This window comes from Misgurnus anguillicaudatus, unplaced genomic scaffold, assembly GCF_027580225.2.
Source record: "Misgurnus anguillicaudatus unplaced genomic scaffold, ASM2758022v2 HiC_scaffold_29, whole genome shotgun sequence".
Taxonomy (NCBI): Eukaryota; Metazoa; Chordata; class Actinopteri; order Cypriniformes; family Cobitidae; genus Misgurnus; species Misgurnus anguillicaudatus.
In genome coordinates, this window is record NW_027395279.1 from 5,455,133 (window position 1) to 5,524,570 (window position 69,438).

A 69,438-nucleotide genomic window follows, 5' to 3' on the forward strand; every position below is an offset into this window, starting at 1 on the left:
TTTACAGAATACAATATCAGACTAGAAATTTAAAAAAAATCTGTAGTGCTAGTTATCATATTTATCCACATTGTCATAATTATTACTCTTATCATTGTATACCAGTGTCTGTATGCTTGGCATGGGGAGGGCCTGACACAAGTGGGTATTGTCTGCAGGAACAAAGTCTGATACATGTGGGTTAAACATCACAATGGCTTGATGTAGTTTTCTTTCCAGCTGTTGGAAGCGTTGAATGAGAGCAGCTTTTGCATGAGTCTTCATATGTAAGGCATCAATCCCTCGCTTTTTTAGACTCCTCGAAACATCATCTTCTTCAATCTAGAAGACAAAAGAAAACAAAATGCTATGTTATGTTACCAGGTGGTTTCTAATATGATTTGCAGGTAGTTAGTTTGTCAGATGGTTACTAGAGTGACTGCTGTGTGGTTACTAGGGTAAAGTAATTATACTTACAGTGTCATCAAAGCAGAAGTTGACATGCCAAGAGGGATCACATGATTCCTGAAAATCAATTGTCGCAGGTAAGAAGCTCATCTGCGGTGACCATTGAATGCTGTTGTATTCTTTTATTGCCTGTCTCAGTCTATTGTTGGAGCTGGCTACCTGCTTGGAGAGTCTAATGGCAATGCCCTGCCCATCTGAAGCAAAGCTAGAAAACAAGCATGCAGAAAAATGAATGTATTAGTTTGTATTATAGTCCTTTTTAAGTTCAAACCTAATGTCATATTGTATCTACTTATCCACTTATAGCACTATACCTGGATATATTCTTCTCGGGTGGAGGAGGACTGCTCTCTCCCTTGATACAGTTCTAGCCTTTGAGTTGGACTCTGAGCTCACGGTCCACATCTTTAAGGGTAGACTGGAAGTTTGAATCAGACTCTTGCCATCTTCTCCCAATACGGTTTTTTTCTCCATGTTCAGCAGAGTCCTCAATTCTAATATCTACACATTACAAAAAGTACAGCACAAAAGTTCAGTAGCTAGCAAGCAGAAAGCATTACCGTGGTACACCTGACCAAACATATGTTACAAGTAAGGCCTTGGTGGTAATAGATTACTAATTACACCACATGAAGATTTGCAATAATGCTGCAATATTTTAATTTATAACCACTGGTGACAGTTTCCTTCAAAACTATGCCATTACTATAATCACACTTTGAAGCACATCAGCAAGGCACTTAAAGGAAAACACCAGTTTTTCAATATTTTACTACAGGGCTATTTAGATCTTACCCTGGAGGGCCAGAGCACTGCATACTTAAGCTCCAACCCTGATCAAACACACCTGAGCAAGCTAATCAAGGTCTTCATGATCACAGTTGGTTAATGGTACATAAACTCTAGGGGTTTTCACACTGCGCTTAACCCTGGGTTATCTTCATTCTAAACCCCGCTTTTAACCCTGGGTTAATGAGCGTTTCACACCTGTAATTTGAAAGCGGTGTTAGCACCGCTTTTTACTTAGGGTTATGAAACCCTGCTCTGGAGCAGGGTTAGCACCGCATTTGTGGTGTTAACCCCGCATTGTGGTGCCAAACGCATGCAGTGTGAAACGAAGCAGGGTTAGAATGTTATGTAAGGAATAATTGACGACGGGCCATTGAATTATAAGAAAATAATGCACACCAAGGTGGTAATGCGGCACGACGCGAAGCGGAGTTATTTTATTATTTTCAAATAATTCAAAGGACCGGAGTCAATTATTCCTCTTATACCACGGTTACCCCAAACATTGCTCTGGTGCCTATTTTTAAGACATTTGAAAAGTTAGGTGTGCGGTTTACAGAAAAATAATCAACACCCATAGAACATTTCTCAGCCAATCAGAATGCAGCATTCAACAGACCCGTGGTATAAGACACTAATTAAACACAGCTGAAGTAGCTAATCAAGGCTTGATAATTACAGACAGGTGTGTTGAAACTGGGTTGAAGACTCCTGACCCAGGTTTTAGGAATGCACAGTGTGAAAGGTCAAATTATGAATACCCAGGGTTATCTCTTAACCCCTGGTTAAGTTTGAACAGTGTGAAACATGAAAAAAATAACCCAGGATTCCGTTGACCCTGGTTTTAGAAAAACCCAGGGTTAACAATTTCAGGTGTGAAAAGCCCTTCTGTAGTGCTCCAGCCCTCCAGGGTAAGATTTGAATAGCCCTGTTTTACTATGTTCTTACCTCAACTTATACAAATGAATACATACCTATCTTTTTTTCAATGCGTGCACTTTTAATCTTTGTACAGCGCCTATTAGAATATTAGAATGTATTAGCATTTAGCCTAGCCCCATTCATTCATATGGCTCCAAACAGGGATGAATTTAGAAGCCACCAAACACTTCCAGGTATTTAGACAAGTAAGTATAGTGGCACAAAATAAAACTTGAATGGGGCTAGGCTAAATGGCAACACATTCACGAAGTGCTTAACAAAGACTAAAAGTGCATGCATTGAATAAAGATAGGTATGCATTAATTCATCTAAGTTGAGCTACAGTAAGAACATAGTAAAATATTGAATGTTTTCCTTTAAAGACGTCTGTAATTCCCATAGTCTTACATAAAAACATTAAACTCTTACTTGAACTTGTAGAACTGAATCAGTCTGATGATGTAGTCCCTTTTCCATCTACAGACAGTGTCTGAAGAAAAGACGACATCACTACCACTCTAATAAAGTCATTCATTTCATGTTACTTCTAATAAAGTAATTCATTTCATGTTACTTCTGTTTCTTTGTTAATAGTATTCATGACATTCTTACAGTATTTAAGACTTTAACTTCAGCTCCTTACTTATTGGTTTCTGTTGGGCTAGCTTTTTTCCATCTCTCCATGTCTCCTTCAGAAATCAACACTATACAACAACAATAACAGAAACAAGACACATATCAATCCTAAATACTCTTGTGCAAAATGCACTTATAAATGGAATGAAATATTCTCCCATCTACAACTAATTGCTACCTGCTTCTTATGTGCATTGTTTACCTGGTGCCTCACTGATGACAGATGAGATATCTTCTTGAGGAGCGAGAATCAATATTTTCTCTGCTTTGTCTACTCTTTGTCATGGTCCTGTCAGACATCCGTGCTAGATGTAGGTCTGAGTGCATCTGACAGGACCGTGGCAGTATCATGTTCTGTGTGGGGACATGTGGGATCACATTCTGTGTGTGGCTGCCACATGTTCCCGGTGTCTTGTTGCTGTCGTGATCTTGCCAGACCTCAGTATAGTTCAGGTCTGTGTTCTGTGGGCAAGGTCAGGGCAGCATTGTGTGTACGTGGGAACACGTGAGCTTTACATCTTATCTGTGTGACACGTGTTCCCAGTGTTTTGTGGCTGTCGTGGTCTTGCTTGACTTTGATTAGTATCCAGAGAGCAAGACCAGGGCAGCATTGTTTTATGTGGGAATACGTGTGTTTTCACATCATGTATGTGTAACACGTATTCCCAGTGTCTTGTCACTTTTACCTTACTCCCTTATGTACTCGTGTCTTAAGTGATTAATTATGTTCACCTGTTCCCCATTGATGTGCTGTCTATATAATGCCCTCTCGTCCTCTGTTGTGTGCGCGATCATTGTTGTTGAAATCTTCATGTGCTTCGTGTGTTTTGAGATCTGTTTTCCCGTGTTTAGTTTGTGTTTCATCACAGTGTTTTTGTTCCTTCTGTTTTTACCCCCTCGTGGGTGTTTCAGTTATTTATTAAATAAATCATAGTTTATTTTTGTACTTCTGGTCTGCGTTTGGGTTCATCTTTAGTTTTCCTTTTCCGGTGTTTAAACCGATCGTGACACTCTTTGCAGGAGCTGCACCTATGAAGACAGTTTAATTAATCTACTTATAGTATGCTTACCATTTTGTGTGTGATCGGCTTCACTCCAGAAAATATAAAATGTATAAACAGTGAACCACCAGCACAGAATTTTGAAAGGTAATACAGCAGTAGACACACCTAGGTCAGTTGATTTCCTCCGTCCATAATGCAAGAGGGCATCAGTCAGTAGGTCAAGGAGATGAGATGAAGTCATCTCCTTTGTGACTCTGGCAAATCTTTGGAGGAAAGACCACAGCCTTTCCATTCCTTCCCCGTCTGTGAGCCCAAACCCATCAAGCCATCTGGTACTGTACTTGATCTATGATTGAAGCAAAGTGGTCAAATATCACATACTGTACACTGACACGAAGCATGATCCTACTGCTTATAGTGATCTTATGGTATTTTATCTTTTAATTTGTAAAAATAGCAAAGCCGTTCTTTTATTACTTTATATTAATGTAATTATTATACAAATTAGGTAATCTGCATAAAAAGAAACAAAGAAAACCAATTTGGTTATAACAATCCTCTGCTTATAGTGATTAGTTTGACCCAGACAGATTTGAGATAAACGGTTTCCACTGGGTTGTCTTATACATTGCATCTCTGAAACAAGTTTAGACAAATGTCAGGTTGGAAAAATGTTAGATTAAAGATTATTTTTAGGCATTTCTGGCTAATTTCAGTTTTGCAGTGCATAGACAAGAAAATTTGAGACCAAACAGGGAGTGAATGATGTGTAACATGTCCTGATATCCCTATAAAGTCAATAAATTACCTGGCAGGGCAATTTGTGTCCATAATCATGAAATGCTGGTAAGTCTAAGGAGATGTTGTGTGGTATGCCCTCCCCTGATTTCTGATTGAACACAGTATGACATAATTTTGAGTTAAAGGTCTTTTCTCAAAACAATAATTCAGTTTTACACAGAAAAAAGGGTACTTACCTGCAAATGTGAGGCAACAACACAGGCAATGTCTAAGACTACTCGCAGGTGTATGTTGTTGTCCTCACATCTTTGAAGTAGTGCATCAGTGACATACAGGGGATAGGCTAATCTATTTCAACACAAAAATGTGAATGATAAAGCACTTTATACTGAAGAAAAGTGAAAAATAATTATACAATCTCCAGCATCACATTCAATACCTAAATACTTAATAAGGGCACTCAGAATAATTCTAAACATTTTTCATGTTTTCTTATATAAGTGAATATTATAAAATTGCTGAAAAGTTTCACAATTATATTTGGTGACTAAAAAATTTAATAAAATATGGCTTATGTTAGGGTCATGCTATTTTAGGCATTTTATGAATAGCTAGAATCAAACAGGGGAATTATCATTCATATATATAAACATAAACTTTGTAGATTTACCATGTTAATAACTGTGGAAATGCATCATCACAGTCTGTGAAAAAAGACCATTATAATACAAAGAGCTTTTCAATTGGTAAATGCATGTGTACAAATAAATACCTCTTACAACACCCTCATAAAGTCTCTGCATGAGTGGTACTGAGTGATGCCTCTGAACGTTGACGTTTTTAACAAAAACTTTTGTGGAGTGATGCTGGCCTCTCTGTGTTGTAATACACAAAATACACACAAATACACAAAATACCACAGTAGAAGTACATTGGTAGTTAACTGTTAATTGCAAAAATATGAATATAATAAAATGATCGAGGATCTGTCGCGTTATGATAATGGTGACTAACATAACGTGACTAGCTTTTAGAAAGAATGTAATATAGATGACCAATACAACTCAGAGAACATTTAGAAGCCGATCTGGTTTAAAAACGACATATAATGAATTTAATATCGAACAAACAGACACTTTATGGTATACTCACCGAGATGTGGCGACGTTTGTAAACAGATGATAAATATCGCGATGATGTGCGAACGAGATTTGGGTCACGGCTAGTGATGTTACATTTGAAGCGAGGCTTCGAAGCTTGTGTCGAGCAAAAGTGGGCGTGTCAGATGAAGCTTTAGGTGTGTTCGACTTCATGCGGCGCTGCGCAGACCGATCGGCGGCTGACTTGAAGCAGTGCATTCCGGTTAGTATTTTTGTCCGACTTCAGCTGGCGCTGCAGGCACGTGATTGTGTCATATGGTTTTTAAGTACCGCGAGAGCGGTTCGAGATCAGCCGCCTGAGTAAGCCAGCGCAGTTCGCGAAGAGGAGCTGCACGGGCTGTAATGACGACACAGCTGTTTCACGATTGGTCGGATTCAGCACATGACAACAATCATGTGTATTTCGTGTGTTTTTCACGCCCTTAGTTCCACAAATGCTCACAAATCTGTATTTTTATAACAGTTAAAGCTCTTTTCATGTAGTCGCAATGTTATATTGTATCATCTTCATCAAAATAAAATGGATAAAAAACGTAGACCCCACTACATTGGTATTTAAATAATATATGCTTATGTTAAACTTTATTCTTGTAAAAACAGATGCTGTAATCCTCTTCAGTTCCACTCATGCTCATACACGGACATTCAAAACAGTATAATTCACTTTTTATGTAGTTTACATCTTACAAATCATGTTTATTGCGATAAAGCAAGCAAACGGCACGTGATCAGCCATGCTTGACGTAAAAGCCGCAAACTACGGGGAGCACAGCGCGTCCGACTTCACGTCTCCGTTTTCAGCTCCTCCCCACCTGCACGCGGCTAATCTCGCCGATCGGTTACATCCAGCCACAGCCGATGTCGAACACACCTATTAGGTGTGTTCGACTTCATGCGGCGCTGCGCAGACCGATCGGCGGCTGACTTGAAGCAGTGCATTCCGGTTAGTATTTTTGTCCGACTTCAGCTGGCGCTGCAGGCACGTGATTGTGTCATATGGTTTTTAAGTACCGCGAGAGCGGTTCGAGATCAGCCGCCTGAGTAAGCCAGCGCAGTTCGCGAAGAGGAGCTGCACGGGCTGTAATGACGACACAGCTGTTTCACGATTGGTCGGATTCAGCACATGACAACAATCATGTGTATTTCGTGTGTTTTTCACGCCCTTAGTTCCACAAATGCTCACAAATCTGTATTTTTATAACAGTTAAAGCTCTTTTCATGTAGTCGCGATGTTATATTGTATCATCTTCATCAAAATAAAATGGATAAAAAACGTAGACCCCACTACATTGGTATTTAAATAATATATGCTTATGTTAAACTTTATTCTTGTAAAAACAGATGCTGTAATCCTCTTCAGTTCCACTCATGCTCATACACGGACATTCAAAACAGTATAATTCACTTTTTATGTAGTTTACATCTTACAAATCATGTTTATTGCGATAAAGCAAGCAAACGGCACGTGATCAGCCATGCTTGACGTAAAAGCCGCAAACTACGGGGAGCACAGCGCGTCCGACTTCACGTCTCCGTTTTCAGCTCCTCCCCACCTGCACGCGGCTAATCTCGCCGATCGGTTACATCCAGCCACAGCCGATGTCGAACACACCTATTGATTCGAAGCTTGTGTTGTTAACGTTGAAATCACGTGACCAATGACAAACGAAGCTTCACTTTCTGCTCAGTCACGTGCGCGCTTCGCTTTGCGTGTCAGAAGGTTCGAACTCTAGAGGTTTTTTATGAGTTATTTGCCTTATTCACATTTTGGTCCCACATACTATTGTATATATAGTATTGTATTTACTTATACTTGTGTGCGCGTGTGTTATTATGTGCGTGTGAACATTATTCTGTACAATACAGCATTGAATCATGTGAATGTTAACTCAAACTGGAATTTATTGCCACCCTTTAATGAGTAAATACATTTATTATATTGACCATTCACACACATGTTGTCTAAGCTTTATTTGTACACATAATATTAATATTCATCTAAATTTCATCAGCTTGTTGCTTCACTGACGGAGCTTTTTCCAGAAGCAAGTGCTATATGTTTTATTAACCAAAAGATGGCGCTGTTTTTGACACCCTCGTTGAGGCTTCGAATCATGGTTCGAAACAGTAAGGGAAGTATCGGTGCTTGATTCGATGCTTCATTTACCCATCACTACGCACGCTGCGTCGGATTTTTTTCGAAGGCTGTGAATCTAATCCTTATACTGCTGTATAATAGTCAGCGTTTAATTACTTACATCTTTCTTGCACTTCCACTTTCTGAGGAATCGCGCAGCTGTCCTCCTTTGAGTTGCACCTCTTGTCTGTGATTTGATTCGTCATCTGGGAATTAATTTGACTGGTCGCAGAGTTTCTCTATGGCTCTGATGGAGCGCAGTGCAGACCTGTTGGCTTGTGACATCACACTACCGCGAGATCGATCTAAAAGCATACTGAGTCATTTACTGTTGAATCGGTCTCGCGGTGCTAAGACGTCAAATGCTAATCGGTCTGCACGGCACCGCAATAAGCTAAACGACCGTTGAGCGTTGGGTTAAATAAGACGAAGACTTTAATGGTTGGTACGGCCATGCACATGAGTAAAAAATACAGCAGAGAAGAATGTCTATTTTAGCGTGAGATTTCATTTTTGAGCGTGAGATTGAGGCTGAATGCGTGACTGTCACGCCAGATGCGTTAAGAGTTGGCAACCCTGCAGCATGTGTGCCTGTTGAGCATATTTCGCTTAGCAAAAATTAATGTTTCAAATGGATTCTTCACCGATAACTAATCTTATTGCATGCTCAAACGATAACGTGTGATTATACCGTGCAGCCAGCTTAACCCTTGATGAAACGTGAACCTACAAGTTACCTAAATGCAATGCAACGTCACAATCTGCGCTAATTTTCACATTTCACTTTAGTCTCAGTGTACCGTATAATACAAAAAACGGGGAATAAACCTTAATTGTTATTTTAACTCGCACAACATACCACACAAGTTACCATCGTGGATGCCTAAAATGGGCGCCAAAATCAATACATGTTAGATGTATTTTATAATCTTACGAAATATAACATACGCGAAACACTGCAAATGGCTAAAACCATTGACATAATATCAATCAAACACCGATTATACAAAAAAGTTGGTGGCAACCAGTAGATGCCTAATATCACACATGATCATTACACATACGGCTTTAAATTCATCAAACAAAACTAACGTTAAACGCCAAATTATAATACAGATAATATCGCCTAAATTGACGGAAAAAAATGATATTAACTAAGATAAAGAGCTACATTTGACATGATAAGACTTATAAAAGAGCATATTTGGAAAACAACCGTTTGCAACTTACCTCAGGAGGAGAATAACTTTTCCTCGGCAACCAGTTGGCAACTCTTTCCAGACAGCAATAGCGTACCAATCAGCAGCCAGCATTAACTGTCACTATAATGAGCCCATGTTTACTGTGATTTTTTTTGTTATTTTTAATTTATAATAATTATTGCACATTAATCCAATCACTTGCACTATATTATAGTGGCATTCAATTTAAAAATAAACAAAAATAAATATGTACTTAATTCCTTTCAGGTTTAGGGAACGTCCCTCATGCAAACGTTAAAAGGTATGTTCCCTTAAAGCGTAACTAAACCCTGAACCAACTTTTTTTAGTTAATGATCTGTAAGAATGGGGCTTTATTAATGTTCTTCATTAATTTTAGTAAGTTTTTTGACATTTGGATATAAAGTGTTTCAATGCTATAATATATGGCCCCCTTCTCCAAATCTTACCCTGGAGGTCCAGAGCCCTGCAGAGTTTAGTTCCAACCTTGATCAAACACACCTGCGCAAGCTAATCAAGGTCTTCATGATCACTAGAAAATCACAGATGATTAGGGTTGGAGCTAAACTCTGCAGTGCTCTGGACCTCCAGGATAAGATTTGAGGAACCCTGATATATGGTGTAAAAACGTCTGAGTGCTGCCCTCTTCAGGTTGAACGGTGGCTACTGCAGTTGAATTTTCCTATTAGATGGTGGGTCCAAAAAATGACTCGTGACTAAGCAGGTTTAAGCTCACCACGCCCTTGTTACGATCTCACCACACACTTAGTTCGTCCCCTCTATCTCTGTTGGGAATGGGATCTGCTCACTTTTCTTGCATTTTTCAAATATAGCCACTAGCCAGTGGATGGAGTCACGCTCTGATCAGGGGTTTAGTTACGCTTTAACATTCTGATAACTTTCCCCTAACCTCTTTATTGTGATATGCCTGAATGCAAATACACTGAAAAAATGATTCATTGAATTTAATAATTTTTTTTAAGGTAAGTGGTTGCAATCAATTTATTTAAGCTACATTTAAACAAAAAAGATTAGTAAAGCAAAGTAAAATATAAAACTTTTGTTTAAATGTAGCTTAAATAAATTTGATTGCAACCACTTACCTTAAAAAAATTGATTAAATTCAATGAATCATTTTTTTCAGTGTAATCAGACTAAAAATCATGTGTTGAACAGTGTTTATTGTTCAGAGAACATGAACTGGAGCTAATTGTATTGTAAAATAACACAGCATCACATATTGTATTTAGATAACACTGTATTTTATACAATATAAAAATAATGACTTCAAAACAATAGACCCTTACGAAAATTAACCATGGTTTTATTACAGTTAAAAAAATGGTTACTGTAGTAAAACCATAGTTACCACAAAATAATTAAAATATGGTTACTGTAGTAAAACCATGGCTTGGCTAAAAGTAATCAACACACCAAAAAAAAATGGTTACTACACTTTTACATCCGTTGCACGGGAACTGTTTTTGGTTGCTAGGAAGTAAATTTCATCCACCAGTGATTATACTCCAAGCCACAAGTAACCATGTGTCTCTCTGATGTTCTGATGCAGATATAAAAAGCTATGTTTATTCGGTTGCTAGAGTAGCCTACTGTATTTGGTTGTTAGGTAAAAATTAGCACCCATTAGTGATTAAACTACAAGCCAAAAGTAAAAAGGTTCAATCCCAATGACTATACGACGTTCTGATGCAGAGATATAAGGCTTTGTTTGTTCCATTGCTAGGATATTGTATTTAGTTGCTAGAGAAAAATTGGCACCCACTGGTGATTACACTCCGAATCACGAGTCAAATGGTCCAACCCCCGTGTCTCTACGATGTTCTGATGTGGAGATATAAGGCTTTGTTTATTCCGTTGCTAGGGTACTGTAATTGGTTGCTAGGGAAAAATGGCATCCACTAGTGATTATTCTTCAAGCCACAAGTAAAACGGTCCAACCCCCTTGTCTCTATGACGTTCTGATGTGGAGATAAAAGGCTTTGTTTATTCCGTTGCTAGGGTCCTGTAATTGGTTGCTAGGGGAAAAAATGGCATCCACTAATGATTACACTCCGAGTCACGAGTCAAACGGTCCAACTCCGTGTCTCTACAATGTTCTGATGCGGAGATATAAGGCTTTGTTTACTCTGTTGCTAGGCTACTGTATTTGGTTGCTAGGGAAAAAATTGGCATCCACTAGTGATTACATGGAGAGTCACGAGTAAAACGGTCCAACCCCCGTGTCTCTACGATGTTCTGATGCGGAGATATAAGGCTTTATTTACACTGTTGCTAGGGTACTGTATTTGGTTGCTAGGGAAAAATTTGGCATCCCATAGTGATTCCACTCTGAGTCACGAGTCAAACGGTGCAACCCACGTGTCTCTACGATGTTCTGATGCGGAGATATAAGGCTTTGTTTATTCCGTTGCTAGGGTCCTGTAATTGGTTGCTAGGGGAAAAAATGGCATCCACTAATGATAACACTCCGAGTCACGAGTCAAACGGTCCAACTCCGTGTCTCTACAATGTTCTGATGCGGAGATATAAGGCTTTGTTTACTCTGTTGCTAGGCTACTGTATTTGGTTGCTAGGGAAAAAATTGGCATCCACTAGTGATTACATGCAGAGTCACGAGTAAAACGGTCCAACCCCCGTGTCTCTACGATGTTCTGATGCGGAGATATAAGGCTTTATTTACACTGTTGCTAGGGTACTGTATTTGGTTGCTAGGGAAAAATTTGGCATCCCATAGTGATTCCACTCTGAGTCACGAGTCAAACGGTGCAACCCACGTGTCTCTACGATGTTCTGATGCGGAGATATAAGGCTTTGTTTATTCCGTTGCTAGGGTCCTGTAATTGGTTGCTAGGGGAAAAAATGGCATCCACTAATGATAACACTCCGAGTCACGAGTCAAACGGTCCAACCCCGTGTCTCTACAATGTTCTGATGCGGAGATATAAGGCTTTGTTTACTCTGTTGCTAGGCTACTGTATTTGGTTGCTAGGGAAAAAATTGGCATCCACTAGTGATTACATGCAGAGTCACGAGTAAAACGGTCCAACCCCCGTGTCTCTACGATGTTCTGATGCGGAGATATAAGGCTTTATTTACACTGTTGCTAGGGTACTGTATTTGGTTGCTAGGGAAAAATTTGGCATCCCATAGTGATTCCACTCTGAGTCACGAGTCAAACGGTGCAACCCACGTGTCTCTACGATGTTCTGATGCGGAGATATAAGGCTTTGTTTATTCCGTTGCTAGGGTACTGTATTTGGTTGCTAGGGAAAAAAATGGCATCCACTAGTGATTACTCTCCGAGTCATAAGTCAAACGGTCCAACCCCCGTGTCTCTACGATGTTCTGATGCGGAGATATAAGGGTTTGTTTACTCTGTTGCTAGGGTACTGTATTTGGTTGCTAGGGAAAATATTGGCATCCACTAGTGATTACATGCCGAGTCACGAGTAAAACGGTCCAACCCCTGTGTCTCTACGATGTTCTGATGCGGAGATATAAGGCTTTGTTTACACTGTTGCTAGGGTACTGTATTTGGTTGCTAGGGAAAAAATTGGCATCCACTAGTGATTACACGCCGAGTCACAAGTAAAACGGTCCAACCCCCGTGTCTCTACGATGTTCTGATGCGGAGATATAAGGCTTTGTTTACACTGTTGCTAGGGTACTGTATTTGGTTGCTAGGGAAAAATTTGGCATCCCATAGTGATTCCACTCTGAGTCACGAGTCAAACGGTCCAACCCCCGTGTCTCTACGATGTTCTGATGCGGAGATATAAGGCTTTGTTTATTCGGTAGCTAGGGTGCTCTTATTTGGTTGCTAGGGGCGGGGCTTGGGAGTGGCCAATGATGTGACCAGTTGTTACACTCCGAGTCACAAGTAAAACGGTCCAACCCCCGTGTCTCTACGATGTTCTGATGCCGAGGTATAACTGTTTGAATTTTATGTTGCTAGGGTGCTTAAAAGTGGTTGCTAGGGGCATGGCTTAATAGCTCTGGGACTATCCTGATAAATTGATTGGATGTCTGAGTAAAATGAGCCCACCCCCATGTCTCTATGACATTGTAAAGCGAAGATATCCCGTCTGGGCATTTTATAATGGCAGTTTATGGGAGATGTTGCTAGGGTGCTCAAAAGTGGTTGCTAGGGGCGTGGCTTAATAGCTCTGAAATGATCCTGAGAGACTGATTGGATGCCCGAGTAAAATGAGCCCACCCACTTATCTCTATGACACTGTAAAGCAAAGATATCCCATCTGGAACGGTTTTATTCCCTTATATGGGCGTGTTCCCTGCCCCATTATAAGTCAATGGGAAATTTCGGGGGCCTCTTACACCCCAGGGATACAACTTACACCCCATTGTGATGTATGTTCTTACAGAGCCTACCACCCTCTTCAAATGTTATAACCCACATGTTTCTACAAAATCCTTGAGCGGAGCTATGACCCGTCAAAGTTGGGCCCAATGTTAAGTCAATGGGATTTTTCGGGTGGTTTTTCGCCCCCCTTTCGGAAATCCTGCACCCGATCCCTTATAAAAGTCATAGCAGACGTGTCCTCAATAAGCCGGTCGTTTTGAGCCCTGTTTCATTGGTCTACGACAAACCGTGTGGGACGAGTTACGTGCCGAAAAAGTGTCCAGATATAAGAATAAATAAATAAAGATATAAACTAGATAGGTACATTTCCTGAAGAAAATGTGAAGTGGTGCTTGCCGTGGCAAATTTCGGGGGACAGTATATGTTTATACTCCATACCACAAGTAAAACAATCCAACCCCCGTGTCTCTACGATGTTCTGATACGGAGTTATAAGGCTTTGTTTACTCTGTTGCTAGGGTACTGTATTTGGTTGCTAGGGGAAAAAATGGCATCCACTAATGATTACACTCCGAGTCACGAGTGAAACGGTCCAACCCCCGTGTCTCTACGATGTTCTGATGCAGAGATATAAGGCTTTGTTTACTCTGTTGCTAGGGTACTGTATTTGGTTGCTAGGGAAAAAAATGGTATCCACTAGTGATTACTCTCCGAGTCATAAGTCAAACGGTCCAACCCCCGTGTCTCTACGATGTTCTGATGCGGAGATATAAGGGTTTGTTTACTCTGTTGCTAGGGTACTGTATTTGGTTGCTAGGAAAAATATTGGCATCCACTAGTGATTACATGCCGAGTCACGAGTAAAACGGTCCAACCCCTGTGTCTCTACGATGTTCTGATGCGGAGATATAAGGCTTTGTTTACACTGTTGCTAGGTTACTGTATTTGGTTGCTAGGGAAAAATTTGGCATCCCATAGTGATTCCACTCTGAGTCACGAGTCAAACGGTCCAACCCCCGTGTCTCTACGATGTTCCGATGCGGAGATATAATGCTTTGTTTATTCCGTTGCTAGGGTACTGTATTTGGTTGCTAGGCAAAAATTTGGCATCCTATAGTGATTCCACTCTGAGTCACGAGTCAAACGGTCCAACTCACGTGTCTCTACGATGTTCTGATGCGGAGATATAAGGCTTTGTTTACTCTGTTGCTAGGGTACTGTATTTGGTTGCTAGGGAAAAATTTGGCATCCCATAGTGATTCCACTCTGAGTCACGAGTCAAACGGTCCAACCCCCGTGTCTCTACGATGTTCTGATGCGGAGATATAAGGCTTTGTTTACTCTGTTGCTAGGGTACTCTATTTGGTTGCTAGGGAAAAATTTGGCATCCCATAGTGATTCCACTCTGAGTCACGAGTCAAACGGTCCAACCCCCGTGTCTCTACGAGGTTCCGATGCGGAGATATAATGCTTTGTTTATTCCGTTGCTAGGGTACTGTATTTGGTTGCTAGGCAAAAATTTGGCATCCCATAGTGATTCCACTCTGAGTCACGAGTCAAACGGTCCAACCCACGTGTCTCTACGATGTTCCGATGCGGCGATATAAGGCTTTGTTTACTCTGTTGCTAGGGTACTTTATTTGGTTGCTAGGGAAAAAAATGACATCCCATAGTGATAACACGCCGAGTCACGAGTCAAACGGTCCAACCCCCGTGTCTCTACGATGTTTCGATGCGGAGATATAATGCTTTGTTTATTCCGTTGCTAGGGTACTGTATTTGGTTGCTAGGGAAAAATTTGGCATCCCATAATGATTACACTCTGAGTCACGAGTCAAACGGTCCAACCCCCGTGTCTCTACGATGTTCTGAGGCGGAGATATAAGGCTTTGTTTACTCTGTTGCTAGGGTACTGTATTTGGTTGCTAGGGAAAAAAATGACATCCCATAGTGATTATACTCTGAGTCACGAGTCAAACGGTCCAACCCCCGTGTCTCTACGATGTTCTGATGCGGAGATATAAGGCTTTTTTTATTCGGTTGCTAGGGTGCTCTTATTTGGTTGCTAGGGGCGGGGCTTGGGAGTGGCCAATGATGTGACCAGTTGTTACACTCCGAGTCACAAGTAAAATGGTCCAACCCCCATGTCTCTACGATGTTCTGATGCCGAGGTATAACTGTTTGAATTTTATGTTGCTAGGGTGCTTAAAAGTGGTTGCTAGGGGCGTGGCTTAATAGCTCTGGGACTATCCTGATAAATTGATTGGATGTCTGAGTAAAATGAGCCCACCCCCATGTCTCTATGACATTGTAAAGCGAAGATATCCCGTCTGGGCATTTTATAATGGCAGTCTATGGGAGATGTTGCTAGGGTGCTCAAAAGTGGTTGCTAGGGGCGTGGCTTAATAGCTCTGAAATGATCCTGAGAGACTGATTGGATGCCCGAGTAAAATGAGCCCACCCACTTATCTCTATGACACTGTAAGGCAAAGATATCCCATCTGGAACGGTTTTATTCCCTTATATGGGCGTGTTCCCTGCCCCATTATAAGTCAATGGGAAATTTCGGGGGCCTCTTACACCCCAGGGGTACAACTTACACCACATTGTGATGTATGTTCTTCCAGAGCCTACCACCCTCTTCAAATGTTATAACCCACATGTTTCTACAAAATCCTTGAGCGGAGCTATGACCCGTCAAAGTTGGGCCCAATGTTAAGTCAATGGGATTTTTCGGGTGGTTTTTCGCCCCCCTTTCGGAAATCCTGCACCCGATCCCTTATAAAAGTCATAGCAGACGTGTCCTCAATAAGCCGGTCATTTTGAGCCCTGTTTCATTGGTCTACGACAAACCGTGTGGGACGAGTTACGCGCCGAAAAAGTGTCCAGATATAAGAATAATAAATAAAGATATAATAATAAGTATGAGCAATAGTAATAGTGATGCCTTGCATAAATGCAAGCACCACTAATAATATCCCTGAGGAATAGTAATAGTGATGCCTTGCATAAATGCAAGCACCACTAATAATATCCCTGAGCAATAATAATAGTGATGCCTTGCATAAATGCAAGCACCACTAATAATAATAATAATAATAATAACTAGATAGGTACATTTCCTGAAGAAAATGTGAAGTGGTGCTTGCCGTGGCAAATTTCGGGGGACAGTATATGTTTATACTCCATACCACAAGTAAAACAATCCAACCCCCGTGTCTCTACGATGTTCTGATGCGGAGTTATAAGGCTTTGTTTACTCTGTTGCTAGGTTACTGTATTTGGTTGCTAGGGAAAAATTTGGCATCCACTAGTTATTACACTCTGAGTCATGAGTCAAACGGTCCAACCCCCGTGTCTCTACGATGTTCTGATGCGGAGATATAATGCTTTGTTTACACTGTTGCTAGGGTACTGTATTTGGTTGCTAGGGAAAAAATTGGCATCCACTAGTGATTACACGCCGAGTCACGAGTAAAACGGTCCAACCCCCGTGTCTCTACGATGTTCTGATGCGGAGATATAAGGCTTTGTTTACTCTGTTGCTAGGGTACTGTATTTGGTTGCTAGGGAACAATTTGACATCCCTTAGTGATTATACTCTCAGTCATGAGTCAAACGGTCCAACCCCCGTGTCTCTACGATGTTCTGATGCGGAGATATAAGGCTTTGTTTATTCGGTTGCTAGGGTGCTCTTATTTGGTTGCTAGGGGCGGGGCTTGGGAGTGGCCAATGATGTGACCAGTTGTTACACTCCGAGTCACAAGTAAAACGGTCCAACCCCCGTGTCTCTACGATGTTCTGATACCGAGGTATAACTGTTTGAATTTTATGTTGCTAGGGTGCTTAAAAGTGGTTGCTAGGGGCGTGGCTTAATAGCTCTGGGACTATCCTGATAAATTGATTGGATGTCTGAGTAAAATGAGCCCACCCCCTTGTCTCTATGACATTGTAAAGCGAAGATATCCCGTCTGGGCATTTTATAATGGCAGTCTATGGGAGATGTTGCTAGGGTGCTCAAAAGTGGTTGCTAGGGGCGTGGCTTAATAGCTCTGAAATGATCCTGAGAGACTGATTGGATGCCCGAGTAAAATGAGCCCACCCACTTATCTCTATGACACTGTAAAGGAAAGATTTCTAATCTGGAACGGTTTTATTCCCTTATATGGGCGTGTTCCCTGCCCCATTATAAGTCAATGGGAAATTTCGGGGGCCTCTTACACCCCAGGGGTACAACTTATACCCCATTGTGATGTATGTTCTTACAGAGCCTACCACCCTCTTTAAATGTTATAACCCACATGTTTCTACAAAATCCTTGAGCGGAGCTATGACCCGTCAAAGTTGGGCCCAATGTTAAGTCAATGGGATTTTTCGGGTGGTTTTTCGCCCCCCTTTCGGAAATCCTGCACCCGATCCCTTATAAAAGTCATAGCAGACGTGTCCTCAATAAGCCGATCATTTTGAGCCCCGTTTCATTGGTCTACGACAAACCGTGTGGGACGAGTTACGCGCCGAAAAAGTGTCCAGATATAAGAATAAATAAATAAAGATATAAATAATAAGTATGAGCAATAGTAATAGTGATGCCTTGCATAAATGCAAGCACCACTAATAATAAGTTTAGATACAACAACAGTATGTTGGCTTTGTCAAGCCAACATAATAATAATAATTTTTGCAATAGTAATAGTGATGCCTTGCATAAATGCAAGCACCACTAATAAGTTTAAGTGCAACAACAGTATGTTGGCTTTCTCAAGCCAACATAATAAGTTTAAAAGCAATAACAATATGTTGGCTTTTTCAAGCCAACATAAAAATAACTTAAGGAGGGGGTTTATGTTTTTAGATCAAATCTCATTAGAGATCACAGATGATGAGTGGGGCAAAGTCAATATTCCCAAAGACAGGATATAGTTTCTCATTAAAAGATTGATCAGTAAAAGAGTAGATATGACACATAGACTCCACATCATAAAAAGAGACTCGACCCTCCTCATAATCCACAAACACCCCGACTCTCTGAGGATCTACACTCAAGGTAAGAGGAACAGATGGACCCTCACTAGCCCGATACCTTCCATATCTCGAACCAGACATCCAGTATCCATTCTCAGGATTCAGACAGATCTCCCCCTTCCTCTCAGCAGATTCTCTGGCCACACCCACAGCCCAAACACTTAACCCCTTCACCTGCACCTCATAGTAAAAACACCCTGAGGTTAATCCTTCATTTCCAAGAACACATGTACGGTTATTAAACTTGTTATTTGACTTTTGATCTCCATCCTTTACTGTTCTTGATTGTTGTTCATATCTCACTTGTTTCCCATCATCAGACACAATGAGATGTGGATGAGCTGAATGAGGATCCAGAGTCACATTCACTGTTAAAATATTGAGATTTCTGCTTTACAGATGAATGTTGTAATAATGATGATAATAATATTATTAGTTTGTGTCTTTCTATAACACAACATCACTTTACAGAGAAATAAACAAACATAAACACACTGCATAGAGAAAATTAACTGAAAGAAAACAAGACAAATCTGAACAATAAATAACAACAAATGAACACAGATGAAAAATATAAAGAGGATAACAAACAAATTCAATGTGACAATAAAACCACATACAGTCTCATCTAACAGCTGTAGATCTATAACACTTTAATGATGTCATCAAACTTTAACTTACCTGCAAATTTTCTTAACAGTGATTTCACTAAAAACAGACAGACAGTAAAGAGTTAAACACAGATTATAACAGAATTATACTTAAGATTGAGAATGAGATCAAAACATTCACCGTAATATCTAATAAATCTGTTTACTTACATATGATATGACACACAGTGTGTTAAATGGTTTAGCAAATGAAAGTTTGTCTAATAATGAATCATTTATTAAAGACATTGAAAATAAACTCACAACTTCTTACAGTTCCGTTCTCTATCATTGAAAGTCTCTCACGTTCTAGAGGTTTCAGAGAAAGCAGATTAAGTAAAATAACACAACACATTAAAAAGAAATTAAAAACAACAATTACAAACATAAACATTTAAATATTTTGTCATGTTTTAATTAATGATTTTATGTTTATGTTGTTTATCGGAATTTGATCTGATCATCTAAACTTAAATCACACAACAGACACACAGATGTTTGTGTAAACATTTACAGTGCAGGTGGATAAAGTTTGTGAACTCTTGATCATAATGTCTGAGTTTCTCTCTTTTATCAGCAGTAACATTCACTGAGTGTTTCATGTATTGAGTGATTATTTCAGCTTCAGATCAACACAAGAGTCAATAATATTTCTGCACTGATCCTCTTTACATATTAAACTCTTTATGTCCATCAATATTACTGAGATTTCCTTATGTATTTTTATTTGAGATGATGTTAAAGTATCTCAGTCAGGTTGAGATCAGGACTCATGGGTCACTACAGAAACTGTTTTATCTTCTTCTGTTAATCTTGAAGTACAGATGACCGCACAACTCCTGATAAATGTTTACTGTAAATGACAACACACAGTCCAGGACCTAAGACAGCAAACAGCTTTAAATCATGATGTTTGTCTTATTGTGAACTGTGAACATCAAGACTGTTAGAAATACTCTTTATAACTTTATATAATTCATACAATTACAATACAGCTTGAAGTTCATACTGGGCAGTGATTCTTGTCTTCAGTCTTGTGTCATTGATTAAACTTCATGTTAAGTGTAATTCACACACATTTATTACTCTACACTGTAAATATGTTTAACACATGTTTTTAAATAAAGACATAAAACACATGGAAACCCATGTAATTTTAATAAAGATTATAAGATAAATGTTTATGTATCTGAATTACTGTCAAATTAAATTAAATACAGGTGATTATAACATGAGTATTTATTAATATTTAATGAATCAAAACTGTTTTTCAATTTACAATAAATTAATAATAACCAACAGACATAATTACCATTTTTTACTCTCTGATCTTCACTCTTTAGTTTCTGATCTTCACTCTTTATTCTCCTCTCTTCACTCTTTAGTCTCTGATCTTCACTCTTTATTCTCTGATCTTCACTCTTTAGTCTCTGATCTTTTCTTTGTTGTTCTGAAAAGAAAAAAAAAACATTAACCTGATATAATTATTTCTTAACAACTACAGGCATAACAACTAATGTACAAACATCCAACATTATTTTATAAAGATTATTTTCTGGTTTGAATTTGATTTACCCACTTAACCCTGTGATGTATTTACAGGGTAATGTATGCAGTTCAGTTTACACCACACAGCACAGATCATTAAACTGTCTGAAAAAATGGTGAACGTGATTTCACCAAGTAAGATGTGATCCTGGATCAACACCATTGTTGGTCCTGGATCAACATTTTCATTAACCAATCAGATTGCAGGATTAAGATTAGTGTGCATGTTAGATTTAGGTTTAGGATTGGGTTAGGGGCTTTTAAGAAATACTCCTCAAACTATTATTTCACACTAATTTGAGGGGTTAAAATTGTTAGGGTTTGAGTTAAGGGTAGGTTGGGGTGTCTCTGATTAAAACGTTGATCCACGATTAACAAAAAATGTTGATCCAGGATCACATCTTACTGGGTGAAATCACGGCGACCCTGAAAAATATAAACTCTTGACTTTTAAGCACTACAGTATGAGAAGTGAAATCTCAGATCACGGTGTGTTCAGTTGAAGATAAAGTGAATCTAAACCTGAAAAACTTCACACTGAACTCCACTAACTGATGAGATGTTCAATGCTGACAAAAACAAAATTTCTTTAAATCTAACTAACATTTGGTAACACTATATACAGTACATACATTATAATAAATACAACAAACATGAATGTTACCTCTGTGTCTATAGATGAACACAGCAATCAATATTACAGTGATCACACTGAGCACAGATCCAACAGAAATCAAGATCACTGATGACCTCCAAGAGTTAAACATTTTACCTGTAAAACAAAACTCTCTTTATCTAATATCATTGATTATATTCACTTGAATTATGAATATTTTCATGTATTATAATGCATAAAATAAACAAAATAAACCACATAATCAGAATCTGTGTTTGTGTACTTACTTGATGTAATAATCTCAGTCTCCATCATGTGATGTCTCAGTTTGACTCTACAGTGATATTTACTGTCTCTGTTATATACAGTGATCATGTGTTTCACTCTGAACCCATCTGTCTCTCTCTGTGCATCTATATTTTCAGATGTCAAAGTGACTCCTTCACTGTCCAGCCACACAAGATCAGGTTCAGGGTTCCAACCTTTAGATTCACACTGAAGATGAAGTCCACCAGAACCATCAAATCCATCTACAGTGATGAGTGGAGGACTTCCTACAGCTACACATAACAAAAACAAGAAAAACATTCATTTGGTAATTATGTTTTGTCTATAAATCTGATTATCTTCTGGCTTATTGTGATTATGACAACATAGAAGCACTAAACGCTGAACATTACTTACAAGTATAAGAACAATAATGTAGGACAAGGTGGACAAGAGTTCATTTTTGGAGCTGGACCATAAAACAATAAAACCTCATTCTGTGTCTATTTTGAGAGACCTGTTGTCTCTCTCCACAGGGGTTACGGATACCCAGGAACTGATCTGTTTTTCACCCCCTCTCTTTTCTCCCTTAAGGGTTTGGTTACTGGAAATATACTAAACACATGTAACATTGGGTATATCATATGGTGTGATGCTACAAAGGTTTCATCTTCATGTTTGGTTTCGTTTTAAAGGTGATGGTGCAATGGTTAAAAAGGTCTAATTTCTATAATGTTAAGAGAAAGTATATCAAAGTTTAAAACTTAAGACATAATCTGTACTCCTGTGATGGGTGTCAACTCATGAGGAGATCTAGATTACAGATGGTTAACAGTCCCATTTGGTGCTCCTTTAGGTCACGAGAACCGACCAACCAAATCCTGATTTGAGATGTTATTATTCTTTGTCTCGTTCTGTGTATATAAGGTGGCTTGGCAAGAGACTCTGGGAAGCATTCTTTAGCAAGAATCTTCCCCACACTTTGGGTGTGTGTATTCAAACATAATGGAAGACATCTTTAACAAGAACCTTCCTAGACCACTTTGTGTGTCTTTAATTGCCAGGTATGATTTGAATTTTGTGAAACGTTCATTTTTCTATGCTGATCTTTTAGTGAATGTTTTGATATATTTGTAATTGATTGATTTGAATAACCAAATTATTGATTTAAGTGTAACCTGCCTGGCAAAATAAATTGTTAATCTTTATTCAGTTTAAAACTTGTCAAGTCTTTTCTTGTATTCTAAGTATTTAAGAGAAAGATACCGAAGGGGGCCTAGATTAGGAAAATGACCTCTATTGAAAATATGATGTGTATAATTGCCTCACTTTATAGGTTGGATGGAGAAATGCCTCAACCTAAACTATAGATGGATCCTCTTATTTTCAATGTGTTTTGGAGAAACCTCTACTTTTAATTTAAGTAAGAAGGAGAATGCCTCTACGCCCAGCTGTATGGAACTGCCTTAGCACCTTCAGGATTATAACTTATAATATAATATTTATAATAATGATAAATATAAATTATGATCAGCATCAGAATAATATTGATATTTTATAAATTGGAGTCAGATTATAATTTAAACACAGAGATCAAAGAAATTAATTTAATCATGATATGGAATTATTCTTCTAGAAGCGCTGAGGAAGGAACGAACATGAGTCCCCTTCACCCACTCCACTTGTATCTGTCGTTGGGCTTGTGGGTGGTACCTTACAGCTTGGTGACCCCGACGTGATGACGTATACCACGCGACGTGATGACGTAGTACACCCGAACAAGTGACGTGATACTCCAGGAAGCTTTCCAGCGCGACATTTCAACCATAACAGAGTATTCCATTCATCGCAAAATAGGAGGTTTAAACGTCTACTTTTCTGTCTGCAGCTGTGTTGGTAAGTTGATTTTATTTGCCAATTAGAAATGTTGAGGGTAGTGATGGGGAAATGAAGCTTCGAATGAAGCACCGATACTTCTCTTACTGTTTCGAACCATGATTCGAAGCCTCAACGAGGGTGTCGAAAACAGCGCCATCTTTTGGTTAATGAAACATATAGCAGTTGCTTCTGGAAAAAGCTCCGTCAATGAAGCAACAAGCTGATGAAATTCAGATGAATATTAATATTATGTGTACAAATAAAGCTTAGACAACATGTGTGTGAATGGTCAATATAATAAATGTATTTACTCATTAAAGTGTGGCAATAAATTCCAGTATGAGTTAATATTCATATGATTCAATACTGTATTGTACAGAAAAATGTTCACACGCACATAATAACACACGCGCACACAAGTATAAGTAAATACAATACTATATATACAGTATTATGTGGACCAAGATGTGAATAAGGCAAATAACTCATCAAAAACCTCTAGGGTTCGAACCTTCTGACACGCAAAGCGAAGCGCGCACGTGAATGAGCAGAAAGTGAAGCTTCGTTTGTCATTGGTCACGTGATTATAACGTTAACAACACAAGCTTCGAATCAAAAGGTGTGTTCGACTTCATGCGGCGCTGCGCAGACCGATCGGCGGCTGACTTGAAGCAGTGCATTCCGGTTAGTATTTTTGTCCGACTTCAGCTGGCGCTGCAGGCACGTGATTGTGTCATATGGCTTTTAAGTACCGCGAGAGCGGTTCGAGATCAGCCGTCTGAGTTAGCCAGCGCAGTTCCCGAAGGGGAGCTGCACGGGCTGTAATGACGACACAGCTGTTTCACGATTGGTCGGATTCACCACATGACAACAATCACGTGTATTTCGTGTTTATTTTCACGCCCTCAGTTCCACAAATGCTCACAAATCTGTATTTTTATAACAGTTAAAGCTATTTTCATGTAGTCGCGATGTTATATTGTGTCATCTTCATCAAAATAAAATGGATAAAAAACGTAGACCCCACTACATTGGTATTTAAATAATATATGCTTATGTTGAACTCTTTATTCTTGTAAAAACACTGCTGTAAGCCTCTTCAGTTCCACTCATGCTCATACACGGACATTCAAAACAGTATAATTCACTTTTTATGTAGTTTACATCTTACAAATCATGTTTAATGCGATTAAGCAAGCAAACGGCACGTGATCAGCCATGCCTGACGTAAATGCAGCAAGCTACGGGAACCACAGCGCGTCCGACTTCACGTCTCCGTTTTCAGCTCCTCCCCGCCTGCACGCGGCTAATCTCGCCGATCGGTTACATCCAGCCACAGCCGATGTCGAACACACCTAAAGCTTCATCTGGCACGCCCACTTTTGCTCGACACAAGCTCCGAAGCCTCGCTTCAAATGTAACATGACTAGTTGAGGGTGGGCATAAACGCACCCGTATGTTGTAGAATGGGACGTTAAACTCCCATTGAAAGTCCGGAGAAATCCGGTTAGGCATGAAAATTAGAATAACAACACAGCTGTCAGGGAAATAGTAACAGTGAAATAATATATTTCCTCGCGTTCCGAATCAAATATCTTCTCCTGCGTTTACACTCAGTAGGAGTGAATATTACATGGACTAATGACTAAATGTTATTGTGGTACATTACGCAAAGTCGTAAATTTGAGTCTAAAAGTGGAAACATCGCCGTGGTGATTATGTATTTGCGTTGTGGAACGATCTCGCAACTATATCTGAAACCCGTAAAGTAAGTTATTAGCGAATATCCGTGAAGAATAAAAGTCCAGTCGGATGACAAAACTCCGTGCCCAAGTCAATGCGTCCACGTATGTAAACAAACCTGCGCAAAACAGGCGATAATAACTCTGTTAATGGAAATACACAGCATGACAACAGCAGTGTAGATGAGGATAAATTCCTTTTCAGCAAATCAAAGAGCTTTTGTTGGTTAAAGCAACAAAAGATAAATTTCAAATGGATTAACATCTTCCAAATTTTATTCTGGTTCTCAAATAAGGGTTAACATTGAATTAATACAGTAATAACTACATTTGAACTCCCTGTATGAGATTTTATGTTGTTCACAGCACATGTGCAACATTTAAAGGAACAAAATCCTTCAGAGCAAGAATTAACTTAATTAAAGGGATGGTGTTTAAACTACAGTGTAAGTTAAGGTGTTTGCATATGAGAAGTGAATTTCAGGTTTACATGATTGATATGACAAGAGCAAATGTTTGTATTAATCTTTATAGGATCAGTAAATGCAGTAAACTATACAGTTTACATACTATACATGATGAGTTAAGGAGATAATTGTAATTATGGAGAATGAAGGAGAGATGGAAGTGTATAAATGATTGAAGGCAGCATTGTTGGGGTTAGAGGTACAGTGCATGCAGAGTGGAACTAAATGTTGGATATTAAGCAAATAGGGAGATAAGTGTAGATAGAATGGAACCAGGAAGTTTTGTTGCAATTCCTTTATTAATGCAGGATTTCTCATTGTGTAAATAAGGTAAATTGAGCGAAAGTTTTGACTGATGCACAGTAAGATAATGATGAAACTGCTAAAATGATCAATAAAACACATGTGATCTTATCTCACTGAGAAAGAATCACCACTGAGATCAAAGGGCTTAAACCCCCTCTTAGAAAAGATTTGCTGTTTCTCCTTGTTTCAAGGGAAATATTTTAGCTTGGTTGTAACAAATAAAATACATCATTATTTTCTGTGAATTAATCAAAGTGATTTAAGGCCACAATTAACATCATTATATACAGTACAGTGTAGTCATCAGTGTTAAAAGTTCTAGGCTTAGTTTTTTCTCTATGAGATCGTGGAAATTGTTATTGAGCAATTTGTTGTCTAATTGTCTAAAGATTGTGAAATTTATAGAAATAGATATTATAGCTGAGTCCTAAAGTCACAGCAGGAATACAGAATTCCTGTTTAAATTGAATCAGTCAGAGCTAAAAGTCTTTTTACACTTCTGTATCTGTATGTCTTCAGGTTAAAAGTTTATGACTTTAAAATCTAAAGCAAAATTTGTGCCTTACGCTCTATTCATTGATTACTTTTCATATTCAAATAGAATCACATCTAAAGAAGACTTAATGAGACCTCAGCTAAAACATGAGAAAATTGTGCCCAATTCCAGAGGGTCACAAAAAACCCCAGCTGAGCAATGAGTTAAGCTCTGTACCCAGCATGTGCTGCGGTTTATTGCACGCTAAAAACAACAGAGAACTGTTGCTGTTAGTGGACCTGTTAATGCAGCTGCTACTGCAGGGTCAATTCACAGAAATGTGTTCTCAATTTTGCAAAAGTACCATCATTCTAGAAGCCCTTGAGACCAGTTATAACATTAATTTTAATTAATATTATTTTTAATATAATATAATTTATATTATAATTACATTATAATATATATTATATTATAATGGCCAGACAGGCCTAATATGGTGAAAAATGATGCATTACATGCATTTCAAACTTACATGATTAAGACCCACAAAAAGGCCCAGGGAATATTTAGATTCAGATTTATTTGGTCCACTATCTCGTGCCAAAACGGGGGTATGTGTATGTTTTTGCTTGTTGTTCGTTTTGTTGTTTATTTGTTGTTTGTTTGTTGTTGTTTATTGTTGTTTGTTTGTTGTTGTTTGGCTTTGTTTGTTGTTTGTTTGTTGTTGTTTGGCTTTGTTTTTTGGCTTTGTTTTTTGCTTTGCAGGAACACTGATAATATCATGGCACAAGATAGCAAACCAAACAACTCTTTTATAAGTTTGAAACATCAATTTAAACTGAATCTGATCAGTCACTATACTTTTATAGTTGGTTGAAACTGTGGGAAATGTTAAATCATCAAAAATTACAGTCCTACAGGTCACAGAGATTGAAAAGTTTAATAGTGTGTACCATAAACAGACATCACAGCAGTTAAACATATGAGCTGACGGTACTGAGAACAACTCAGAGTAAAGCCATTTAAGTTTAAGATTAAAATTAAAGTTAATCCAAAAAAAATTTCCCCAGCAAAACTGGGACTTCTTATGCTCATAGTTTAAATGCAAGTGCAGTTTATGGTGCTATACACACTCAGACTGAAACAACATAGTCAAATATAACAGAAAATTCCCAACTTAATCTGGCCTCTGAAATTAATTTGCAGAAAGTAATGATACAAATCTTCTTATCAGGAAGAATTTACACCCTAATGCATTGCTGTCATTGACAGCTGTGTGGTAGTGACATCATTGTAAACTAAAGATGATGCCATATCTTAATGCAAATTGCCCAAAATTTTAGAAATTAATGTTTCTTTGTGTGTTATCTTAACTTTTTTCCTTTCAGGTGGATTACTATGACTCCTTAAGAGTCCTGACACTAGAGACGTGTCTGAGCCCAAATACAGGCACAAACCTAAAATGCAGGAGGTGGGTGTGATAATGCTTTGAGGGGTCATACACATCTCACAGTAATAAACTACTATATTCATTATCAGTGTTGGGCAAGTTACTTCCAAAGTGTAATACATTATATATTACAAATTACTGTCATTTGAAAGTAATTAGTTACATTACAATATTACTGTCTCTGAACTGTAATGAGTTACACTACTTTTGCATTACTTTGAGTTACTTTCATCAAAAGAACAGAAGTATGACTAAGCATTATAAAATGTTAAAATGTAGTTTGTTGCTGCTTATAAATCTAGAAGTTATGTGTTGGCCCTCGAGCTTTGAATAGGCACTGAAGACTTATGGCAAAATACAGTAACAATCACTGTCAGAATCAAAAACATAGACAAATGATCTGGTAAAAGTCTGGTAAATTATGGTACACATACCAAACACAATAGAGCCCACTATAATGCAACCTATGGCTTAATAACATGGCAAGATACGCAACCTCTTTTCATTTCTATTCTTAAGTGATCACATTTAATTCAGATTCACAGCACAAACCTGGCATGCACTGGATTGACACAACTTATCAAAAAGTACTATTAGAGGATCAGGCCTCAAGGAATACAGCTCATTTCAGTACAATATAAGGATAACATGTAGGCTAACATATAATTGCTTAATAAAACACAGACAAACAGAGGAACACTGCTTTTGCCAAACAATGAATATAGGCTCCCATACAAAGGCTGGTAAAACTTTAAACAGTGATGTTTAAATGTACTAAATTATATTTAGATAACCATGTTATGTATAACCAAGTCTTCACTAATGTTATGTTGTAGTTTAGGTTGCTGTTTGTAATAAAACTGTAGATAGCATAGGAATAGCCTAGCACTGTAATCATAGCAAAGCTTACCTTGTCATTGCTGGTGTGATATGGATTTTACTGGCAACATTTGTAAAAGTCTCTTTACTTCTGAGGTTCAAGCAGCACAGGAGACCGATATAAACTTTCTGTTGCTTTTACTTAGTGCTCTTATATGCGTGTGCGGCGCTACCGGACCTGATTGCGACCACTTTAGTCAATGCTTACGGCCGCGGACTTCTACATGTCTATATTTGACGCGCACCGCGTCCAAATCGCATTTCAAATACAAAGTTAAAGTAAAAATGAACATGTTGCATACAGCACGTGGAAACAGACATACGCTGCGTCTCAAATCGCCTACTTCCATACTATATAGTAGGCAAAGAGTACGAGAAGTAGTGATTTTCGGCCACTATATAGTATAGAAGTATGCGGTTTGGGACGCAGCCATAACTATTACACGCAGCTTTTTCATGTGTGGATGCTGGTCGCGCGCATTGGTCAAAAATAAAAAAATTAAAATAACACAGTCTAATTTTGAAATGCATTGTTGTAACGCGCTCGTTACTAAGACTGTAACGAGTAAAATATTACCAAAATTTTATTAGTAATGCGTTATATTACTGCGTTACAGCAAAAACTAATATATTACTGTAATATATTATATTTTGTAATGCGTTACTCCCAACACTGTTCATTATATGACCTCCCGATGTAGCATCGGATTAAAATTGTGCAACACAGATTACTTTAGGTTAGAATCCACCCACTTCCAGGCATGAACATATAATGCACATATTTTCACCATTGCAACAACATAACACTGCGACCTGGTATAAGTTTTAAAACTATCCAGGCTTAAAACATCACACATATGTATGATTAATGACTTATAATCCAAACTCTAGAGTTTGTCATACATGCAAAACCATTTAGCATCTCACACATAGGAGAGAAAATTAAAGGTCAACTTATGATTTTAATTTAATGATAATATAAACTATTGGGTCAATTTTCTCTTGAACTAAACATTTCAGTGTGCATGGAAAATATGTATGGTTAAAGTCACACATCAATTGTTTTGTCTCTGATTGTACAAATACAGGTAAAATAAGAACTATTAATTGATTACATAGGACCTATTTCAGATTAAAATAAGTAAGTGAAGAATGAAATGGCTAGCATGGCTGCAGACATGTCTAAACATTTCAAACTTTACAAAATGGTTATATTTGAAGTGCTGGCACTTCTAGTGATCAATCATATAAATCAGACTCCTAACCATTGAATGTGACTAAACCAACATATATGTACAGAATTATTTGACAACATGCAAAGAATTATTGACAATGGATAAATAAGAAATTCAGAAATTATTTGATTTAAGTTTAAGTTGTCTAGGTATGTTTTAAGTACTTAATTGAATTCTTAGATATACATGGTTAACTTGCATTTCAAGGTTTTGAATAATTCTATTATTATTAAAATTATAAATATATCATATTATATATACTTTAGTATAAATATCTGTATTTTATATACATATAATTACATTTATTTGTATTATATTTGAATGGTATTGTTATTATATGCTTTAATGATGTATACCACTGGTAAATATGCTAGTTAAAATAACTTTTGCCACTCTCCCTTTAAAATACACAGATTATATCAAAATTCCACTCTATGTTCAATATGCATAGGGGTGAAGAGTTTGGTAATGGGATCACCTTTTGGGACAAATTATTTTGAAAAAGGAAAGTAGACCTTATTTACCATTCGCACCAATATCATGAAACATCTAATAATGTCATGTGTTGTTGTAATCCTTCACAACTATTTCCTTCCAAGGAAAGTCAAGTTCATCAGTGTTCAGTCATTTCATGAACATGTGTATTATATTCCAATTCCCTCTCATACAGTGGTACATTCTCAGTGTGAGGAATTCCTTCACCTACGGAGGTCTGACTTTTATATCAAAAAATACCTTCTGCCAATAGGTAACAGAGGACTGTTCAAAAGGTCAGAAAAATATCCAGGGAAGGACTCCATTAGAGACAAATGCTTCTAAATGGTGAGAGGAGACAGCTTCCATGGACAGAGCACATGCGTTTGGCTGACACAATGGACTTTGTACAACAAATTTCAACCAGATCCAGTTGGGAGAAAATCTAACTACGAGAACCACAGAGATTCTGTCCATCACAGACACCTGTTCAGCACAGTTAAGTTCCTGCTTTGATATCTGCAGGCATTGTTTAACATTACAGGTGTTCATCTTGAAAAGACTGTTACATTTACAGAAGATGTATGGAGACCAAAGATGTCCACCCAAAATGACCCCTCAGGTACTCTGAGAGTGCCCCAAGGGGTCAGGGAAGGAATTGTAGGACAAGGTGGACAAGAGTTCATTTTTAGAGCTGGACCATAAAACAATAAAACCTCATTCTGTGTCTATTTTGAGAGACCTGTTGTCTCTCTCCACAGGGGTTACGGATACCCAGGAACTGATCTGTTTTTCACCCCCTCTCTTTTCTCCCTTAAGGGTTTGGTTACTGGAAATATACTAAACACATGTAACATTGGGTATATCATATGGTGTGATGCTACAAAGGTTTCATCTTCATGTTTGGTTTCGTTTTAAAGGTGATGGTGCAATGGTTAAAAAGGTCTAATTTCTATAATGTTAAGAGAAAGTATATCAAAGTTTAAAACTTAAGACATAATCTGTACTCCTGTGATGGGTGTCAACTCATGAGGAGATCTAGATTACAGATGGTTAACAGTCCCATTTGGTGCTCCTTTAGGTCACGAGAACCGACCAACCAAATCCTGATTTGAGATGTTATTATTCTTTGTCTCGTTCTGTGTATATAAGGTGGCTTGGCAAGAGACTCTGGGAAGCATTCTTTAGCAAGAATCTTCCCCACACTTTGGGTGTGTGTATTCAAACATAATGGAAGACATCTTTAACAAGAACCTTCCTAGACCACTTTGTGTGTCTTTAATTGCCAGGTATGATTTGAATTTTGTGAAACGTTCATTTTTCTATGCTGATCTTTTAGTGAATGTTTTGATATATTTGTAATTGATTGATTTGAATAACCAAATTATTGATTTAAGTGTAACCTGCCTGGCAAAATAAATTGTTAATCTTTATTCAGTTTAAAACTTGTCAAGTCTTTTCTTGTATTCTAAGTATTTAAGAGAAAGATACCGAAGGGGGCCTAGATTAGGAAAATGACCTCTATTGAAAATATGATGTGTATAATTGCCTCACTTTATAGGTTGGATGGAGAAATGCCTCAACCTAAACTATAGATGGATCCTCTTATTTTCAATGTGTTTTGGAGAAACCTCTACTTTTAATTTAAGTAAGAAGGAGAATGCCTCTACGCCCAGCTGTATGGAACTGCCTTAGCACCTTTAGGATTATAACTTATTCTCTATGTATATTTAAATAATTAAGAGAATGAAAACATAATAATGATAAATATAAATTATGATCAGCATCAGAATAATATTGATATTTTATAAATTGGAGTCAGATTATAATTTAAACACAGAGATCAAAGAAATTAATTTAATCATGATATGGAATTATTCTTCTAGAAGCACTGAGGAAGGAACGAACACGAGTCCCCTTCACCCACTCCACTTGTATCTGTCGTTGGGCTTGTGGGTGGTACCTTACAATAAAACAGGAGGTTTGCTCACCTTCAACTCTGAGATCAACAGTGATGTCATCACTCCTGGATTTGGACTGAATAAAACACTTATAAAGTCCTTCATCAGAGACTTTAACTCTTGATAGTTTAAGTGATGTGTTTCCTTTCTGTAGTTCATCTTTAAACACTTCAGTTCTTCCTCTGTACGACTGAAGCTGATTTGTGTTTTTGTCTTCGTGATCTTCATAGAGATGAACTATTGAGTCTTTGAGATCAAGTCTAAACCACTCGACTCTCATGTTTACAGCACTGATGTTGGGTTTGAGAGAACAGGGCAGAATCACATCTTCACCAGATACAGCGAGAAGAAGATCTACAGGTCCAACAACAGCAAACTGATCTGTAAGAGACAGAAAACAGGTCTGAAATCTGCTGTCAGAGAGGTGTTGTGTGGTTTCATTGTGTTAAAATTAAAGAAACCATTCATGAAAAATAAATGAATAGTCATTGTTTGTAACAATTGGCTTGTAAACAGTTTTAACCACAAAAAGTTAATATTATAGTTATAATGTGTGAATATTTACCTGCTGTTGAATCTGTGATTCCAATAATAATCATCAGAGTCACACAAATGAACTCCATCACTCCACAACACAGCTTCTCAAAAACATGACAAAATAAAAAATGTTTTTAAACACAAACACATTTACAAAAACAAATACAAACAAATTTGTTCACAATCATCTATGCTGTCTTAATAAATTCTGATCATGAGAGTTTGTGGGATCAAGCAGAAAGTTGTTTAATTTTACTTTCACTTATGATCTCATACCTGAAGTGTGAAGCTCCTCCCCTCATTCTGATAAACAGGAGTTAAATTTCTCTGTTTGTGTTGACTGAAATCTTTAAACTTTCATGAATTATAAGGTTTAACATGAATTTGTGGTGTTTCAGGTGTGGGATGGTCATATTCTTACTGTTTCATGGGTCAAACATTTTAGAAGATTATGTGCAATCTGACATTTTCAGTATTTAGCTTCAGATATCTTTTAATACAGCAACAGTTTGCACACAGTTTGTGTGGTGATGGATTCAGTGTGAAGTCCACAGCTGGAGTGAGATTCAGTTCATCTTCAGAGACTTCAAATATGTTCTTGTTTCAGAGCATTTCATGTAACTTAAGATCTTTAACTGTGTGAAATGGTTTTATAAGTTCGTTGGAAACATCATTGTGTCTGGTATCTCATCAGTCAGGTTTGTCTGGTTTAACTCACCTCACAGAGAATCAAATGTGCTCTGTTGAAATCCAACATTAAGCAGATTTCCAGTGGCAATGGTTTTGGACCCAGCTGTTTATTTCTCAAGTTAGACCCAACAAACAGATGTTAAAGAACCAAAAGCAGAATAAAACACAGATCAACACAGCTGTGCTGTAATCCTGAAGAGGTGCCATATTCAGACAACACCACCCAAAGAAAAGTCAATGCAGATTTTTGTGGGACAAAGTGAAGATATAATCTGTCACAAGCACTGAAGAGTGTAAATTAGGTGTGACTGATACATTAATAGTTCATTGATATTGCAAACAGTTCATAGTTCATAATTTTCTCAACAAGCAGATGCAATGAGATCTGGGGCCTCATTTATAAAGCGTGCGTACACACAGATTTGATCATAAAGTGTGTGTACACAGAAACCTAGGGCCATGTTTATAAAACTGTCTTTGACGTGGAAAAGTGCTTAGTGCCCCATCAGGGTCTAAGCAGACGTTAACTTGTCCGATTGCAGGTTTTTGGAAAATAAGTCTCGCTGCTCAAAAGGATTTAAACATTAACAGGTGCTCTTTTATATGTCAATGACAATAATTATAATTCGTTTAACTTCTTCCACCCTGAAGCTATTTTTGGGATTTTCGCCTGGATTTGGCCTACCCAATTTCAAAAGCTTCCCATACCCACATGCAGAGGTTTACATACAAATGTTTGGTATCATTTTACAGGAAACCCTTTGAAATTACATAAAACACTGTTGAAAGTGCTAAACATGGTTGTATGTGATGTCAGTCCTCTAATAAACACAAAAATAAATAGGCGCTTTTTGATGTTTTTTTTCTAAAGTTTTTATTTAAAAGTGTATAACTCTGGCCCTGAGTGCCTCAGCTCCCTGCAGACAGTTTTGTTTGATTCCAGCAATTGCCAGCTTACAGAGGAAAAAAGATTTTTTTCTCTATCATAATCTTTGCAAAAGTTATTTTACTCCAACTGATCGGAGGAATAATACGCTTATGGAGTTAAATTTCTGCCAAAAAACATTTGAAGTGCTACCATAACCACATACAGTGGAATAAATGCAATTGCTTTATATCATTTTAAAGAAAACCCTTTGAAGTTACATAAAAAGCTGCTGTTTGTGACAAATAGTGTTATTTATGTAGTTTTTCATATGAGGAAACACCAAATTTTCTTTTTATATGTTGTAAATACTGCCTCTGATAGTGTATAACTCTGGTTCTGGGTGCTCTAGCAGACTGCAGACAGTTCTGGTTGTTACCAGCAGCAGACAGTAAACACCCAAAAAAAGAATGATCTCTTTAGCATGTCGCATTCAAAAGTTATTTTCATTTTACTAAAGTGTCCGAAAATACATTTTTCATATAAATATTAATTTTTTGTTTTGGACATATAATAAATAACAAGGGATTATTCATGCACACAACCTAAGAAAATGCTGTGAATGGACTCATTTTTTAGAGTAGGACCTAAGAGAAAAGATGGTGTATCATTTGTGGCTATATGTGCTATCTGAGGCAGTCCACACTCAATTTTCCCATATGTTTACAAAAGACGATTTTTTACCTTATTATTCATTCAACTATTGTTGGATATGTGTTGATAATAGAACAAAAATAACGCTGTAGCCTTATTCCTGAGAATGAGAGCTTTCAGTTGATATAAGACTTGCCCATGTTTGTCATACTTGAAAAATATGAAATATGTGAATATTAAATCATATAAAAAATTATGGGGGGGGTGATAGTGTAAATTAAGTGTAAATAACTTTCTTACAGTAAAAGATTTCTCAAAGTGATGCATATCTGGAGAAAGTAGAGAGTCTAAGCTTTCAAACAGTATCTCATATGTGTTACTGGGGTCCATGATGGACCATTAAAGATTAAAAGAATATTTTATTTGAGTCAAAATACGAAATTTTGTACCCGGGACTGGGTCCTCAGGGTTTAAGAGGTTAAAAGACGGAAATCTGCAACTGTTCAGCTGTGCACAATTTTAAGCTCATTTGTGATTTATAGATTTCATGTCTGAAAGTGAGGCCTACGTGCGTTTTCTATGCGTAAATTCGTTTTATGAATTACGCATGCATTTTTAAAAAATTTTCGTAAGAACACATTTAGGATATGTTCCACACAGCACTTTATAAATGAGGCCCCAATTCTCTGGTTTGTTCATGTGACGTGACAAAGTTAAATGAACAAGAAACATGTTCAGTCTTTATCTTCTACAGTAAGTTACTGGCAACCTGCTGCATAATTACAGCAATTTTTTACAGTGATAAGGGCTAATAAAATAATTAAATATATAATAAACATTTGTGTGACTTAAGTACTGAAGAATACACATTTTTGAATTTTATGTTATTTTAAACCCATCTAAGAATTCATCTATAATTACCCTCCTTACTTAGATTTAAAACATTTTTAACACGTCCATCAGTATCAACCCATTATATGGAAAAATGGACATCAAATCTCAGACTTTTTGGTAAACATCATCACTGTTTAATATGAATAGCAAAAAAAATTGAGATGGAAAAATTCTACTATAGTAAAAAATTCCCATACTTGCCAGGATTTCAAAGACAGTTTTACAAATATTATTTAATGTGACAAAACCAAAGTGAAATCAATAAGAAAAAAAACAAATGACTACAAAAGATTTATTAATGTGACACATGTGTTTAACACAATGAAGAAAAAAGCTTTGTGATCTAACAGTCAACATCTCTTAAAAATAATTTTCCTAGCAAATGTAAAATATTCATTCACAATCTTATGTTACATATTTTTCTTTGTCTCACTTTGTCCTCCCAATGAGCAAAATACGATCAAACTAAAAATAAATAACCAACAAACTATAAACAGAAGTCATGAACATTCACACAAACTGAAGTCAGAACTGTGACAGGACTTCACAAAGTGACTACATTAATATTTTAAACAAAACATGCTGATGATTTAATGAAGTGTGTCATTTATTGTTGATAATACTGTAGGCAGGGGCGAAAATTTCATCTAAATGTTGGGGGGGACAATAAACATAAAACTTTTCAATAAATTTTTTTGAAGGGGACACCAATAATACAGGCAAAATTGTACTTGCAAAGAAATGTGTACAGATAGAACGTTTCTCTTTCTCTATGAACGGACGCAAATGTAATTTTAATACACATGAATGCAGAGGTGGAAAGAGTAATAAAATATTCCACTTAAGTAAAAGTAAAGTTACTTTAATAATATTTTACTTAAGTAAAAGTAAAGTTACTGGTCTAAAAATACTCATGTAAAAGTAAAAAGTAAGTCATTTTACTCAGAGTAAAAAGTTACTTTTTTACAGCGGGGAGAGGTTTCTAGTATAGTTCAAAAAGGACAAGGAAATATAAATTTCAAACTAGTTTCATCTTTACAATTAAAGTGCAATAACAAAAAGTTAATAAAATAAAAAGCTTTTTAATAACTAAGAAACAGTTATGGAATTATTTAATGATTTTTACAGGTGAGTTATGCACTTTTGAAGCAAAAATAATATGATTCAGCAGCTAAATACAATCACTATAGTAAGGTTGTAATTGATGTATTGCTGGTAACATACATTATTTTATTAAACTATATACCTAGTTTAAATGAGCATATCATGAGATGAGTGCCATAATACTTTTATCCTGCACACGTTTATTGTATTCTAGCTTCCCTAATCTGTGTACCCGGTGTCCTTCAATCTCTCTCTCTCTCTCTCTCTCTCTCTCTCTCTCTCTCTCTCTCTCTCTCTCTCTCTCTCTCTCTCTCTCTCTCTCTGCAATGTCTAATGACCTGCGCATTCCCGATGACGTTCTTAAGTTATGTTTGACTTGACACGAAGCTGCTAGACCTCGAAGGGTAATGCGCATGTATTAAAAACGCGTCGTGGAAATTAGCGGTAAAAACCCGGTCGGCAATTCAAGAGCCTGAATGAAACAATCGCTTCGCGTCAATGGCCAGGGGTTTCTTTCATAAGAAATGAATTGAGGGTCTGCATTAGCGCGCGCCTGTCTCGTCCCTCTCCATGGCTCTTTTTGCGCGTTCCCCCGCCCATCAATCAATCATCCGTGGCGCTTCTTTATCACCTTGCTTTTTTGTTTTATTTTTTACTCAGTAACGGATATGATTTAAAATGTAGCGAAGTAGCCTACAATACTTTAAACAAAACATACTTAAGTAAAATTAAAAGTACAGATTTTAAAAACTACTCAAAACCCAATTACAGCAACGTGAGTAAATGTAATTTGTTACTTTCAGCTCTGCCTCACCTCTGCATGAATGCATAAAAATGTTTTCTTGTTCGTTTATCTGCTTCTGTTCTCATAAAACGAAATATGTTCATGTTTATATGTCCAGACCAGTTTTAAAACATATGAGCTTAAACTGATAAGTGATGGGAAACGTTGGTTTGTAGGTATATAGTTGATTAACGCGTTGGCTCCGTACACTTCTCAACCACCAGACTATGTGGCGCTGGCAGTGGACCAAACCACTGTGAGGCAAGGGAGGGGGAATCAAAATGTTTACAACGTTTTTGTTGTTGCTCCGTTTGCATTTGTATTGCTTTACTTCTTACACAACTATTTAAGTATTATAAATCATTAAATTATTTTCAATACAAATATTTTAATGATATTTTAGGGGAGGACAACCCTCAGATGGGGGGGGGGTCCTGTCCCCCCCGACCCCCCCGGGATTTCCGCCTATGACTGTAGGTCATGATGTCAGTCTCTATCAGGATAATGATCTTGTCTGTTACTTAAAGTTAGTCAACTCTGTTCTAAGTTAAAACTTTTACTCAATCATGAGACAGAGATGGAGAAGACCATCAGAAAGATAAAGTGATGATAAAATAAAGGCCCTATTTTAATGATTTAAGCGTATGATCAACAGTATGAGGATGTCATACAAGCATTAAGATGCATTTTAAGAGCTGCTAAAACTACACAAGTAGCTGCTATGCGAGTGGAGTTGTCTGAAATGCCTTTTTCATTTATGGTGTCAAACAATTATATATGGCATATTGGATTAATTTAATGGGTCATAATAAAGATCATTTAGCTAGAAAAATTCTAGAAGAAAGTTAGGAAACTAGACAGATAAAGGGATCAGGTTTTTCATTGAAAGCTAATACATGGGCAAAAGAGATGAACCTGGATAAAAGAAAGTGTGGACCAACTATCACAATATCAACAATTCTGCTTTGGTTTTTTAGTAAACCACAAATAAACCTCACAATACATGAAAAAATGCAAAAGGGAGAAAGTGGAGGGGATATAAAATCAATGGCAATAGAACATATCAAAACTGTTCATTATACGTCTATTCAGATTTATACTGATGGGTCAAAAACTCAGGGGTCACTGGTGCAACCTTTAGAGTTTAAAGGAACACGCCCACATTTTGGGAATTTAGCTTATTCACCGTATCCCCCAGAGTTAGATAAGTCCATACATACCTCTCTCATCTCCGTGCGTGCTGTAACTCTGTCTGACGCAGCCCCCGCTAGCTTAGCTTAGCACAAAGACTGGAAGTGAATGGCTCCAGCTAGTATACTGCTCCCAATAAGTGACAAAATAACGCGATCATTTTCCTATTTATGTGTTGTGATTTGTATAGTCAAACCGTGTACAAATAACAAGGTGATATGAGACACAGCGATATTTTAACAGTATACATACTGAGAACTATATTCTCTGAAGACGAAGCACTGCCGCATGGGCGGAGTGATCTGCTCGCAGCACACGAGAAGCCCCTGGTGAGGAGCAGAGAGTTCGGTCAGATTTGTGCAAATCACTCCGCCCATGCGGCAGTGCTTCGTCTTCAGAGAATATAGTTCTCAGTATGTATACTGTTAAAAGATCGCTGTGTCTCATATCACCTTGTTATTTGTACACGGTTTGACTATACAAATCACAACACATAAATAGGAAAATGATCGCGTTATTTTGTCACTTATTGGGAGCAGTATACTAGCTGGAGCCATGCATTTCCAGTCTTTGTGCTAAGCTAAGCTAGCGGGGGCTGCGTCAGACAGAGTTACAGCACGCACGGAGATGAGAGAGGTATGTATGGACTTATCTAACTCTGGGGGATACGGTGAATAAGCTAAATTCCCAAAATGTGGGCGTGTTCCTTTAAGTATGGAAACAAAGGGAGATAATGCAACGTCAGTGTACACTGCAGAGCTAGCGGCTATACAAATGGTTCTTCAATGGATTGAGGATCTGTAAAGGAGGTTTTGATATGTACAGATTCAATGTTTTCAAAATTGTTCAATCATGCAGAAATGATATATTGACAGAAATTTTGATTTGTTTATATAGACTAAAGAATGTGGGAATATTGGTGAGGTTTTTTGTACCAGCCCATGTTGGGATTCAGGGTTATGAGATGGTAAATCAAATGGCTAAAGAAGCATTTCAACTAAATAATATTTTAGAAGCAAAACAATAAAAATCATAATCTAAGTAGGAAGGAATATACAATATTTACGAGATTAAGAATTGGACAAACTAGGCTCAATGCAACATCATAGGTAAACACAATAAAGGTCTTTGTGATCATCTGATCTGTGTCAGAAAATGGAGACAGTGGAGCATGTTTTAATGACATATGTGAGGTATCAGCAGGAAGAATATCATATATTAGAGGAATACAAGACTGTAGATATTACAGAATTCACAATGCGTAATATTTGAAATGAAGGGACAAAACTGGTATGTTAATAATAGCAATAATGAGTTTCTTAAAAAACACAGCGTTAATTAATATAATGTAACCAGTATCATGCAGATTATCATTGTCACACTCCAGTACAGTAGGTGGCGTTATGCACCTTTAAAGTTGGTTTGCAACCCGTCAGTAAACCCACAAAAGAAGACGAGACAAGACAAGAGAAATTTATGGGAGTAGCGTCTGAAGCCGTTTCTCAATGTCAAGGATACTTCCTTGGCAGGACTAGTCCTTACAAGTCACTTCCTTCAGAGGCTAGGCGAGGCTCCTTTTAAGCATTCGGAGAACACGTTAAATGGAACAGGCTAGCAAGTGCACGTCATTACGTCATTGCGTGATTGAAAGGTGTGCTTTCGGCATAGATATCATATAGAACATGGGTCTTCAACCGGGGGTCCGCGGCCCCCAGGGGGTCCGTGATGGAACTGCAGGGGGTCCGCCAAATGATGTTTAACGACAAGCTATTTTTTGCTTAAAACATAAAATATATGTACAAAATGTTACATGTCCCCTTTAAGTTGTGCACGTGCGTGGCCGCATAGGTTTGAAGGCGCGCTTTCAGTTTAGACAGCGGACCAAAATAAAATATCTAAAGATTATAAATGTCCACTCAGGAAGCAGCAATAGCGACAGAAAAGTCATCATAAAACAGGTAAATATTATGTGTGTCTTTCTTTCAGAATGTCATTTTTAGAATCAGTGCGACATGTTGTTTCATCTATATTTCTGAACTTGGACGGCTGTTTCACGCGGTTCAGATTTAAAGCGCTAACTCAACAGGCAAATGACACCAAACCGGGTCGGCATTTTAAACTGTGACAAAACTATCGCTCGCATTTAAAAACGAATGAAACGCGCGCCGTCATGGTTATTTGTGCAAGATTCATAGTCAGGTTGAAGTCCGCCTCTTAAAAAGTTGCCCCAAAGAGATGCGCGCGGACTCGTTGCATGTTGTTCTCCTGAGTCTGTTATGAAGCTATGCAGAAAATAAACCTGCGTTACTCAAACTCATGACAATGATGATACACGAGAAAAGCAACAGACCTCTGAATTATAAAGTAGCACAACCTCTATCCCCACCAGACAGTCTTTGTGCCATTCACCATGATCAGTCATCTTTATAAATTGAAAGCCTTTGTCCAATTCACAATAAAATGAAAATATATTACACTGCAAATACCTTAAAATAATATTATATTATTATTATTATTATTATTATTATTATTATATTAACATAAAAACTAAATCTACTTTAACAAAAAAAATTGTTAATATAGTATGGCTGTGTGACAATATGGTTTGTTTCTATTTATAAAACAGTTCCAGTCCTTGATTCTGATTGGTCATCAGTTGTACTTTACTTCACTTTGCGTTGTGCCTAATTCGAAAAGGCAGCCTCTCGTACCTTACTGCTTACTTAAATATCTCTGTTTTACACATTTAGTATCAGGGGGTCCCTGCTCCATGCCTCTCTCATCTAAGGGGTCCCCGACCCAAAAAACGTTGAAGACCCCTGATATAGAAGACTAGATGCCCTATTGGCCGCTGGGGACTGAGAAATACGGCCGCCATCTTAAACCGGTCGTACTCCTAGTTTCGTTGAATGGCAGCAGATAAGATGCCAGAGCACTGTGGAGCATTTTCCTGTTCTAATCGGCAGACCATCGCAAATAGAGCCCAGAGGATTATTTTCACAAGTACTTTTTAACATTGCGGTATATTGGTTGTATTTTGTGAATAGAATATTACCAGAAAATTGAGAAAGAGCCAGGAATATTGATTTTACTGTACTGAAATCGTAGCCAGCTAACGTTCGCTAGGCTATGTTTACTGCACCAGCCGTTGTTCACCCTGCAAGGAGAGGTGATGTAAAGTAAAGTAATAATTACAGGAGTTTCTCTGTTGTAAATATTGTGTAAGGCGCTATAGAAATGTGTATTATTATTAACTTATTGTTATAAGGTGCTGTGAGCTGCGTGATTCGCCGAACTTTAAAAAGCTCAGATGTCAACAGTCATGCACGTTGTGCGGGAGGATCTGGAATGTTTTCCTTCGTAGGGAGCACATTGAGGAGACCCAGTTTCAAATCGACAACTCTGACTCGTTGTCATTGGTTGTGTCTGTGTTTTTAAAGATAAGGCTCCACCATGTTGCCAAACTCACCTCTCTTGAACTACAGAAAGGGAGCACGGGAAAGAAGCTCTGCAAAACAGTCCTCTTTCAGGGGGGTGTGTTTGTGTGCGCGCGTGTGTGTGGGGAGAGAGAGAGAGAGAGAAAGAGAGAGAGAGAGGGGGGTTTACAAATCATTTTAAATTGTTTCTTCACCTTATTAAAAAGTCTTATTTTACGGCAACTATCTGTTTCTGCATCTTTGTTATATTTATAGTGTCACGGCTAGTCCGTGTCATGTTTTGTGTATGTCTCCGCTTACGTCATCTGGACTATTCACAGACTGATTGCTCATCTCACCTGTTCCTTGTTTAGTCTTTGTGTATTTATACTGTTGTCTGTTTCACACTTGTCGCCGGAGGTTGTCATTGCAACCATGTCTGTTCCCCGTTTTGGATGTTCCTGTGTTTTGTTACCTGTTACTACTCGTTTTATTATTTCCAGTTTTATCATTAAATGTTATTTATTTTCCGAACTCAGCATTTGTGTCCTCACTTCACCTCCGTGTCGTGACAGAATCTACCGGCCATCATTGGACGCAGCGAGTTCGGGGAGGGCTGCTTCCCCAAGTATTTCGTTGCGGGGGAGTAGTGACATCGGGGTGTGCTCTGCCCCGATGTCTCTTGGGACTCACCTGGAGGGATCACGCGCTCCTGCAGGAGGGGGATCGGCCCAGGCGATCTTCGCTCGGTTGAGTCGCCGTCTCTGGTCCCTCGGAAGTCCACCGCCGTGCTCGTCTTGGGAGCCCGGAGTGGAGACCACGCCCGATCGTTTCCCCGGGGTGGTCATCACTGTGAGGGAGCCCGTTTCCCGCGTTGGTGGGACGCGACTTCCGGAGGCATCGGATCCCCGGCGATTCCCAGTTGGGGGTATTCGTCTGCCTCGGTTCTCATGAGGGTCGCTCCGGTTCGGCCGGCGTACCGCTTTGTGGTTTCATCCCGGCAGCCGCCGGTATCGTCAGGTCTTCAAGCCCTCCATCCCTCCCCTGGATCCACCCTACCAGACTTTGTTTTTTTTTCTTGTAGTGATTGTCTGGTAGCCACTCTTAGAGGGAGGGGTTATGTCACGGCTAGTCCGTGTCATGTTTTGTGTATGTCTCCGCTTACGTCATCTGGACTATTCACAGACTGATTGCTCATCTCACCTGTTCCTTGTTTAGTCTTTGTGTATTTATACTGTTGTCTGTTTCACACTTGTCGCCGGTAGATTGTCATTGCAACCATGTCTGTTCCCTGTTTTGGATGTTCCTGTGTTTTGTTACCTGTTACTCCTCGTTTTATTATTTCCAGTTTTATCATTAAATTGTCAGACAAATGAAAACAGAAGATCCCAGTGCGGATAACAGAAGACTTTATTTAAATGATAATGAGAGGAAAATGTCAAAAGCACGTCTGGGCTCAAAGCCACACCAAGGCAGACGGCTGGAGTGGAGATCACACACTGGCACCGGACCGATGAACCACACACGTTCGGGCTCCGGCCAGACAGACGAACGGTGGGAGAGAGTATGAAGACCCCGATACGGGGTAGGGTGCGTAAACCGCTCCCGTGAGCGCCGCGTCACGGAAGCCACTGGGACAGGGGGGTAAATACTGCGGTGGGCAGAGGGAGAGAGAGAGAGCGTTAGAGCAACAGATGAGAGAAGCTGGACAGCTCCAGTGATGAAGGACCTCTCCGGTGGACAGCGACAATGCCGCGATGAGCTTCTGCAGTTAAGTAATAGACCAGTCTGTAAATCCAACTGAGGTTGAAGACAGTCTGTAACAGGCAGCAGAGAAACAGTCCAGAGAGCCGAGGGTATAAACAGAATCCCAGCGATAAATCCTGGACAGCAGATAGCACAAATGAAATGAATAAATCCAAACAGGAAATCGACACAAGACAAGACTGGAAACTAGCAATGCTAGTAATGGCGAGAACATACACAGACGAACTTGCAAGGAGCAAACACACACACAGGGATTAAATACTAAACCGATTGGGCATCAAATGAATATCAGGTGAGGGACGCAGGTGACAGAAATGACACTAATGACACCCGTGACAGAGCCGCGCATGTGTGAAAACAGTCAACACAGAAACATGAACAGAGAAACAAAAATACAGCAGTATCAAAAACCAAAATCACAACAGGACCCCCCCCCCACGACCGCCCCCAGGCGGTCCATGGGAGGGCTCACCTTGTCGCCGACGGAAGTCCACAATCAGGTCAGGATCCAAGATGTCCCGGGCCGGTACCCAACACCTCTCCTCCGGACCATAACCCTCCCAATCTACTAAATACTGAAAACCCCTGCCCCGCCGACGCACATCTAAAAGGGATTTAACAGTATAAACTGGGGCACCGTCCAGAAGCTGCGGGGTGGGAGGGGTGGGAGCAGAAGGGACAGGGTTAAGGGGAGAAAAGAAAACAGGCTTCAGTTTAGACACATGAAAAACTGGGTGAACTCGACCGAGAGCAGGAGGCAATCTGAGCTTAACCGTCACCGGGTTAATAACCTTTTCAATACTGTATGGCCCAAGGAATCGAGGTGCCAGCTTACGAGATGGCCCTCGGAGAGACAGATCCTTGGAAGAAAGCCATACCTTTTGCCCACAGATAAAACGGGGCGCGGGTCTACGGTGACGATCAGCCGCGGCTTTGGTCCGTCTGGAGGTCCTGAGTAATGTATTTCTAGCCCTCCTCCAGGTGCGTCTGCAACGTTGAACAAAGGCTAGCGCAGACGGGACCACCGCATCGAGTTCCTGATCTGGAAAAAGAGGGGGCTGAAACCCCATGGAAGCCTCAAACGGAGACATCTTATGGGAAGAAACAGGAAGAGAGTTATGTGCGTATTCTACCCAGGGTAACTGTTGGCACCAAGAGCTCGGATATTGAGATGTCAGACAGCGGAGCGCACGACCAAGATCCTGGTTAGCCCGTTCACATTGCCCGTTGGTCTGTGGGTGATAACCTGAAGACAAGCTGGCTGTGGAGCCGATCTGTCTACAGAATTCTTGCCAAAAACGGGAGATAAATTGAGGACCCCTATCAGAAACTACGTCAGAAGGCAGACCATGTAAGCGAAAGACGTGTTCTATCATAATCTGAGCCGTCTCTTTGGCAGAAGGAAGCTTGGGCAGAGGGACAAAATGCGCTGCCTTAGAGAAGCGATCGACAATGGTCAAAATTACAGTGTTACCTCTAGAACTGGGTAAATTGGTAACAAAATCAATGGCTATATGAGACCAGGGACGGGAAGGGACAGATAAGGGCTTAAGCAGACCTACTGGGGCTTGATGAGAAGCCTTATTGCGGGCACAAACCTGACAGGCTAACACAAACTGTCTGACATCGGAGCCCATAGAGGGCCACCAAAATCGCTGATGGACGGCAGCCAACGATCTCCGAACCCCAGGATGACAGACTAATTTGGATTCGTGACCCCACCGGATGACCTCGGAACGGAGCGATTTCGGAACCCAAAGCAGACCCGCTGGGCACCCCTCTGGCACTTCCCCCTCTCGTCCGGCCTCTCTCACCCGCTGTTCGATGCCCCAACGCAGAGCGCCCACCACTCGCCCTTTTGGAAGAATGGTTTCGTCTCCGCCAGAATTGGAAACATCGAACAAGCGAGAGAGAGCATCGGGTTTAGTGTTCTTTGAACCAGGCCGGTACGAGAGGACGAAGTTAAACCGGTCAAAGAAAAGTGCCCAGCGAGCCTGGCGAGACGTTAACCTTCTGGCTGAACGGATATATTCTAAATTTTTATGATCCGTCCAGACCAGAAAGGGTTCCGAGGTCCCCTCCAACCAGTGACGCCACTCACCCAAAGCCAATCTGACGGCCAGCAGCTCCCGATTACCTATGTCATAGTTCCGTTCCGCAGGGTTAAGCCGGTGTGAGAAAAAAGCGCAAGGATGCACCTTGCCATCCTTACGAGATCGCTGAGACAGAACGGCACCAACCCCGACATCTGAAGCATCCACCTCAACAATGAACTGGGAGGTAGGATCTGGAATAGAAAGAACAGGAGCAGTGATAAACCGGTACTTTAAACTATCAAAGGCCTCCTGAGCCTCTTTTCCCCAGACAAACCTCTCCTTAGTGGAGGTGAGAGCCGTAAGGGGTTGAGCAATCCGACCAAAGTTTCTAATGAATCGCCGGTAAAAATTAGCGAACCCTAAGAAACGCAGTAATGCCTTACGAGAGTCGGGGACAGGCCACTTAGCCACCGCTCTGACCTTATCTGGATCGGGACGTATCTCACCCTCGGCTATCACAAAACCCAGAAACGAAACCGACCTCTTATGAAACTCGCACTTCTCCGCCTTCACATATAACTTGTTCTCAAGCAAACGGCGTAGGACTTGGCGGACATGCTGAGTGTGTTCCTGCATGGAGGAAGAAAAGATGAGAATATCATCAATGTACACAAAGACAAATTTGTTAATCATGTCTCTCAGCACATCATTAACCAAAGTCTGGAAGACAGACGGAGCGTTACAAAGCCCGAAAGGAAGAACGCAGTACTCAAAGTGACCAGTAGGGGTATTAAATGCTGTCTTCCACTCATCGCCCTCTCTTATGCGCAATAGATGATAGGCGTTGCGAAAATCTAGCTTAGTGAAGAACCGCGCTCCCTGCAAAAGCTCAAAAGCAGAAGACATTAAAGGAAGAGGGTACCTATTCTTAACAGTAATGTCATTCAAACCCCTATAATCTATACAGGGACGTAGGGAGCCGTCCTTCTTTTTAACAAAGAAAAACCCCGCCCCTGCGGGAGAGGTGGAGGGACGAATGAGACCTGCACGAAGGGCATCACTAATATAACGGTCCATAGCCTCTCTCTCCGGACCAGACAAAGAATAAAGTCTACCTTTAGGCGGAGAAGTGTCTGGGAGAAGTTCAATAGAACAGTCGTATGGCCGGTGGGGAGGAAGGGAGGTGGCCCGGGCTTTACTGAAAACCTGACCGAAATCGGCATATTCCGCCGGAACCCCGGTCAAATCAACCGCCGAAACCTGAGGAAGAGAGGAAACAGAACCCGAAACAGCAGAACCAAGACAAGACACATGACAAGACTGAGACCAAGCTAAAATGACATTGAGTTGCCAATCAACGTGGGGATTGTGTTGTGCCAACCATGCATGCCCTAAAATAATGGGTGAGAGCGAGGCATAAAGGATGTACAACACAATCTCCTCACGATGATTGCCAGAAATAAAAAGACTTACAGAAGGAGTGCAGTGCGTGATCTGTGCCATCTGCTGACCTCTGATGGACCAGACATCCAGTGGAACCTTTAAAGGGACAGCAGGAATGCCGCACTCATGAGCCAAATCCTCACTAATAAAGTTGCCCTCAGCGCCCGAGTCGAGTAACACAGTAGTAGAATGATCGAGGCCAGCAAATGACAGGGTGACAGGAAGCTGAGTGCATGAAGTCGGGGAGGATTTCCTAGAAGTGGCGCCCACCAGGACTCCCCGGTTCACTGATGGGCGGTCCCTTTTACCGGACAGTTCTTGGCAAAGTGTCCTGGCTTGCCACAATAAAGACACAGGGATTTCTGAAGGCGACGCTCTCTCTCTCTCTGCGAAAGACGCATTCTACCCAACTGCATGGGCTCAGTCTCCGTAGTTAAAGGAACACTGCTCTGACTGGACTGAGAGATCTCACTCTGATGGACACGATGACGCAGTGTGCGACGTTGATCGCGAAACAGCATCCGAGCCTCCACCCTCAGTGCTAACTCGATGATACCATCCAGAGTGTGGGGCAAATCGTGAGTTGCAATCTCATCCTGAATGTTGTCGCTGAGCCCCTCAAGAAATTGAGCCCGGAGTGCCGGCTCGTTCCAGCTGCAGGCTGCTGCCAGGGTCTTAAACTGGATGGAATAGTCAGTGACGGAGCTGGCTCCCTGCGTGAGGCGGGCCAACCGGGCAGCAGCGGCATCTCCACGAGCCGAACGGTCAAAAAGTTTCACCATCTCCTCACGGAACTCCTCGAAAGAAAGGCAGCAAGGATCCTGGGCATCCCAAACAGCGGTGCCCCACTGGCGTGCTCTCCCAATCAACAGAGTGATAACATACGCAATCCGAGTACGCTCAGTCGCATAGCGGCAAGGCTGGAGGGCAAATACCAGTGAACACTGGGACAGGAAAACCCGACAGGAGGAGGGGTCACCATCGTAAGGTGGAGGGTTGGCGGCATGGGGCTCCGAATCACGGGAATGATGAGTCCGATCAAAACGTGACGAAAGCTCATTAAAACGAGCGGACAAATCCTCCATCTCCCGAGCTGTAGTAGAGAGCTGATCGGTGTGTCTACCCAGCCAAGCCCCTTGCTGAGCGATCGCTGAACGAACGGAATCTGTATCTGCGGGATCCATGATGGCAAGTTCGTTCTGTCAGACAAATGAAAACAGAAGATCCCAGTGCGGATAACAGAAGACTTTATTTAAATGATAATGAGAGGAAAATGTCAAAAGCACGTCTGGGCTCAAAGCCACACCAAGGCAGACGGCTGGAGTGGAGATCACACACTGGCACCGGACCGATGAACCACACACGTTCGGGCTCCCGCCAGACAGACGAACGGTGGGAGAGAGTATGAAGACCCCGATACGTGGTAGGGTGTGTAAACCGCTCCCGTGAGCGCCGCGTCACGGAAGCCACTGGGACAGGGGGGTAAATCCTGCGGTGGGCAGAGGGAGAGAGAGAGAGCGTTAGAGCAACAGATGAGAGAAGCTGGACAGCTCCAGTGATGAAGGACCTCTCCGGTGGACAGCGACAATGCCGCGATGAGCTTCTGCAGTTAAGTAATAGACCAGTCTGTAAATCCAACTGAGGTTGAAGACAGTCTGTAACAGGCAGCAGAGAAACAGTCCAGAGAGCCGAGGGTATAAACAGAATCCCAGCGATAAATCCTGGACAGCAGATAGCACAAATGAAATGAATAAATCCAAACAGGAAATCGACACAAGACAAGACTGGAAACTAGCAATGCTAGTAATGGCGAGAACATACACAGACGAACTTGCAAGGAGCAAACACACACACAGGGATTAAATACTAAACCGATTGGGCATCAAATGAATATCAGGTGAGGGACGCAGGTGACAGAAATGACACTAATGACACCCGTGACAGAGCCGCGCATGTGTGAAAACAGTCAACACAGAAACATGAACAGAGAAACAAAAATACAGCAGTATCAAAAACCAAAATCACAACATAAATGTTATTTATTTTCCGAACTCAGCATTTGTGTCCTCACTTCACCTCCGTGTCGTGACATATAGTGTGTGATTTATAAAATATCTACATCACATATTTTGATTTTGGACTCACTTTATATCTTATATCAGAATATTTTATTACTGTTAAGTGAATATTTATTCATTCCTACTAAACATTAAGTGACGCTGTCCAAACTAATATTCTAAACCTAAATCTTGACAAACTATATATTGTTGGAAAGCTCAAAGAGTATAATTTTCATATTTCATTACCATTTGGGGAAAATTATGACATAGTGAGATTCAGTTTCTAGAAGTTTACGGGCCCACAGGTAGGCCAAATTTGTTTTTGCATATAACACTAAAACCCTACTCTAAACCTAAAAAATCATGACAAGCTATATATCATCGGAAAGCTCTCAGAATGTAGTTTTAATATTTCAAAACCCTTTTGCATGAATAATAATGCGGTGACAGTAATTTATTAGTTTGTGAGTATACAAGAGTATGTGACAAAATCTAGTGGCAGTTGTTGGTAAAACCATTAAAATTGTGACACAAACATTATTTTTTGTGATTTTAACTTGAAATTAGGATCACAACTACTTGAGACATATTGCTTCATGTTAACATTATTTATTGTGTGAAACATTAACTTTATGTAATTTTATTTATAAATTAATATGTTACTGCATTATTTTATATATTAAAATAAAGGTAAACGGTTAATATTTTTACTTTCTAACTCATTTGTAAAAAAAACCTAAATTGTCCTTTTTAAAACAAGACCAAGATTAGGTTTCTAGCCCAAAGAATCCCAGAGAAATATTAATTTAAAGATGTACATCACATTGTCACCCTCCACTCAAACGGGATTTGCGGCACATAAGGGGTTAAAATACGCCGAACCATGTGTCCTGTATCATAGCTCCATGAATGATCGTTGCAGCAAAAAAAAAGCCGCATGAAAATCTGTTCGGTATTCACTGAGATATGATTTATTAAATGCGCTGATAGCTCATTCCACCAGTCATACAGATTACACTGAGTGGAGCGGGTGACCGATCTAAGATGGCGGCCCCATGTCTCGCCGCGCCAGTAGGCAGTAGCGGTCGATAGGGCGTCTACTTATGTGATGTCTATGGCTTTCGGTGCTGCGCGCATAGGATTGTGGGTGATTTCAGCGCGTGAAGAGCGCGAAGGATACAAATTTGCATCCTTTCCTGTATATGGGATATTTCTCGAACGAAGGACTCAGTCCTTGGCTGAAATTTCAAGGATCCTCGACATTGGAACAGTCCTTCGACGGACGTCGATGACGTAGCATCCTCGAAGTTCTAGCTTCCGAGGATCCTTCCTTGACATTGAGAAACGGCTTGAGAGTCTCGCTGCAACCTGCGGTGGACATCCAACCCCGCCCACATCCAGGCGTGACGTCAGTTACCACGTCCATTCACATCTCACTCCAACACAGTAGATGGCGATAATGTACCTTATGTTGGTGCTTCCCGAAGAAGAGAGAAAGCACGAAGTTGAAGTACTAAAGTTGTTTACCACGTCGGTAAGTAAAAGTATTTGTTTCGAAAGCCTAATGTAATTCCAAAATTTATTTATATTAATACATATATTTATGCTTGATAAAATCATACGATATATTCACAAGGATTGTACTGTGGTGCACGTAACTTCTTTTGCTGCTGTTACCTTTACGTATCAGATATCTGTCAAGCCAAAGTAAAATAAAACTTAATGGTAGCTTGTTTTGAGAATTTGTTAAAATGTAAAACATTGATAACTTAAAAACTGTGAGTCATTTGTGTAGTTTATGCACATACAGCTTGATATGCCTAGTTGAACTTCACACATGCACGTTATTAACGTTCAACAGTGTTGATACATTTGTTGATACATTCTTACAGGTTACTTTATCTAAAAAAAAGAACTGAACTGTGCAGGACCACATCCCATTTTTACTGTTTGAACTGCAGCCAGACTGTAGTACGCAAGGAAATGCCAAATGCTTTATGACAGAAGCACTTACGGCATCTTCAGCTCCCTCTGTAGCTGCATGCTCCACAAATAAACCTTTATTTATTTTTTATTACAGGATTACAGAAAGAACATAAAGTGGAAGTTCATAAGGAACATTGGTCCAGCATGGTCCTGGGTAGAGAATCACCGCAATATATTCCTTGGAGAGGTGATGGAGCCTGCCAGATGGATTTGTTTTCGAATATCTGGAGGATGTGAACACGTTTATTTCAAACTGTTATGAGGAACAAGGCCTGTAAGGGCCATGAAATATTCTTGTTCAATAATAAATACAAAAATGCCCAGTGAAGCAAGAAGTGTCTTTTAATTTATCTTTAAGTGTCTGGGTGACCTGGACATATTCATGTCAAGTTGTTAAAGAACAAAACCTCTGAAGGTCAATGCCATGTTACTAAACTTCTACTGAAGTGCAATATGACATTCTAGCACATGCCACTTTTGGTCTCATTACACAATGTTTCCATTATTAACATTTGGCGTCTATGCTCCACTGTCAATTCTAACACAATCACTTTGTGTTTCATTGCACAATGAAACATACAATGTTTACATCTATGAACATTTATGCTCTATGCTGTATTGTGTTGTGTTTTATACTATATTGGCTACTTCGTTGTGATTATACTGTATATTGTAATATTGTTGTGAATATTGTAAATTGTACAGTCATGCTTAGTGCTTCTAGTCTAGTGTATGAAACTTGTGTATAGTTTTAAACATGAAATCTGATATATATTTGTATTTATCATGAAGGCATCTGAAGCTTGCTCCACCAGAATGTCATTGCAAATGTACAGTGAAAATAAAGATCTTATATAATCTATCAAAACAAGTAATTTCTCTATTTAGTCTATATGTATGTATATTGCAACCCAGTCTCACGGCATTTCGTGATGTGGTCACGTAATTTAATCTATTTATTCGTGCCAGGAACACGTTTATTTCGTTATTTTCGTAATTCCAGCACGTTTTTAAAACTAATGTATTTCAATTGGATGCATCTTTCGTGCATATAGCACGATTTTTTCTGCCAGTCGGGCTGCAGTAGGGAAGCTGTTTAATCAACATTTATTCACAAGATCTTATCAAGACTGCAATACATAAGAATAAATAGGAATCGGCAACAATTAACGATCTATGCCAGCGCAAGTCAATATTTATCTGGTCATTTTCAACTGTTTTTTAATGTTAAAAGTCCCTCGCAGTCAACAGCTGTTTCCGGTGAGGTCAACTGCAGGATCAATAGCATTCAGCGGTGAGTTTAAGAACGCTCAAATGTGGGTAAAATAACATTCAGAGAGGAGTTTTATTAAAACAGCGTTCAACTGCACGTAAGACAACATTCAGAGGTGAGTTTAACAACGCTCCACGGCGCGTGAGATTAAGTATATTAAAGTGTATGTTGCAGGTTAACCACCACTCTCGATTAATGGGTACATAAATCACTCAAGATATGTGTATAATTTTTTAAATGTCTCAAAAATGGTCTTAAAGACCACTTTTTTTACGTTTTTGGTATTAACGGTTTTTTTAACGCAATTCTGCGATGACGTCACGTTGGGGAGAAGTGGAGAAAGACTCAGCCAGAGCCATAGAGATAGATGAGAAATTTATTGCTATTTAATACTTACGTATATAATTTGGAAATCATATATACATCGTAGGAAATATATAATGTGTTATACTGCAAAGTTACCTTGCTAATTATTATTTATGATATATGTGGAGATAAATAAAACTTCGCAAATCTGCTGATTTGATCCATTCATGTCCTGACCACCAGGCTAGAGATTTTTAAACATCCTTAATCCACACTTACTAGTCTATCAAATAATATCTCAAATATATTGTTTTGTGAAATAAAAGGATGCTTTGTTATATTGTTTATGCGATTATAACGAATCACACGATCATTTTATATGCAGCAGCAGTCAGCAGCTGCAGCATACTCGGATCCGACCGCATACATACTGTAATAAACAGGCGTTCGGCGGCTTTTTACATCACGACAGGCTATGCCATTTGAGGAGGAACCGCTCATTGATCACCGTATTTTTATAAATCCTGTACATGTTTGGACCTGCCGAACAGGTTGGGCACTTTTATATACTTTGTTGAGAAGAGAGGCTGCACAGTTTGACCAGCGGGCTGCGGGAACCGGCGCACATCACGCCGCCAGACGGTGTTGCTAATATAACTCGAAATGTATAGCTATTATCAGGTCGGGAAAGTCCCGACTCTCTCGATTGCCATTCCGCTACTGGCTGTAAGAAAGTGAGTGTGTTTGGGTCGCTGGTCCCCGCGAACAGACGTGACGTGCTTCACTCACCTTCCAGGATTAGAGACATGCTGCCAAAACCGTTTGTGCTGAAGATCGCATAAAGTTACACCCATTTCAGGCAGGATCATGGACCCCCTCAAGCCAGCATGCACGAGTATGTTAATTGTTTGTTTACTTTCTACACGAAGATATGCTAACCTTATGCTATCTGGCTGTCTGCCTATCTCTCTATACTAGCCTATCCGTCTGTCTATCTATCTATCTATCTATCTATCTATCTATCTATCTATCTATCTATCTATCTATCTATCTGTCTATCTGTCTATCTGTCTATCTATCTATAATCTGCGCTATCAGAACTGTACTTTACTCGTCTTTCTATAGTCATTCTCAATGGTCAATTCTCTCCCCAGCGTGACGTCATACAGTGCGTTGTGAGGGAAAGGAGAATCATTGCAAATTGCTGTACTTTTTCATACTTTTTCGGGTTTTGTGATACCCAACAACATAAAATACAATGGATAACAGTTTAAATGTTTATTATCAACAAGCAAATTGCACAAATTCGTTGAAAAATTTTACCTGCAAAACGCCCTTTAAGCGTTTTCTGATCATGTAGTGCTTTATTAGACGTGATGCATGCTGGGTGGTTAAATAATTTTTATCAAATGATCGTTGATGTTAATAAATATAGATCTAAATATACATTTTACTTGTGTTCGATTAATTAATAAGTTGTTTAATTATTAATTTGTTTATTTAAAGTCCTGTAATAACTGTGACGTCATCGAATGAGACGAAGGTCCATGGCTATTTCAACTCGGAAGTTGAGATGAAGGTAATTCTTACATTTACACAGCAAAAAATGTTTAATCGTAACAATAAGTTGTGTTTGGAACATTGTAATGTATACGGTAGCAATCTTAGGATGGTAAATAATAGAAGTCATTAAAAATAACTTTGTTGCACCACATATGCAGTAGGCTAATAGCAAAATTAGCTATAATTCATTCTGTCGCAAATAAGGTAACTAATCATGCAAGATTCAGGGAAATGCAAGATTTCAGTAGTGATATGTTACCTATATTACACTAGCTCGCAACTATTAAGCCAATTTTAGCCAACATGATCAGACGAAGAACAGTGTTGCCAGATTGGTTTGTTTTCCAGCCCAGTAATTATTTAAAATCCACACAAAATTATACAATAAACGGTCAGATATGATCTATAATAAAACAATACAACTTAATTCATAACAGCACCTATTGTGGCTCATCATGTTTTAATATGAAATAATTAAAGCCAATTTTAGCCAACACGATCAGTATACATTATACAAGTTTAACTGTTTAAAATCAATGTCACATAGATTTGAGCTTAATTTTCAATTTTCCCACACAGATGAAAAGAATACTGATGTAAAATGTATGTGCACACACACACACACACAAACACACACACACACACACACACACACACACACACACACAAACACACACACACACGCACACACTTACATTTTACGTCTGTGTCTGTCTTGTTAAACTGTACTTGTCAGTCTTTCTGTAGTGCTCTCTGTCTTGAGTGTTTCTGTATGTTTGTGTTTCTGCCCATCAACATGTCCATCCATTCAGAACTCCAAGAACATCTCTTGATCTTGGATAAGTTGGTTGATGGTCAAGAACTAAAGGATGAGCTCCAAAGTCTTGATGACTTTCTTGGTGAACTGCAAGAAAGGCAGCAGCACCAATGAAGACACCTGAGCCGAGGGTGCATTGGAGAAAAAGAGACATTGATGGAAATATTGTCTATGCAAGGCCAAGGTCAAGCAGGAATCAACAAAAGAAAGGTAAGCATTGTTTATATTTTAAATATATATTTTTAGAATGTACATTATTTACTTACAGGACTTCATAGAACAAGGAAGACATTAGACAGCGGTATATAGATAAGTAGATCGTGTGAAAAAATATGTTATTTACATGTGAAACATAGACACACTGAATGTTATATTGCACACTGTAAACACAATCAAAGCTTCAAAACACAGTAAAAACGAGACATTTAAACAAAGAGCTTGCACCATTTCAGACTGGTAACTAGACTGTGCCGCTAGCCTTGGGACATGTTGGAATTTTGTATGTATGTATACTTTATTGTATATTATAGATAAATGTTGCTTTGTGATGTTTTTATCCTCTAAAGCTGATCACATTCGGAACAATGATCCTCCCAATGCTCCTGACACTCATTGTGATGTGGCATTGCTCCAGAGACTGTTGGTGTGTACTTCAATGTGTTTAAATTACAGAATATGACAGTGGGTTATAATGTAAAGACGTAGTTTCTTTTCTTAAATTTGATAGAATGCTGGACCTTTTACACTCAAAGCCATTCCATGAAGTACAATTAAATGCTGTAAATATATGTACATAAAGGGAAATATAAAAGTATTGTTTTTGTATACTCTATACTATTTTAACAGAGTGTATTCACTGAACGATTTCTCAAGGAACGACGCATCACCTCCTGGAACCCCAAGAGATCCTCTTCAGGCTTCCTCAAACTGGAGCACACACAAATTCTCTTTTCAGAGAGGTGGAGGGCAGAGAGACCCTGTCTGCTGAACACGGCTGTGGCACAAGAAAATGTGGCAGCACATCTGCCAGAGTGTGGGAGAAGCCCAAGCTGTTATCCAGTGTTGTGACTGACGACCTCGTCCCTTCTTCTGTGCTGAATTTGACGTCATCATGTCCTCCATAGCAGAGATGCCATGACTGCTGGATTCTTCCAGCCATTGCCACCAACAACTGTTGTGGTGGATAAGGCTCTTTCCCATTGTGGTAAGTTTTGTGTATGTACACATTGTTGTATATACAACATATATCATTTTCAGAATAGTTAAACTACAGTAAAATGCTACTATTTTAATTATACCTTTTTGTCTCATTGTTTGGTGTTGAATTTATGTGGATACTCTGTTTCAGTCAGCATTTTAAGCATATCTCATGTACTTTTTCAGCAATGTGCTACACCACCAATACAATCTTATATTACTCAGTCAAAAAAATTATCTTAATTGTCCTCCACTGATGTTTTTCAATGCGGCTTGTACCTGTGGAAATGTCTGACAAAATCTGTGGTTGTTCACCAGAGTCATTAAGTGTCTGTCCAGGAAAGACAGTTGCTGTGGTCACAATTAATGGTAAGAATGTGAAGAACTTTGTTTTGTTCTGTTATAGTAGAATCTTAAAAATCTTTTCATAATTGATTTCAACAGTTTAGTAATGTATGAAGAGTAGAAAGTAATGTATAAATGGTAAAAAAATACCTAAACAGAAATGGCTACTGGCCGGCAACCCTTCATTTTGCCACAATTTATGCAATAGATATCTTGTTTTCATTTAAAGAAATGAAGATGGCGGCACCAGGACTGTCCTGTCAAGCATTTTTAAGAATTCTGGATCAGCGAACTGTTGTAATGACTTGTAAAAGACGGAAGCAAACGCAGGTGTAAAAATGAACAATGTTTATTAAATATAAACAAAGAGAGAGTATTCAAAGTCAAATGCGGAAGTAATCCAGTCCGGTGTTGTTGTTGGCAATGGTGACGATGACTACGGTGGAAGTTGGTGTTTTGAGTGCGACGTTGGTGGAGTGGTGAGCAGTGGTGAAATCCAGGCTGACACGGAACATCCACACGAAGACGACGACGACAATACACATCCAACTGAAACACGTAATCCAAAGCACAGGGAACAACCAAGCAACACGAAGACTGAGCAAACAATAGAATCTGGCAGGGAACAGAAAGTCAGGTGAGTTTTTATGGAGATGATGTAATGATGAACAGCTGGAGCGAGACAATCAACACACAGGTGAAAGGGATCGCTCTAACGAGCACATGGCAGGGTAAGTGAACAACACACACACACAAACATGACACGGAGGAAAACAATGGATTTTCCTACCGTGACAGTACCCTCCCCCCTAGGAACGCCCCTCGGCGTTCCCAGCCTGCTTTACCTGTTGATTGAACTCATCAATAAGGCGGTGATCCAGTATGTCCCGAGCAGGAACCCACCTTCTCTCCTCCGGACCGTAACCTTCCCAATCCACCAAGTACTGAAATCCGCGTCCCCTCCGTCTGGAGTCCAGAATACGGTTAACCGAATAAGTGGTCTCCCCATTAACGATACGAGGCGGAGGGGGAACCGGGGTATGCGGATTAAGACGGGATGAAATCACCGGTTTAATTTTGGAGACATGAAAGACGGGGTGAACCCTCCTGTACGCAGGAGGAAGGCTAAGACGCACTGTTACCGGATTAATGATTTTGGTAACAGAAAACGGGCCAATAAATTTGGGAGCAAGTTTATTCGAGACGGAACGCATCGGAATATTCTGGGTAGAAAGCCACACTCTTTGACCGCCAACAACTCTCGATTGCCAATGTCATAATTAACTTCCGCAGGAGATAAACGATGGGAAAAATACGCGCAAGGATGAACCTTTCCGTCTGAGGATGCGCGCTGGGACAACACTGCTCCTACCCCCACCTCTGACGCGTCGACCTCCACTATGAATTGACGTGAACGATCAGGGGTTACAAGAATGGGAGCTGAAACAAAGCAGCTTTTCAGTTTGGCAAACGCAGCCTCAGCTGCGTCTGACCACCTGAACGTCAAACCAGGGGAAGTCAAAGCGGTCAGAGGTGCGGCTAGTTGGCTGAAATTGCGAATGAAACGCCAGTAAAAATTGGCGAACCCCAGAAATCTCTGCAGGGCCTTGCGAGACTCTGGGGATGGCCAATCTACCACAGCCTTAACTTTCTCAGGATCCATGCGAACACCCTCAGTCGAAATGATGTGTCCTAAAAAAGAAACAGACTGTGCATGAAAAACGCATTTCTCCGCCTTGACAAAAAGCCCATTCTCTAACAACCGCAGAAGCACTCGTCGTACGTGTTGCAAATGTTCCTGGAGAGACGAAGAAAAAATCAATATGTCATCCAGGTAAACATATATGAACTGATCAACCATGTCTCGCAACACGTCATTAACGAGTGCTTGGAAGACTGCCGGCGAGTTCGTGAGACCGAAAGGCATCACGCAGTACTCAAAATGGCCACGAGGGGTGTTAAACGCAGTCTTCCATTCATCCCCTTTCCTGATGCGAACCAAATGATAGGCATTACGTAAGTCCAATTTAGTGAAAACGGACGCTCCCTGCAACCTCTCGAAAGCTGAAGACATCAACGGCAAAGGATAAGTATTCTTTACCGTGATGTTGTTCAACCCTCGGTAGTCAATACAAGGTCGCAAGGATCCGTCCTTCTTTCCCACAAAAAAGAACCCCGCCCCCGCTGGAGATGAGGAAGGGCGAATGAACCCCGTTGCCAGAGAATCAGAAATATATTTCTCCATGGCCTCCATCTCCGGAACAGACAGAGAGTATAACTTGCCCTTAGGCGGAAACGTACCTGGCAATAAGTCTATCGCACAGTCATAGGGACGATGAGGAGGAAGAGAATCAGCCCGCGACTTACTGAACACCTCCTTCAGGTCATGGTACTCCGCGGGCACGGTAGACAAATCCACTGCTTTCCCCTGAAACACAGACTCAGACACAGAAACACAAGCAGAGACAAGACAGGACTTATGACACTCCTCGCTCCAGCTGGTAACAGAACCCAGTTTCCAGTCAATTCTTGGGTTATGGGAATGAAGCCACGGATGACCAAGAACTATGGGAGAGAGAGCAGTGTCAGTAATAAAAAATGAAATAGTCTCTGTGTGGTTTCCGGAAGTGATGAGTGTGATAGGTGCTGTGGTGTACTTGATAGTGGGTAACTGATGTCCATTGAGGGCGAAGGGCGCAATCTGGTGGGTGAGTGCAGTGAAAGGTAACTTGAGCTTACGTGCTAGTGAGCTGTCGATGAAGTTGCCCTCCGCCCCCGAATCCAGAAGTGCGTGCCCCGAGTGTGACATAGTGGACCACCGTAGTCTCACCGGAAGGAGAGTGGATGTAGTTGAGGTCTTCTGTGCGGAGATCCTGCCCGATAGTAGCCTCTGTTTTACTATCGGGCTTGGTCTTTTACCGGGCACCCCTGACATTGGTGACCCGACTCACCACAGTATAGGCAAAGACCCAAGGATCTCCGCCGATTCCTCTCCCTCCGGGGTAACCGAGCTCGACCCACCTGCATGGGTTCCGGATCTGAGAGACCACCGGCGGAAACTTCGATGGGAGGATCCGTGGACTCCGCTTGACGTAGGGGCAGAACTTGAGTCTTCCTTCTGGCAACGGTAGACAGGCGTGCGTCAACCCGGATCGCCAAGTCCACCAGACCGTTGAGTGACTTCGGTAATTCCGCCGTGATGATCTCTCGATGGATCCGATCCGCCAACCCATGCAGGAAATGGTCCCACTGCGCTTCCTCGTTCCACCTGCACTCCGCCGCCAGGGTACGGAACTCGATGGCATAGTCCGAGACCGACCGCTCCCCCTGCTGGAGATCCGTGAGGAGCCGGGCGGCCTCCCTCCCGGCGACGGAGCGATCGAAAACCCTCTTCATTTCATCGGAAAGCGAGGCGAACGAGGAACAACAGCTGTCGTGGTTTTCCCATACCGCCGTCCCCCAGAGGGCAGCCTTGCCCGAGAGCAGCGAGAGCGTGAACGCCACTTTGGTCTCCTCGAGCGAGAATGTCCGGGGCTGTTGGGCGAAATGTAGAGAACAATGAGAGAGAAAAGTACGACAGTAGTTGGGCTCACCGGCATATTTCTCTGGGATCGGCAGTCTCGGTTCCTGGATGAAACTACCCCCTGGAGGTGAAGATGGTGCGGGCGGCATGGGTGGCGCAGTGGGAGGCGTGATGTTCGGAGATCGCTGAGAGAGCTCGGAAACCTTCGCCACCATTGCCTGGACGGCCTTCCGCATGTCCTCGATAGTTTGATCCTGATGATCCATACGAGCCAGAGATCGCTGGAGAAACTCCTCCAACCCGGAGATCGGCTGGCCACCTGCTGCTTCCATGTTGGCCAGATTCTTCTGTAATGACTTGTAAAAGACGGAAGCAAACGCAGGTGTAAAAATGAACAATGTTTATTAAATATAAACAAAGAGAGAGTATTCAAAGTCAAATGCGGAAGTAATCCAGTCCGGTGTTGTTGTTGGCAATGGTGACGATGACTACGGTGGAAGTTGGTGTTTTGAGTGCGACGTTGGTGGAGTGGTGAGCAGTGGTGAAATCCAGGCTGACACGGAACATCCACACGAAGACGACGACGACAATACACATCCAACTGAAACACGTAATCCAAAGCACAGGGAACAACCAAGCAACACGAAGACTGAGCAAACAATAGAATCTGGCAGGGAACAGAAAGTCAGGTGAGTTTTTATGGAGATGATGTAATGATGAACAGCTGGAGCGAGACAATCAACACACAGGTGAAAGGGATCGCTCTAACGAGCACATGGCAGGGTAAGTGAACAACACACACACACAAACATGACACGGAGGAAAACAATGGATTTTCCTACCGTGACAACTGTCTGCTTTGGTTGTGTGAGTATTTATCCTACAGTATTGATAATATATTAAAATTGTAGGTTGAAAAGCTGCTTGGTGCTAATGTATTTATTGCACATTATTAGCTGTTGATTTCCTTATTTTTAATAGGCTGGCAAGATCTCAGGAGACAGTTTTCAGAAACATTTTTTGAGTGGAGGCTTTGCGATTCAAGGTGGACAATATATGCAAGTAAGAGACTTCATCTGCATGCACTCCAGATATGCTTGTCGTTTCAGTAGATGGAAACTACAAGTAATATCGTTTAAAGAATGCTGTTAGGTACTCCAAACTTTGTAACACAGTGTTTGTTTTAAGAAGTAAATAGTAACACTTTACAATAATGTTGTATTAGTAAACATTAGTAAATGCATTAACTAACATGAACAAACAATTAACAATATCGTTTTTCACCATGTATTAATTGTTAATAAAATTATTGTTAATGTTAGTTAATGTCAGTAAAGTTATTAATGTTTGTTCATGGTGCATTAATTCATGTTAACAGTTACAACCTTTAATTTTATAAATGTATTGTAAATGCAGATATTAACATGAACAAAGATTAATAAATGCTGTAGAAGGATTGTTCATTGTTAGTTCATGTTAGCTAATGCATTAACTAATTGTTAACAAATACAATCTTACTGTATATAGTTACCTTACTTAGCTTTTTAATGTGCATCAAGTAAACCTAGACAATAAGTTATCATACATTTTTTTGCCCCTTTTTTTAGATCTGAGGAACCGGACATCTTTGAAGGCATCCTCATAGCTAAGGATGAGGATATTACCAAACTTGTAAAATTGTAGATGATAATTACACTATAGGACTACAATATCCTCTTATTGAATAGTTTGTGTAGGAAAGTCTTATTTTCACCATTTTCCATATTGTAGGTCAGTGGAAGAGGTGTTTGTGGAGGGGAGTGGTCAGCAGCCAGAGAGACATCCCAAAAACTGCCAGCAACATAGACGAGGAGGGATTGGAGTTATGGTATGTCGGCACGGAGTGCTGCTCTGTGCTTTAAATATGTACAGGGTGGAGATTTTTGCCCATCCCCTATACCTGCAAGAAAAGATTGCCAGAAGACATATTACGTTTTTATGGATGTAACCTGCAAATATTGGCCCTACCTTCAAAGAGCTGCAAAAAACTGTTCAGAGCTCCAGCACTTTTTGAAAGGAACACACAGACTTTTTGGGATTTTAGCTTATTCACCGTATCCCCCAGAGTTAGATAAGTCCATACATACCCTTTTAATTTCTGTGCATGCTGTAACTCTGTCTGATGCACCCACCACTAGCTTAGCTTAGCACAAAGACTGGAAGTAAATGGCTCCAGCTAGCATACTGCTCCCAATAAGTGACAAAATAACGCCAACGTTTTCCTATTTATATGTTGTGATTGGTATAGTTACAGCGTGTACAAATAACAAGGTCATATGAGACACAGCGTTCTTTTAACCATATTCATGCTGGTGTGACGTGAGGGTATAACTTAGAACAAAAAGACAGATTTAATATTTGAACTCCAACTACGCCACCCCAGGACTTGCACCAGGGGAAATGCTAATAACACCCAGAAGGGTGGGAAAGCACACAGGTTCACTCCTCGTTTAAACAAAGAAAGAGTAGAGAGACGTGAGTACAATACAAAAATAGTTTTATTACTTAATCTCATTAAAATAAGCAGTTAATCATATAAGTTGTCACTCTACTTCAATTCACGGCAACCACACTGCAAACACACAAAACTGAAAGTTAAAGAAAAATAAATTAAGCAGAGCTGAGGTTCCCAACAGGATAGGGGGGTTCTTAATCTCGACTTGGGTCCACATAGACACACACGCACGCACACACACACCACGGTGCACTCAAATGAAATAAATCACACACTTCGTGTTAAACAGCACACAATGAAAAAGGAAAACCACCACCGGAAAGTTCCATCCACCCGTTGGGACCCCAGCTCCTGCAACAGATGGAAAACTGGATTAATACAGGATTAAATAATACTACAAAATATTACCAGTCAGCCTTAGCTGAAAGAAAAAAAGAAATATCAAATGAAATGAAATTAAACTAACGACATCTTACATAATCAAAACAAATTCACAAGACCAAACACAAGTCATAACAGAATTGCAATGGTTGTACAATAAGTAAACCATTAACCGGTCACGTATGACCCAGTTCACTGGAGCAGAGAGTAAACAACAACAGTATAATACCAAAACACTTTAAAGAATAAAAAGGAGTAAATAACTAATCCATTGAATCCTATCAAAAACAATAACAAAATCAAAATAAACAAAACTAGAGAGGGTAAACAAAAGGAAACGCAATGCGTTACAGCAAAACAAACAAAAACCCAATAGAGAGGCTGCTAGTCGTCCCCCTACGCGTCAAGAAGACGCCATAGCTCTAATTTAGTAAGAAAGGGGGCAAGACACAGCTGAACCAGACAGTTTACGGTACTCGTTGTGTTGCGTGGAGAAGACCGTGATGCTTTTACGGCAATGCGAACGCCAGATCACAAACTCGGAATCACAACAAAGTGACACAGAGAACAAAAAGGGAGAATCCTAAAAACGAGCATAATGTTATCAAACCGCGATGGACGACATACAATAATGTTTAAATGTTTTAATAACAAACACTTACCAACCGATGGTATGATAAACATAACCTGCTACAGGCATGGGTTCAGCACAGCCTTATCAGCCGCCGGCAACTAGGGTACAAGAGACCACACATACGCATTTCATATTAGCACAAAATGCTACCCCACCCCGTCTATACCACAGCATGTTTAACAAACGTACCTGAGGGTGAGCAGTCGTAATATCCACTTAAACAGCGCAACCAGGGCACCACACACACAGGGCAAGAGACACGCTAAAAGCAACAACCGAGGTGTTTTAAATCCAAGCACGGAAAGTACGAGCTGCTAGCGTAAACACACAACAAACACTTACCCGTTGCTATTATCAACACGCACCAAGCGGAACATCGGACATGACGCATAACATACCGCAGCCAATCGATGCTTAAGAAGGGGCAGCCCCTCCCTGATAGGTGGCTTCAGGTGTCACTCACCGTTCGCCTAATCCGGTTACATTCCACCCCCAGCTTCTGCAACGTCGCCCCGACGGTGAACTAACCAAAACTCACCCCAGGACCCTCAGTCCCAAGGTCGGAATAAGGCAACACTTGCACCCCCCAGTATACTAGACACTGTACCTATACCCACTGGTCGAGGAAGATGGTGGACATTGGAGTGTTGACCCGCAGTCACCCTCCCCGTCCTCCTTACTACCTCAGTCCCTTCTACCAAAGGATCTGCAGGTAGAGTTATCATAGGTTGTGGGTTTACTTCAACCTCTGGGGCTCCCACTGCCCTATTGGCCACAGCCGATGATACCTCTCTCACTACTTGAACAACAGGAGTTGTCGGCCTCACAACAAACAAATCCTCCTCAAACTCCTCTTCCTGGGGACAATCAGATGCAACAACTGGGGTTTCTGTCAACCCTAAAGACAAGTTTGGGCTGGTCTGGACCTGAGCTTTCAGCAAAGATCGGTGCACATGCCTTACTTTACTTAACTCCGTGGGGGGAGCAATTGTATACACTGCCCCACCTTCCTTTGGGGCCTTTATAACCTGATATACCACTGAGCTCCACAGGTCCTGGATTTTGTGTCTACCTCTCACATTATAATCACGGAGATATACAAGTTCACCCTGCCTCAGTGGTATTTCCCGCACTTGTAGGTCATGGCGAGCTTTTCGACGGCTCGCCATGACCCCCAAACGCTCACGAGCACCCTCAAACGCCACTTGTAACCGATCCTGCTGTTCTAAAATCCACCTATTAACACTACCTGTTGCTGGCTCTTGAACTCTCCCAAGCAGGAAGTCAACAGGAAGCCTAGGCTCCTGCCCAAACATCAAATAATATGGAGAGACCCCCGTAGATTGATGAGGAGTAGTATTATAAGCAAAGAGCACATGGGGCAGACAAAGCGGCCAGTCTCTTTTTTTTGATACCGGCAAAGTGCGTAACAGGTCATGCAATGTCCGGTTGAATCGCTCGCACTGTCCATTCCCAGCCGGGTGATATGGAGTAGTTCGAGACTTCTCAACTTCATATAACCCACAAAGCTGCTGTATAAGGGCAGACTCAAAACTACGGCCTTGGTCCGAATGGATGCGGCCCGGCACACCAAATTTACAAAACCATTCATTGACCAATACCTGGGCCACAGTTTCAGCCCGTTGGTCTCTCGTGGGTACTGCCAGGGTATACTTTGTAAAAATATCGGTCATCACTAGGACATTCTCAAGGCCTGACCCAGAGGGCTCCAACACTGTAAAATCCAGAGCCAAGATTTCATTAGGCTTGGCGGCCAGCAAATGCCCCATGAAACTGCTGGGAGCAGAGTGAAAACCCTTTGCACTCTGACATCTCTCACATTCCTGGCACCATTGGAGAATATCAGCTGACATTCCAGGCCAGTAACATCTCTGGCGTACCAGCTGAGATGTCCGTTCTACCCCCTGGTGCCCATGTTGTTGGTGAAGCTGGGTCAAAACCTCCTGCTTCAGGACCGCTGGTAGTAATACTTGTAAAACCTCCTCCCCTCCATCTGGGCGAAACACCCGACGGTAAAGGACCCCGTCAGTTTCCACCAAACGGTCCCACTGCCGAAGCAACACAGCAGCTAACCTTGAGAGTTTCTTGCGTTCTTCACGGCTCGGAAATGAACTCCGCCTCCAGAACACCAACAACTCCCCAATGACCGGGTCTGCCTCCTGCTGAGTGCTTATATCACCCGAAGAACGACAAGGAAGTGAGAGCACTTGATTAACCTGGGTCACAAGTCTACCTTGCACCGCTTGCTGCAACACAAGTGGGACAGCCACACCTGGGCGCAAATCTTGGGCCTCTACTACACCCAGAAAGTTCTGTCTCGACAAGGCGTCGGCATTACGATTACTTCTACCTGATCTATACTTGATCTCAAAGTCAAAAGCTGCTACCTGGGCAGCCCACCGCTGCTCCATGGCACCTAACTTTGCTGAAGACAGGTAGCTAAGAGGGTTGTTATCAGTAAAAACCACACACTTATGCCCCAATAAGTACTCCCTAAACTTCTCAGTCATGGCCCACTTGAGCGCCAAAAACTCCAGTTTCATAGAGCTGTAATTAGCTGGATTACGCTCAGTGGGCCGAAGACTGCGACTACCATACGCTATAGGGCGCACCTTGCCTTGCTGCTCCTGCGAGAGGACTGCTCCTAAGCCCCCATGACTTGCATCCACCTCCAGGATGAACGGTAATGAAAAATCTGCATAGGCAAGCACTGGAGCTGTGGTTAATTTACCTTTTAACCGCTCAAAACTCTGCTGGCATTCAGTAGACCAGGACTCAGAAAATTCCTGAGGCCTCACCTTAGAGCGGTTTGGGGTTGCCAACTGAGCCACCAGCCCATGGAGCGGGGCTGCTAACCTAGCAAATCCCTCAACAAAACGCCGGTAGTAGCTGGCAAACCCCAAAAATGACCGCAGCTCTGTAACACTAGTCGGACGAGGCCAGTGTGCAACTGCATCTACCTTTCCTGGATCTGTAGAGACTCCCTCTGATGAAATAACATGGCCTAAATACTGTACCTTTTTCTTAAAGAACGCACACTTGGACAATTTAGCTTTTAGGCCCTCATTTTGCAAACGACTCAAAACAACCTCCATTCGAGCAAGATGTTGATCAACAGATGTCGAAAATACCACGATGTCATCGAGATACAATAGGAGGGACTGGCACTGTTGATCCCCAAACAACCGTTCCATCAATCGCTGGAAGGTGCTTGGGGCATTGCACAGCCCGAAAGGCATTCGATTCCACTCGAAGAGGCCGAAAGGAGTACAAAAAGCAGTCTTGGACTTGTCACCCTCTACCACCGGTACCTGATTGTACCCGCTGGCGAGGTCCATGGTGGAAAACCAACATGCCCCCGCCAACGAGTCCAAGGTCTCCTCAATCCGGGGCAGAGGAAAGGCATCCTTCCTAGTCTTAGAATTTAGTCGACGGTAGTCGACGCACAAGCGCAGGCTACCGTCTTTCTTCTTGACCAGGACAATGGGCGAAGCGTAGGGGCTACAGCTCTCCCTAATCACCCGAGCTTCCAACAACTGGTTGATATGTGCTTTTACTACCTCATACTCAGAGGGAGGAATACGCCTGAACCGCTGCCTCACCGGAACTTCATCTACCAGGGGAATCTCATGGGAAATAAGGTTAGTGCAACCCAAATCCCCGTCATTCGCAGAGAACACTGATGAATACTTCTCTAACAATGTCCTTACTTTAACCTGCTCTTCCAGGGACAGCACAGACAGATCAAGTGCCCCAATTTGCTCCTGGACAGTAGAAGAGACCTGCACAGCCTGTGAGCTTACCTTAGCCTTTACCATCTGAACTTCCGCCACCTCTGGGGGTAAGCTAACCACATAAACGTTCTTCACAGTGCCAATGACAGTGCTAGAATAAAGCACTACGTCTGTAGTCCCCACATTGATAACAGGCACATAAACAGTACCACGATCCACCCTTAACAAAGCAGGGGAGGCCATCAACCCTGCTGGTAGACCGGAATCTGATGGTTCAAACAGAACGGTACCCTTTGAGTATTTCGTAGAACATGTGGCAGCAACAAATTTCATTGTGCCTCCTACTATGTGACACGCCCGACGTCCGCGTACTTTAACACGCCCTACAGAATCTATCCCTTGCTGAGCTTCAATTTGATGACAATGTTGTAAAGCCTGAAAGACTGAACTAGGGGCCTGCGACACTGCTGGTAGTTCAAAAAGACCAGTGCCATGCTGACCAAAGAGCTCCTGATAGCAGCGGCTCAAGATATTCATACCCAAAACCCCGGGTACCTGAGCACACATGCCACCAGGAGGATCTCTGACCACCAGCACACCACAGCCTGGAACTATTCGCCCACACAGTTCTACATCGAGTTCCAAGTAACCAATGTAGGGAATGGAAAGGCCATTCGCTGCCCGAAGTTGTAACCAATGACACGATTTAAGATGTTCCTGACCCCATGAACCAAAATTGGCCAGGAAACAAGTCTCTGTTATGGTGGACACCATCGAACCAGTGTCCACCAAACAGGGAACCTGGATCCCACCCATAGAAACGACGAGCTGTGGACAAGTAGACATAAAGCGAGACATAAAGTCAGAACCGGTTAAAAGATTTGAGCCTGTCCCTTCCCCAACCAAGCTGTGGCCCTGCAGCCTGGTGGGAACTAGTTTTCCGAAGGCTGCACAGATGATGACTGCTCACCCCCTCTTACAACCTCAGTATGCACGGATGGAAAACGAGAGGATCTGCGTTCCCCATCACAATCTCTGGCAAAATGGCCAGGTTGCTGACATCGTCTGCAGATAACTTGGTTGCGTGACGGCCGCATACGAAAATCAGCATTTCGAAATTGAGCCATTCGGGACTCTGGATTCTGAAATGGAGCCGTACAAGGCTCAGAATTTTGAGGTTTGGCAGTACGTGCTTCTGAAGCCTGGAATGGAGCCATACGCGACGCAGGATTTTGTAATTGAGCCATAGTTTGTGTCAACTGATTTAATTGCTGTTGTTGCCGTTTCAACATGTCTCGTAACTCACTTAATTCAGAAACTGTGGGAGTGCTACTACTTCCAATGTGCTGGTCTCC

The 69,438-nt window shown here is 40.6% G+C and overlaps 1 protein-coding gene and 1 long non-coding RNA gene across 3 annotated transcripts; both read right to left on the reverse strand.

Annotated features, from left to right (window-relative positions):
* Positions 1-3,802: 3,802 nt before the first annotated feature.
* Positions 3,803-5,426, reverse strand: LOC141362901 (uncharacterized). Of its 2 annotated transcripts, none has more exons than XR_012368475.1 (5): positions 5,311-5,426; positions 4,775-4,886; positions 4,606-4,686; positions 3,963-4,143; positions 3,803-3,822 (listed from the first exon to the last, which is right to left on the reverse strand). It is a non-coding gene; the product is annotated as an uncharacterized lncRNA (long non-coding RNA). The 2 variants fall into 2 exon arrangements; XR_012368476.1 differs by having other exon boundaries at positions 5,209-5,420.
* Positions 5,427-18,261: 12,835 nt separating this feature from the next.
* LOC141362750 (butyrophilin subfamily 1 member A1-like) lies at positions 18,262-32,991 on the reverse strand. The gene is made up of 6 exons (XM_073864964.1): positions 32,934-32,991; positions 32,399-32,749; positions 21,522-21,794; positions 20,383-20,520; positions 19,102-19,152; positions 18,262-18,788 (listed from the first exon to the last, which is right to left on the reverse strand). The coding sequence occupies exons 1-6, from the start codon at positions 32,989-32,991 to the stop codon at positions 18,262-18,264; spliced, it is 1,398 nt and encodes a 465-aa protein (XP_073721065.1).
* Between the last annotated feature and the right edge of the window lie 36,447 nt (positions 32,992-69,438).

Bases quoted from the DNA above. Each gene is read 5' to 3' on its own strand.
- LOC141362750 (XM_073864964.1), bottom strand. From the start codon at position 32,991: ATGGAGTTCATTTGTGTGACTCTGATGATTATTATTGGAATCACAGAT. The intron at 32,750-32,933 runs GTAAATATTCAC...TGTCTCTTACAG, and splicing joins AATCACAGATTCAACAGCAG to ATCAGTTTGCTGTTGTTGGA. The intron at 20,521-21,521 runs GTAAGTACACAA...TTTTCTTTTCAG, and splicing joins GACTGAGATTATTACATCAA to AACAACAAAGAAAAGATCAG.